The following is a 72089-nucleotide window of genomic DNA, read 5'->3' as shown; positions in this document are numbered from 1 at the left end:
TGGTCTTTTTTTTATGCTTCTGCCATTACTGCTGAACTCCCCTGTCGCTCCTTTCCCTCCCCTGGACCAGTTGTCAACCAATCAGAATTTGCATAATCACAGTACCATAAATTAAGCAACACAAAGACACAGACTTTAGACTTCATACCACGTGCTATCATGTGAGCACAAGAGACAAAACAGAACAAACTGTACTTGAGTAAAATGTCCTATTTGTGTTCCACCAGTCTGATTCATACAGGTTCTGGCACACACTCATGCACACACCCATGCACACAATAGAATAGCAAATTATGTCTTTACTTCTGTACAAACTACATAGTCATGTGCACACCCATACAAACATTTGCTACCTACACAACAAATAAGTTAAGCAAAAAACAAATAAACTTGCAAATGTGTAACTATGTACAAGCACAAACACACACTAGCCCTGTGTTGTCAAGCTGATGGTGGTCACAGGCCGTGAGGACTGATGAGCAAGATCTTGGCCGACATGCCCTGAAAGAAAGGATTTGTTGTCCTCCTTCATCACACCTACATCTTCTTTTACACTTGGCTTCTTTCACTCTTCAGCCCTCTTTCCATTTTTCTTTCACCTTGCTGAGCACATATTTCAGTGCCGCAGGACCCTCAAAATCCCCCTCCATCCCCCACCCTTCATTCCACCCGTCAAATGTGGGCACCAGCTTACGATGCCACCGTGTTGCCACCTACAAAACACAAACAAAACCTCCTTCCTTCATGTGTCCCCGAACAAAGAGCCCTCCCTCTCTCTTTTCTTTCTGCACTGTCAGTCCTGTCCAGCTTTTCACTAACAATTAGCTGTGACGGGCTTCGCACTCATCAACTGTCGTGAGTTTAGCACCCAGTCATGAGGGGCCGTGACAGATCAAGCTAAGGCACCCTGACACCACTGGTGTGAAAGAAGATTCTAATTCCGGATAATTAGCTGACGAGAGCATGTAAGAGGACAGGGGGAGGAGGGGGAGGCGTGGGGGCTGAGGCGAAGTGGCAGTGCGTCGTAAGCACTTTCTGTCAACTTACTGTTGATCTCTGTTCTCGCTGTCGCTCATCCATCCGTCTATTTCTATGTCTGTTTCTTTTCTCTCCTCTTCACCTGACCTCATTTACTGAAAACAGCGCCCTGTATTTCATGAGATGCTCAATGCTTTATCATAACATACCTCCAGGTATTCCTAATTTATAGTTTTAGTCATGGTGTGAAGACTGTGAGTTCAACTTTAGAGTAAATCTGGGGAAATTAATGGTAGCATTTTTAATGAACGAGTACAGTTATAACCACCAAATAAGAAAATTTGTGTTAAATTTATTCTGGTCCAAAAAGGATTAGTATCACTTAAAACTGTCTTTAATTTTAGTGCTCCACTCAATGTAAAGTTGGCTAGCACAGTGAATAACGTTGTTATCTGTTTGTAGCGTATTGCCGCTTCGAGAATCTGAAAGCAAATAGCCATGTGTTGGATGCACTGCTTTTTGTCCTAGTCGTTACTGTAGCTGTGCTGAAGAAATAGTTTAGAGGATGATAAAAAAATACATAATAGTGACCTATTAAGGCCAGAAATAAATGACCCAAACAGACTTGTCACAAGATCATGACCTAGATAGATTGATAGAAAGGTTGTAATTACCTAATTTTAAAACATGCTAATGTGATGATTTTTATTATCATACATAAATCCTAAGAATTGACTGTACTTACTTTTTTAGATCACTGTCTGTATATATTTGTTTGCACTAGCTACATGTGCAAGGCAGAACAATGCAGTAAGAAAACCCAAAAAATGCACATGCAGGCAAATATGCCCCCTCAATGTCCTCATGTACTGGCACCACATAAATAAGCATGTAGGTACTCTCTCTCTCTCTCTCTCTCTCTCACACACTCACACACACACACACACACACACACACACACACACACACACACACACACACACACACACACACACACACATTGCCAGATAGCCTAGTTATCTTGGAGGGAATCTTGACATAACGTTGGCCTAATGCAGAGTGACATTTGTGATGTCAGATTCTTTGCACTACCGGCTGGGTAGTTAATGGCTATTAGAGGCTGTGCAGACACTCTGATTGGTGTAGGAAGACAGTTTGACCCAATGTGTGTGTTTGTGTGCAAGTATGTGCGCGCATCACTGACACCTTCGTGTGATAGCTGAAACAGTGACCCAACCAAGCCAGACAGGAATCGTATCTGTGCATTTACCCCAAACTTTGGAAATCTACCTCATGTGCCCATGCTCTCTTGCCATATCAACACATTTGCTGCGTTAACCATCCATGAAGATCTACATATCAGACCATGACCCAAACAGTTTTAGCCCAGCACCGGGGCTTCTGTGTGCAGCATTTGGAGTGGGCCCATCCAACCATGGTCAACGCGGGCCCCAACTATAGATTTGAGCCAGACACAATAGGGAGGACTGATGATTTTGAAATGATATCTATTACTGTTAGTGACAGCAGTCCCAGACAGTATGTTTTGATGCTCGTAGAGACTGACAAGCTGAGCAGAGTGACACTGATGGCTGTGGGCACAAATCAGAATCGCTTTACCGCATCGGCAGCACCCCAGCGCCGCTACGCTCTCCCTAACCCCAGCGCCAACCCTCTGCCCTCTGCTACCTTCTCAAACCGTGGGTGAGAAGTACAGAGAAAAATCTGGAAAGGTAGGGGGGCAAGAGAAACAAACAAAACATGTACTATAGAGAAGGAAAACAAGTTGAATATTAGTATTAAATAAAAAAAGAAGTGTGAAGATTGAAGAAAAGGGATTAAAGAATGAGAATATCTGTGCAATCGTATTTACCTCTAGGTTCTGGTATTTTTCATTTCTCTGTCAACAGAGTTTGTTTTTGGAGAGAGAATGAATAAAAAATGTTACTGGGGAGAGATGAGAACAAGATAAAGTGCAAGAATAAAGAAAGCACGAGGGAGGAAAACAGAACTGTCAAGATGTGCAGCAAACTTCCTTAATGCTTTAAAAGTGAGGCATGCTACTGGAATGGATTCCCAAGCGGATTGGGAAAAAAAACTTGTTAATCTAGGATGTGTTGACATTTCTCTGGCTTGAAGCGCTTCCATTTCCACCTATAATTGAAAACATCTTAAAAAGCAAAGAAAATGGATCTCTTCTAGTCTTACATGTCCACCCAGAAATCAATTTAAAAGTTTGTAAAGTGAAGCCCACAGCTTTCCTGATTATAGGGATATTATCTTTAAAAAAAGAAAAAAAAAGAAAAGTGCCAATTGATTGTAGCAGAAGGTCAGAGAAGCATTCACTGATCTTGCTGTGTGTCGTGTGTGGTTTGCTTTCAAGATTTTAAGAAGATTTAAAGACTAATCTCGAGTAACAATTAATGTACACATAAGCAAGAACGCTAAATACGTAAATGCACATCCATGCTAACACCAAAAAACAACAGACACTAGTGCACATAGCCAGAGATGGTGAGCAGGCGGTGTTTCTCTGTGTGTCAGACACACCAGCATGCGGCTCCTGAACCGTAGAAGGGAAATGTAGTAGTGCCCACTCAGCTGAAAGGCCTCTGGCCACCATGCCATCACAATCTCTTCAGCACTTCGGGACCCCCGCCGCTCGCTGCATCTCCCTTTCCCTTTCTGCCTCTCGCCTCTCCCCCAACCCGCGTTTATTTCTGTCAGCTTCCATATTCTTGTCTTCACAGCGCGTTTGCCCATACTCACAAGACATTTCTAGTCCGTGCAGGCGAGGCGTTGCCGTCGACTGTGGGGACCCCTGGTAAGATGGTAAACAGGCACACCAGCTTCTGCAGGCAGGCTCCCCAGTTGTACAGGGGGCCTGGGGACACGTCGGAGTCAGACTTTCCTTTTATCCTTATTCTCTACAGGGACGATCAGTAGGCCTGTTAAGGTCCTGGTGTGACACCGCCTGTCCCATAAGATACACCAACGCAGGCAACTGGCTCTTACCCTGCAGTCCTACGGCCTCCATATGCACACATCACTACAATAAGGGTCCTTCAGTGAAGGCCCCAGCTTTCCTGATTTCAGGGATATTATCTGAAAAGATTGTCGCCAGTGGATAACAACAAAAGGTCATAGCAGCATTCACTGATCATGACCATGATAAACACAATATGATCAGAGAGCAGCATTTGTGGACTGAGAGCTGCAACCTATTAAAAGTAAATATGTGGTTAAGTATTTAAAGGAGTTTATGTCAGGACTATTCCAATACCCCTGTGAATGAGCGGTAAATACAGGCTACATTCAGCATTCTGCAATCAACGTGCAGATTGTGCTTCGTTTTTTGAGAACTCACTATAATAAGTATAATATCCGGCACAAATTAATAACAGAGTTAATTGTCGCATCCTATAAACAGGTTATCATGACTCAACATGAAATAATGATTGCTAGCATTCATGATTTACAAACTGAATGTAAACTGAATCATCCTTTATTAAGTTTTGAACACATAGTCAGAAGGCTTGCCTCAGCATGAATTAGCTGTCATTCTTTGACATGAGCAATCTAATCACATTTAGCTCTCTGATGGGGAGATGAATTCTTGCTATAATTCAGAGTTCTTACAGAAGCTCTGCAGCCTCAGGTTGGGGTTGTCGCGACCTAACCGTGTTGTCTTTAATTAGATAGGACCTGAATCACTGAGGTCAAGGTACAAAGCGTGAGAAAGCACAATGAACATGTGATTCATATGGAGGTAAAAGAAAGGGAATTCAGGAAAGGGGTTGAGAAAGAATTGTAAAATGAAGCTGAAAGAATGAAGAATGACTAAAAAAAACATGACCGGAAAAGTAATCACTATCAAGTCTTAAATCTATTTTTTTCCCCATCATGCCCCTTTAGTGGGCTTTTTAAACGGTCCAGTTTTATTTCTACAGCTTCCTGACAGCCTTCTTTCTGATGTACTACCCTTTAATGAGATGAGCAAGGAGGAGGGCTTCAGGAATTGATGGCTGTCATTCTTGTAGGTTGCCTCCTGCTCCTGCCTCTGTACACTAGTTAGGGGTGATAAAGCCCATATATATAATGATCAATCCCAGTACACTGATTTACAGTGTTGATCCTTAGCATGCCCTGATAGCAGAGACAATTGTCTCAATTGAGAAACATATGTCCATGCTATACCAGGGACATGTTGTTAATCCCTTCATTAGACTTTATGTAGTGTACTTACTATATGTATGATGACAGATGGATACGGAGAGATGCAGAACTTAATAGGAAAATGAACTATTTATTTTCAATTAAAAACCAACATGACTTGACTCTGAAAGTAAACTAGTGCTGAAAAGTAAATGTGTGTTGAGGATTCGTCATGATATGTGGATGTCTGGAACATGGATAAAATAGATGTTTTTTAGGAGGGAATGTTGTATAGTTGTATGAAATTACTGATCCTCATGCAGAATTTAGTCCTCCATAAATATCTTCCTCTGCTTCTAAAACTTTAAGAAATGTAGCATTAAAAAACTAAAATTTGACAATAAATAGACTATAACTGAAATTTCTACTGAGCTCAAGTGGAGCAAGTTCATCACTAGGGTCAGATTTTCTTAACAGGGCGAAATAGCATCTGAGCTCAATCCCCAAATAGCCCTCTTTGGTTTGATTAGTTTTATGAGTGATTTACAAAAGTGGTGCTGTTTTCTAAACACAGGCACAGTCAGTTCATTTCAATGTCAAATGCAAAAAAAGAATACGTTTTTTTGTGTGTGTGTGTGCTAAATAGCAACGTAGTTGACAGTAAATTGCATGCTTATTCTTGTCCCTATATTTTGCTCCTTGGAACTCCCAAAAACTTCCCACCTCTTATGCACAAAGTCTGTCTGTGCTGGTGCAGCACGTCAGTAAATCTGGCCTCTTGAGTCCAAAAGTCACCGCTGGTGGGCTGCTCCAGAAGGACAGATGGACTCAGGTGACAACTTGTGTCTCTCCCTCCGTAAGGCCGAAATGTAGACCTCCACAGCCTCCCCACAGCCAGTGTTTTCTGGCAGGTCATAAAAGATAATTGTGTTGCCTGGGCTTTTTAAGAGTTAGCCAACGAGGACTCCAGGGTGGCCAAGAGGACTTAATGTGTGCTTACCATGACATAGAGACAGTCAGGTTCTACGTCTACACCAAAAGCACAGGTACCACATCAATCTGCACCATGTCTCCAATTTTAAGAAAGAAGGACAGGAAGGATGAAAGAAGGGGAGGGGCCTTTTGATTGTTAGTTTCAGGCATGCACCATAACTATGCATTGAAGAAGTGTGTGTTTGTGTGTTTGTGTAAGTGTCTAGGTGTGTGTATGTGTGTGTATTCCCACCTATGTGGGAATGTGTTTCTGTGTGTGTGGGCCATGACAGACCCAGACCCAGCAATCTACAGGGAGTCGTTGCCCTGTAGCCCCTACCCTGCTATAACTTCATTAGGTGCAGGTAATAGCACCGTAGTCCAGGAGCTCATAACATGGAGCCAGAGGCCCATCGGCTACCCGCCGGCCCAGCCCACACAGATACACCAATGGTATTTCTCTGCCTAATCTTTGGCTATATGAGCAGAAGTATCATTTAGTGAGGAACCTATATAACCTAATATGATACTGCTACTTGAAAGTTGAAAAAACTCACATTTTTTGAACAACACAGAAATTACACAAGTCGATTCTCTCTATAAGTCTGTCGTGAAATGTGAATAAAAGCTAAGAGCAAATGACAGAAAAAAGCCATTGATTTTTAAAGTCTTCACAAATCCATATCTTTTCACACCCATGATGTAATAAAGCTGGTCCAAATTCGGTCCAAATTCTGCTGACAGCTAGGTTGTGGTTACTGCTTTGTTGCAGTCAATGAGAGAATGAGCAAAAATGTGCTGCTTCTTCAAAAATAATATATTAAACTCCTGGATAAAACAACATAATCTTAAAATGTTGCACCCTAAGGTGTAACAATCGATTCCAAGTGGAAAGGATTAAATTACATTATGTCATTGTCTGTAGCCTATTGTTTTGGAAGTTGTCACTCACCCTTGGTGATCTGCCAGCTGGAAACAATGCCAGAAAAGAAGAAAGACTTGTTTTATAACAGCGGCGTATTTATAAAAGTCACAGGGTCACTTACATACTAGATCAGTAGATCATACGGAGACTTGAAAATGTTTTCCTCCCATTTATAAGCTCTCCATTTTTTTCAGTCCATTTAGGGCCAAACAACTAAATTCAAATTAGCTTAGTAACAATAAGTGAAACTAAAACTCAATTTAAATTTCAAACTATATTATATGTAATGCCTTAAATGGGTCCAAATAAAAGATATCCAGTACAGACTAAGGACCGACAGAGCTACCATCAACTACATTTTAGTGTGTGTATTGAAAGGCATGTCTTATTTGAATAATCAGCCTGGTCATATACCGCAACACACACACACGCACACACACACACACACACACACACACTGATGTGAAGGAGCCCCTAGTTTATTTATTTGCCATGTGTCTGAACTTCCCTGTCTTGATGTTGTTGTGTTGTAAGTGAGTCAGAAAGGGGCCCCTAATTAAATCACGAGCTCTCCTGTTGGATTGAGACTATCCCATAGATCTATGGTAATACACAGCCTGGGGTGGAGGACAATTCCATTAGTGTAAGACAGGGGCTGTGGCTGATAGCGCTACAGATAGGGCCCCTTCCTTACTACAATACCTCTTGGCTGACTGGCCGTTTTCCTGTTTAGCCTCAAGTTTTATAGCACTAATCAGCAGCGGTTGCCTAAATCAGAATACATCTGCCCCTCGCACTTGAGTGCTAGACATACAACGATGTAACGTCAACGGGCTCTAAGTACCTCGCTCTCAAGGGCACCGGAAATGAGGGGGCTAAGGGGCCACTGAAAGACATCGGCACCATCTCTTTATGGGGGCAGCCGATGTGCTGCTGCAAGGCAGTTGTGTCTCTTTATAATCGTCACACAAAACATGCACCATTTAAGAAGATTTCAAGCTTTTTCTATGCCATTTCATGCTGATTTGTTCCCACTGTGAAAAGATCCCCCTAAAGTGCCAACACAGCAAAGAAAAAAAACCCCACACTGGCAAATTGTCAGTGCTGATTTAGGCCATAGAGCACGCGACCTTCATATGGTCAAGAGTATGGTCCGTGGTCCCGACTTCCCTTTGTGTCAATTGTGGGATCACCACAGCTGCTGCAATAATATGATGTTCTTGCAGGCTCGTCTCTGTATCACAGTGAGAATACTGTATGCCCTTACTTTTAGTTTTATCTCCCTGTGCACTGTGTTAGATTATCTGGCAAAAGTGTTGTGGTATTTACATGTGTTTTGATCATTTGAGTGTTTTGTGTTTCTTGCCCTGACTTTCAAACATCGCATCTCACATCTCAGCAGCCACATTGGTGAATATAATAAAGAATGGAAATTATAGCAAAACCTGTGACCTATTTTGAAAGTCAAATTGTTGCTTTTATTGCATTTATCAACATTCAGGGAGTGTAAAACATGCACAGACTACATGTGTGCAATTTTGAGCCACTGCTCATATTTATTTAGCTAATCTTCAAAAAGTTATTCCACATGAGGGAACAAAAATAGGATAGGCTTTGGTAAAGCCTGTGATGAAAGCCCGCCACTCTTGTTTTTATTGTCCACTCTCCACCAGGCAGAGTGTTGTGGGAATTCTAGAGACTTGTGGCTGCTGTTTGATCACACTATAGGAGTCTGACCTGTCACTAAGTGGTGGCAAACATGGCCCACACACAGAGCAGCGAGGCTCTATGCATTCATATGTGTGCATGTGTTTCCCACACACAGTGCAACATACCTCACTAGAGCAGGCAGGTCATAACGTGTCAGGGTGTTGAGGATTCATAATGGCCATTTAGCCTTCAACAGCTAATATCAGCACTGCTGATTTACAAGGAATTGAGTTGTTCAGTCTCTGTGCTCGGAGCTGCTTCCATCACACCTGTTTGATATTAGCTGGTGTGAACATAGAACACCCATAATGTACAAACACATACAATGATTTATACAAAAACAATGTTGCATACATTTTCCCAGGACTGGACTTCATACCAGCATATAAGATACACCCAAACATGTGGCAGCAAGGCAATGGCTCTGGTAACCAGCTGTCTGCAGCCAGGCAGAGTGGCAAGGGACCACAGGGAGCCACTGAAACTCCAGGGACTATGACAGAAGCATGATGACAAGTGATGACGACGCCCTCCCTCATGCATGTGTCCCTAAACTGCATAGGACAGCACCCTCAGCAACAAGAAAGAGGGAAATCACGCACCATGCTAAGCTAATAGCCATGATATGCTCTGTTCAAGTCAGCTCTGATAGAGGGTTGACCTGTGATCACTGTTGATAGGCGAACAATGTGACTCGTGCATGTCGGATTGCATATAAGAAAATGGCAACTCGTCCCTCGAAAAGTGTCTGAATTTGGCAATGAAAACCAGAAAACAAATGTTGAAGAAACTCCTGAGTTTAGAAAGAATCAGCAGTTGCTTCTGGCTATACTAATACATTTTGTTTTTGCAACACAAAGAAATTGGTCCCTATCCAGAAAGATGTTTTAATGCAGTTCAGAAGCAACGTCTAGAAAGACAAATACATATTTACTTGCACTGCACATGTGTCTGTATTACTTGTATAAAATACTGCAAACTAAGAATAGCAACTAAGTCCAGAGATTTCGTTGGTGGGACTGATGAAAATGTTGAGCTGTTACTGAAAATAGCAGAAAAATGCAAGTGTAATCTGTCACTGTGGCAATGGGTCAGGAGTTTCCAGTTATGTACTGACTTGGCTATAATGTTTAATTGTTTAATGTTTAATTTTTGTGACTGTTAACACCCGACCAGCATATCGTCTGCACCATCGTATTTAAATGTGTCTGTTTCTGACCGTCTGGACTAAAACACAGCTCCATCCTTTTAAAACTGGTTTAGGGCTTTTCCAAAAGTTTCCATTTTAGGGCCCAAATTCTGGAGTAGTGTAAGGTGCAACCTTAACAAGGGTTAAACTTCTGCAAATGCAGGATTTGACCTCAAATTCACCCACTAAAAGTTTCAGAAATATCACTCGAGTGCTAATGGACACTGTGTTTGGTGTTTGTTAAATCTATTTGGTGGAGAGTCATTGTGCAAACAGCATGCGCACGGAGGTTTGACTAGACACACACAAACAAAAGCTCAATTTTTGGCTCTTCAAGCTTCGGCTCTTTACACACAAACATACACACTCACTTGGCCCTGTGAACCAACTGGAGACCAGAGAGACATTGACATGACCCAGATAATAGGCCCAAAGTCTTGCCTCCACAATTTGATCAATTTGCAGTTTCCTCACAATCGCAGGCACCGTGCTGTCCCCCGCAGCTACTGTGTAGCCCCCCTCCCTCCCGACACACACACACTCAGCCATGCAGACACATCACTGCTCACCACAGCACGATGCTCTGCTTTTCTCCCCTTTTCCCCCCAAATCACCGCTAAGCCTGCCTGATGCCTGCTGCTCGGACACAAACGTCCTCTTGCTCCTGTCATCTCTAAGCAAGCACAGACAGGAGGGAAAAAGCCTGACAGTTTGTCTTGTACCATATGCCACGTGGCAGCAAAGCCCAACTGATATGGTCAGAGTTTGGGCCACGGCCAAGGGCTCTTTAAAAAAAATCTATTTTATTTTGTTCTTTCTTGCATGTGCTTGAATCTTGGGCAAAAATGTGAAATAAAAAAACATCACTGTATGGCCGTAACAAGGTTGGATTTTGTGGCAAATAATTTCAAAAACTGATTTTTTTTTAGCACTATTCCAAAAATACCACTGCAAGAGCCTCTTCTTTGCTCGTGTGAGAGCTGCCTTGCAGAGGAAACTCCGCAAGAAGAAAAATAAGATATCTTATTGTCATTATCCTCTCCTTCCTTTCCTTGCCTGGAGAGATGTTAGTCTTCAGCCTCTCAATCAAGAAGTAACCTATGAGGTTTTTCTACACACAGCACTGGGACTGGAATTTGAGCAACACTGTCAGTGTGTGGTATGCTTGGTGAAGGCAAATTTGTTACTGGTGGTGTTTTTGACCTTTGGGGTAGCCTCGTGTCAATCATTATCCTCAGAGCAGAAAGGCAGGTCAGAAACCCTCCAGCTACCTACGAATTTACAGAAAGTAAGGCTCCTGCTCACAGCCAGAAGGGGTATAAGAAATACATGTGTGAAAGTATTAGGGAGATTAAGTATTTATTAGATTTTAAGTATAGATTTTTTTTAATTTTTTAACATTAAACATTACTAAACTTTTTTTCTTTTCAAACAACAAACAAGATATAAACTAAATCAGGGAAATATTGCCGCCATAACATGTTTTCCAACAAAAGACCTTCACTATCTTCTTTTTTATTTTGTACTTATTTTGAAAGAACAAACACCAAAGACGTGCAGCAAGAATGATTACTCTTGTCAGGAAAAAAATTGTTGTCTTTCCACATGTTTTATTCAGTAGTGTTTCTTTTTTCTATTTTTTAAAATTAATTTTTTGTTTGTTTTGTGAATAGTAGAAGCACAAGCTCAGTCAATGTACCAACATATGTCTGTTTAACTTTAATAGTGTCAGGGTAAGCTCAGTTCAGGACTGAAATGTAAACTGTTTGCTCTTTACCTCATCATTCTCTCCTACTACATGTAACCATTCCAATATACATATATATCTTCAAGAATGTCAAATCTTTAACTTGTCAATTTTCCAGGCTCCAGTGCTTCCACGGAGAAATGTGCTGTAGTGTGAAGTGGCTGTCAGTCACCACCTCCGTGATGTGTCACTCTTTGAAGCAGCAAAGCCTAGAACTGGGACAAAGTGGTCACCATTTTCGCTCCGATGGTTCCTTTTCCGCCTTCGTTGGGGCTGTTGCAAGAAGGTGGAAACCAGGAGTTGATGAAAGAAATGACAGGTGAGTGACAGACGCCTTGAGAAACAAGGAGGGGAGCAGTGGGTGAGGATAGCGGTGTGCTAGCCAGCGAGGAATAGTGCCACAGGTGAAAAGGTGCCAGAGCAGTAAGACTGACGCACCTTGATGGCGCTGGCAGGCAGAGGTGACACAGGTGAGGGGCACCTTTGGGGAAGCTTGCAGGCTCCTCACAGCTGCTTCTCTTTGCCCCTGTCAGACAGATGCACAGAGAAGCACCCTTACACTGGGGACAACGCAATCATGTGTGTTCATTTGCGCAAATGTGCTCACACTCAGAGTTTCATAATGCCAAGATTAAACAGAATAAGAAAACACAACACACAACAATACAGAAAGCTAAAGCGTTTATTTCTTAACATAGCAGTTTATCAAAACTTTTGCTTGCATGAAGACATAATTGTGTGACCTTTTAGCATACCCATTATAGATAATTAACCTCAAAATCAGTGATTGACTGCTGATTGGATTCTACCACGCCTGTATTTCCTTTACTGCTCCTTATTTCCCCTGTTACTCTCACAAGTTAACGGGTGCCTTCATAACAGGTCACTTAGCATGTCACCCTCTACTTCCTTTTTAAATCTCCATTTCCCCCTCGTTCTACACCCATTCTAATTACATTTTATTTTCATTTACCTCCAGATAACCCTAACATTAAGCACTTTTTGACTGCTTTCTAATGAACCAACTAATGTGGAGCCAGCGGATGACCCTGATGTGACTATTATGTTGTATGGAAATTAGTATTTCCTCTCACTAAATTGTGCCATTGCTTTTGCTAACCTGTAATAACATATCCCACATATGCCATATCAAAGCAACACGTCGTGGGTATCAGTTTTACAGCATCTAGATGTGTCTTTTGTCCCGTCTTCCTTCCCTTACACCAAACCGGTGGATGGCTGCCCCTCCCTGAGCCTGGTTCTTCTGATGGTTTCTTCCTGTTAAAAGGGTTTTTTTCTTTCCCACTGTTGCCAAGCGCTTGCTCATCTATCGTTGTGTATTTCCCTGTATTATTGTAGGGTCTTTACCTTATAATATAAAGCATCTCGAGGTGACTGTTGTTGTGATTTGGTGCTATCAGTGGTGGCTTGTCAATCGAGGGTTTTAGGATCATGTGTTAAATTCTTGCGAATGATATAATTATGTATCGACCTTGTTGTACAGACGCCTTGTATGGACGAGACTATGGACAGCCCAACAGTTTTTCAGTCACTCCGAGGTTCTGAGGCTCAGTTTCAATTGCAGCTTGGAATTTGCCCCTCAGGGTGTAATTTTGTGCATCCCTGACTAGTCGATATGGATTAACTGCCTTCTTTAAGAATTTGATTGGACAGTTCAGCATCATTCACACATTCACACGTCGTCACAGTGCAGGCACCCTTGTCTTGAAGAAGAAATACAGGCACTAACTCATTAGCTAGCTTTTGACTGAGGATGGCGACTTCAAGTGCTGCTGAAACAGTAAAGTTAAATTCCGTTAGTAGAGGCCACTTGCCCCAGTTGGTCTTGTCTTGAAGTGTTCATTTGATTTGTGTAGATAATTGTGTTTTAAAAGGTTTAAGAAACATTAAAGTGCTTGTGTTGGGTGAAAATTTGTGGAATTTTTTTCCCCTGACCTGTAAGATGCTTTAAATGTTTGACTCGTCAGACCGAACTGCCAATCAGAAATGCACACATTGATTTTACACTGCTTTAAAAAAAAAGTTTTCATTTCTACACTAGAAAACTTTAAATATTAAATAATCATAATGTTTATTCTAAAGGTATTTATATGGTGATTGGAATTCAGCAGCTTAACAGTACCAGCCAATTATTACGTCAATCATCACTGATTTAATAAGCTTAAGAAAAAAAATTAATGAATGGCTCTGCATCAACAATAGACGACATCTGAACAGCATCTAAAAACAATAATGCTTTTTTTCTTCATTGCAGACGAAATATGAATTAATCAGAAGTGTGATATTTTATTCAGGGGCCCTCAGTGCCAAGCGAGGCACCCATCTGTCTCTCATCTCGCCAGTCAGCCATGTCATGTGGGACCTAAGTGAAAGAGAAAGAGAGCCTCTCTGATTGCCTGCCACCCAGCTCTTTGCTGCTGTTCAGTGTCACTGCCACTCACTCGCAGTTCTGATGTGTTCGTTCCTCTCCACCTCCATTACCATCACTCTTGGTCGACGCGCTTGCAAATGGAAAAGCGTATAGACTTTCAAAACAGAGTAAAGAGAAACGCTTCATTTATGTTTTAGGTGTACATGGACACTTGAAAGGCAGAACAAGAGTGATATTCCGCCCTAACGTTGGCTTGCATTAACAAATATGTTTTTGAATTTCAGCATTGAGTTGTTATTCAGGTACCCTGAAAATCTAGTCTACAGCTAACATGGTGCAGTTGTCCTCTGAGCGAGCTTGCTTATAGGCCCCAACATCAGTGAATGGAGATGTTTCAAGCAGGCAGAGACGAGGTGGATAAGAGGTCAGCATTCTAAAGGGGTGACCAATTGGATCATGACCCATGAGGGACAGATATGGGCAAGGGATTTAGTCTCAAAGGTCGCACCGAGGTCAAGGAGTGTCTTGCATTCCAGTCTCCTAATCCTTTCCCTGCAGTCTGGAACGCTGGCCTTCGCTGCTCTACACATGCATGCCCGCACACACATAAATGTCTACAACTCTCACTCTGCTTTGAATCGCTGTGCCCCTTGTACATTCAAACACAGGTTGTGCTGAAAGATTGGATAAAGGGACTTAAAATAAACGTCCACCTCCAAGTCTGGAGAAAGCACTGGCTTTGGGTGCTGTCCCCACTCAATTCCCTGACCTTCCACTTATCCTCCCACCTCCTACTGGGCCATCGAGTTTCCCCCATGCTGAGCCACCAGAGCGCCGGGGATGTAGGTAATTTGTCAGGGCGACCTAACCCCCACTTTTCATGCTTGTGTGTGTCAGCAGACAGGCATGTGTATGCACCAGAGGCTTTCTCTAGGAATCTCCCAGACTGTGTCGCCAGTCCAGGCAGACCCAGACAAGTCAGTGTCAATGGCTGCATAAGCAGTGATCATTCTAGGAGCGATATGTTGAAACTGGGGCAACCTGACCATGGCAATCTGAGCCATACATCAAGCAAGAAGTGACATGCGTGCCACTCAAAACTGTGCAGCATTTGTGCCTCCTCCCTTGGACACTTTTATGCTTCTTCCACATAGGGCATACAGTGAGGACTACATACCCCAGATGATTTTGTAAACCGAACCTGTCGACATTTACTCTGCAAATCCCACCACACACACAAAACACACAAACATGGTGACAGAATTGCTCCATCTGTGGCTTGGACTGCATGAAACACCGCAGTTTGTGTGTAGCAAAGAACACCAAGCATCAGCCTCCTACTGTTTGTGTTGGACTAGCCCTCCTGCTGGGCCTTCAGTAGTACTCCCCGCACCCCCTCCCTCACTTCCTATCCCACTACGCTATACCAAACAGAGCCAAATAAAACACAGGCTAACATAATGTAGCAGCATGTCAGTGGTGGGCCCTGGAGCAAGAGTGAAACTTGAGCCACTCTGTACCAGCCATTAGGACAAGAGTTAAAGCAGCTACGATTTCTTCCTACCCATACAGCCCTTATGTTGTCCACTGCAAGGCCTGTGTGTGTATGTGTGTGTGCGTGCGTGCGTGCGTGCATGCGCTAGCAGCAGATTGAATGATGTATCCTGTGTGACTGTGGTGTGCTCAGTGGGTCAGAGTGAAGTCCCAGCAGGGGACTACTGCTCCCTTGGCCCTCTGGCCACTGCACTTCATCAATCTCTCCAATGGGAAAAGCCTGCCACTGGATCTCAAGACTTTTACATACATGATGCAGTTCACACAAAGATAAAGCAAAAGCAGGTAAATCAAAAAAACACTTTTAAAAGGGCAGAATCTCAGGGACATGATTTAGGTTTTGAACATCTAGCAAACAATAAGGATGTTTGTATTTGGTAATATTTAAAGAAAGGCTTTTTATTCAGTGGTTATTTTGAGCAAAAACTATCAGCATGGCATCTTATAACCATTTATTCCCAGGTCACTTGATAGAACTGAAACTAAATTCAAATTTTATCACAATGTTAATGCTTTTATCTTCTCTTAAGCTTCCATGTACTTTTAAATGTATAAACGGGGGGATGTTTTGTTCGATTTTTTGAAAGCTTTTTGGTCATTTTAAGCAGCTTTGTGTTGAAATTCAATATTTTACATTTTTGACTTTCAACATGCTACGCTAATTCTTCCACAGTCCGTAGGAGTACATGTATTGCATGGAAGGTGTGTTGGACTGGGATTCTGGAACTGGATCCCATAATTGGTCGGAATGACACTGATGAGGTGACAGCTGATGAATGCTGTATTTAGGTCTAACTCTTCTCACGGTAAGATATATATTTGACTGCTTGCGGCACTGGCAAAATCCCAGTTGTGTTATGCCGCACATAATGCTAATGGAACAAATTAAAAAGACTTTCGACCCACTGAAATTGTCGTCTGGTTTTGTGCTTATCAGTGGTGAGAATTTCTTTAGCAGGTAGAATCCTGTTGGGATCTCTTGGGCTTGTAGACAGAGTTAAAAGGAAGCATGAGCACACATGGGCGTATGTAAAGGCACACAATCTGGCACAGTTCCTGGCTTCAGATGTGGGCTGGGTGCACAGATTCAGGGAAGGTGAGACATAGCAAACCTGTTTTTGTCTTGGTGATGATTCTAAAACTTGTAGGGAATTTCTCATGGGTGAGCAGGAAACAGGGATCTCCGCTCACCCTTTCACTGAGTTCTCTGAATTCTATGTGGAAGCCTCTAAATGTGAATCAGATTAGCCAGCCGTGTAGGCTATGCTATGCTATTTTTGTCAAGTAAGAGGAGGCAAACTAAGCTGTGTTTCTAGTTTAATGATTGACAGATTGGGTTTATAGTTTATAGCTGAACATAACACGACCCAGACTCAATCTGAGCAAATGTATACAAACATCATTCATCTATTTCAGCTAAGCAAGCTTTTAAAAGTTGAATCATTGCTTTGTCAAGTTAAGAGGAAGCTGTGAAAGGGAAGAAAGGAAGAATGAACGAGCAAAACGGAACACGAGCCGGAGCGAGTGAGGAGAGTTGGTTTACAGTGCAATCAGCATTAAGGAAATTGGTCTGCACTAGCGGTGCAAGTGGAGAGAGGTGATTGATGCTAAGTTAGGCTAGCAGGAAGGAAGTGGAGAAATTAGCGGCAGGCCAGGGCACTGAGAGCTGTCAACTACTTCCTGGTCAATCTGAGGTGTGAGGTATGCGTCCACTGCCAGCCATAATGTACCACTTGTGCAGATTAAGAGTCGTACACAGGCAGGAAAATACTTTGTGTATATGCAAATACAACGGGCAGTTTCTACAAAGCATTTAAAAAGATTTGCAAAGCATACACCCATCCATGTTTTTTTTTTATTTTTTAAGTATTTTAAATTACAAAGTTACCACATGACCTCTTTTTCTTGATCTCAACTCGCTTGCCTCTGCAGACAACCCTTCAACAACACATCACAACAACACAGCACAGTCTCCGGGGCACTGTGTCAAAACTTGGCTCTGTGCATGCCAACAGTGTAGCTATGTCAAGCCCCTGACAATAGCAGTACTAGCATACATGCAGTGTAATTAAGCAAGGCAACAGAGGACAGACACCGAAGAGGAGAAGACACAAAGATGCCCTTGATACTTGGGTGTCGCACTGACAGCATTTCCTCTGACAGCTTCATCTCGTAGGCCACCACAGAAGCCCTTACGTCTTCTGACATGTGCTTTAGTCATTCCTGCCTCGATTCTCTGTTTCCTCAACGTGACGGGAAAGAATGGATAGTAGGAGGGAGAGTTAGAGACGGGTGGAAGGATATTGCGGTGGAGGTTGGTATCAAAAATCAAAGAAAGGGATTGGTGAAGACAAACTGTTCACCTACAGAGAGGCTGACAAACTGCCATTTGAAATTGCGAAAATGTTTAAGATTAGTTCTCTATGTTAAATATTCTAATGTGTATTTTTTTGAAGGTGTGGTAATGTTTTGGAACTTGGGAAAACTTTCACAAAATAAAGCCATAAAAATGGAGCTAGAGCACATTGTTAACATAGTTTACAATACAATACAATACAATTTTATTTATATAGGACATTTAGAAACCAAAGGTATGCCAAAGTGCTTCACAGAACCAATTAAAAGCAATAACAGATACAAATACAAGTATACTGACAGGTGGGAGACATAACTAACCAATAATACACCAGGCACAGTACAGTTACGGCATAGTTGGCAGAATGAACTTAAATTTAAAACATTTTTGGGAGCGGCTAATGTGCCAAAAATGATCAACATGGGGTCTGTTTATATAACATATTTATATAAAAACATAAAGAGGAATGTCAGATTGCATAGCAGAATGATATAGTGTTGCATTTCAATAAGAATTTATGTCAGCTCACCAAATTTATGACATGTAAACATGCTCATCATTCTAAACGGTATCTAGCAAGATGTACATAGCTTTTCTTTGATCTGCTGAAGCTGCAACATATAGGAGTCATAATCAGTGAATATATGTAATGCTAAAAAAAATATATAAAACATTTAAATCACACATCAAGTCTGGAGTGAATGAAAATTTTAAGATGACAATCTGTACTGATTCAACATTGCCTAGCAACAATAGTCAAAATCTTTAACCTTTTGAGTGCTGGATTAAAACATGAGTTTAAACTAGAGTTTAAATCAGGGTGGAGATCTGAAAAATCACACCAAGCTCATTTTTTTGTAATTTAGGTAAACTGACCTTTTACAGAAAGGAAGCAGTGAGAGTGAGAGAGAGAAGGAGGCCGAGTGAATCCACCACAATAAATACAGGATTCCCATTTTTATAGAAGCCCATCTTGTACAAAGCAATCCGTTTCTCTCAGACAAGATTGAGTAATGCCCCTTTCACCCTCTTATCCCTCCACTGCCCCTCCTGTTTCTCAGTGACTTGCCGGCTTGATTTATCTGATGGAAGGAATTCTGTGCAGAGCTGTGGCTCTAGTGGTATCCCTATACTGTAACCTTTTCCCCTCACCAGATGTTCCGCTCTCAAAACACGGTAATGTTCGCCCCCGAAATCCTCATATAAACATATCAAGTGGTCGCTACATCCTTACCCAGGCCACGGCCGACAGAAGTGACAGGGACGGTGACATGATCTTTGGGTATTGGAGGGCAGGGGAGGAAGGAAAGGGAAAGAAAAGCAGACAGACATAGAGACCACGATGTCAGACATATGCTCACGCCAGCTGATGACACCAGGATGACCTGGAGGAGTAAGGGGAGATAGGGGGCACAAATGGGCCGATAACTCCCACAAATGTTGTAATGGTTGATACTTTGAGCTCAGCGGTTTGCTCGGATCTGAGTGCCTGAACTGATTTATTGTATCCTACCTTTTTTACACAGAATTTTCCTTTTACGTGCTTTTTGATTCAGTGCTGGAACGGTCCGGCAAGAGGTAAGGAAGGCTTTTAATGGACCTGCTGTAAAACCAGCTTTTATTAGGAACGAGAGCCTGACATGCTGGAACGTCATTACCATAAATATGTAAATTTATGTTAAAAAAATATATACAGAAGTCCCATTTCAACAAATTGCACTTGTGTTATGTTTTAAAACTCATAATACTGCTATATTATTTCTGCTGAAAATGAACACAAATCAAATTTTGGCTTAAAAGCCAATCAGGGGCCTCATTCTTTCGTAATTGTCTGAATCCAAAGCTGTTGTCACTTGCAGGTAAATATGCAGTTACCGACTAAGATATGGCATAGCTAGCAGGTTGCATTAGCAAGGCAGGGTATTAATCAATAAAACTAATGCAAAAATATAATTTCAGGTCATATGTTAGGTTCAGCACCAGCTTGAATAAGATTTTAAAGGGTTAGGGTTACAGCCACATTTCAGGTGTCTGTTTTATGCTGTGCTCACCAAGCTTTACACAGTATTTCTCCACAAGTATAAATTTTAGATATTTGTAGATATATGGTTTTATGTACACTTTGCATATGTGGAAATTATATCTGTGAAGAAAACAAGACAGATGTCACAGGTAAGATAGGGGATGTGGAGGGCAGAGATATAAAGAGACAAAGAGAGATGATGATGACAATCCTGATGATGATTGGGGTGGGGTAACCTGTGTCAAGACCCCGACAGCTTTGACCGCCTCAGCCAATATTTGTCACTTTCGGTGTGCATGAATTCTTGATTTGATGTGCCTTAATTGATTCGGCTCTGCCCGACGCTGTCTGGCTGCCCTCCCCACTCCCCAATAGCTAGTTCCCCTTTTTCTTTCAGCGTTCCTATTTCCCTATGTATCTGTACTGCAAAGGATGGGAAGTCAAAGCGCTGACTGGATTGGAGGACGAGGGGGAGTGTGCGCCGATGCTGCCCTACCTGTGACCCCGTCCATGACACAGTGAGCCCCAAATGGCAGACAAGATGGAGGATCAAGTGCTTCAAAGTAAGTTAAAACCCAACAGGCCCCCTTAGATGATAAACGAGTTTTGTAGCAGGAAAAAGCCATCATGTAGCAAGCATGACACCTGGGCTTTGGAGCACATGTCACATCACGTAGCAAAGAGAGGAAAGGGGAGGAAAAAAGACATGAGTCATTCCTGAGCTCGGACTGAACTTCTGGTGCAGGCCTGTACTGTAGAGCTTGTGTCAGTGTTGCTCCAGTAGTAAATTGTCAGGATTTAGTAGTGGGATTTGTGTTTCAAATACGGGTACTTTGTATCCAATAAGAACAAATTTTTGTAGTGCTTTTAACAGATTTTCATCTAATTCAATTACCAGCTTTCAAATCGTCAGTTTCCACGTATTTTGCTCCCAGATCATCTCTGTGTGCCCGGTTTCCATGGTGTTCAGACCAAGGTTAGCCACTTCCAGTTTTGCTCTGTGTGTGTATTTTTTCAGTGTTACATTGTTGTGCAGCACTTTTACCTTGGTTATTCTCGAATGCCAAAACACAGACAAAATTGATTTCCTCTTCCCTTATTGTAATGGCAGTAGCATGCAGGATTTGAGGGGTTATTGCTAGCCTTAGCCTTGGACTGAATGAAAGGTAAGGTAGTGAGAGGAACCAACAAAAAAATACTTGTTTCATTAACACCTCAATATATGTGGACGTGGTGGTGGAAATCTTGGGTGGAAAAAAATCATCATTACAATAAGAAAAGTATAAAAACAGTGTAAAACTGCACTTGAACTGTGGTGACAATTACTTGGTACACTTTAGAAAACTTAGCGTAAGCGCATAATAATGCACAACACCCACCTATGTGTATGTGTTGAAAGCTGCTAAGCTCCCCACAAATCCCTTCTGAACGGATGATCTGATATCCTCGTGTCGGTGTTGTTCCCACATCATCGTAATAAATGTTGTTCCAGGTTCAACATTGCAAGTGACCAATCACATTGTTGTGACGTCCCCCTTTTGTGCCTTTGAAAAATACCTCCTTAAAAAAATCTACTTCACTTGCGATAAGAGAAACTGCTTCTGTCCGCCCATCCAGGAACTTCAATTCTTTGCATTTCAGGATACTTTTGTTTAATAAACGTTAAGCATTATACATATTGTCCTTGCAGAGGCGGTTTCTCTTCTCGCAAGTGAAGTAGATTTTTTGAAGGCGTTTTTTTCTTTTGAGGTCGCGGATGACGTCAAGAGAAGGTGATTGGTCACTTACAATGTTGAACCCGGAACAACATTATTTATGATGACGAGGGAACAACGCCAACACGAGGATATCAGTTCTGAACACAGTAAAGCTACACAGCTATCAGCTTGTGTAGCTGAGAGCTGCACAGTCTGGGTTGAAACACAACTGAAACCGCTTTCGTGCTTTTTACACAAAGCATAATAATGTTATTTACAGTTTCATTTTCTGTTCAAATTCAAGTAATACGAGATTAGTTTAATTTCAAGCTAGGTTTTCCCACTTTATAATGAAATGTGGATTGCACAGACCGACCTGTAATAACAGAACGACCGGGTCCTTCCTTACAGTGAAGCACAGAAGGACCTGTCAGCTCGAGATTTAGATGCATACTTGATTGCTTTTAAAGTGGTGTCACTGATATCCTGTCACGATGTTAAGTCTTCTTTGTGGGGTGGTAAAAGCCTGAGAAAAACTTCTTTCGGGCAAAGATCGGGAAGGTGTAATCGTAAGGAACAAGTTGCAGTTTTATTAAAAAAGGGCATCTTGTGCTCCCACCAAACTCCACTCCCACCCCCGCACATTATGTTACTGTGCTGATGTCACATTGATTATGCTGATCGTAAACTGCCTTTGTTTGTCCCTCGCCTCCTGCCGTCAGTCATCCATCTGCAGAAGTCACACTAAAAGCCATCTTTTGCATGTTTTTTGCATTTTTAGGTCTGGCTGCGGATACACCAAGTCCCTCCGGAGGCCGAGGCGACTCCGCTTTTTTCTTTGCACACCAGTATATTAATTGCTTTTTAATGTTTCCCTTCTCTCCTGAAAGTTGCCACATTCTGACAAATCAACAACACTAAGGTTCTTTTTTCTATTGCAGGCCATAGCCAAGACTAAAAGGGTATTGAGTCACTGAATAATCCATGCAGGATGCATTGGAATGAAGGCTTTAAGCTGGTAACAGAGGAGTTCTAACAGGAGGCCATTTGGCTTTTTTTCTGCTTTGTCCCAAGTGTCCTCCACTCCCAGCTGTGTGCATGTCACAGAATGGGACTGTGGTGTGAGCGAGGATGGGAAGATGTAATGCTGATCCAGCTAATCCAGCTCACCCAACGAAGCATTGTGACATGCTTCATCCATCTTTAGCCGTAACTTCAGGCAAAATTAGAGTTTTTAGCATTCATTTTTAATCAGCACATAATAAGGAACGTTTCACGTAGCTTTTTAGATGAAGCGTAACAATCCATTATGCTTGAATCTCAAGAAAACACACCACAGGATTTTGGTTGTGTGCTAAAACATTTTAAAACACAGATGTTGCAGCTAAAAAAAAAAAAGTAAAGTTTTATTTTTTGAAAAATATGCATTGTGGCCACATTTTTACAGCCACTCATTAGGTTGTATTGTTTATTCCTGATTTTAGTCACTGTTTTTTTGTTTTGTTTTGTTTTTTACAAAAACAGCGACTCCAACAAATATTTGGGAAATTATGGAGACAAAAAGTCTAACAACAAATTACATAATAATCTGAATTTGTTGCAAGCTTAACCAGCCTCTCAACACAGTAGCCTGCAGCAGAAACAAGAGCTCTCACTGCTTAAGCTGATAAACTACAGCCTGCCACTGCCGGTAACATGATTCTTATTCATAGCATATAGGGGAAGCAAAGATGGAGTAATCGGATGCACTTAGAGTTATAGAGGTCTTAACTAAACTGCAAGATTGGTAGATTTACTCTATTTAATATTAGTATTCAACAACATCCTTGAGATTTTAGGTCCTACTTCACTGAATCAACTTGATTAATTTTATCGACCATGTTTTAAAAAAAAATATTGGCCTAAATTCATTAAATAGTTAAAATGATGATGATAACAGTGAGATAAGGTTAAATATGTATAAAAATTACTTGCTTGAGAAAGGCAATTACCACACAAACTCACTGTATTGTTTTGTACTGGAGCATTAATATGCAAACAGTAATTTCCATCTAACTGTGTGCCTATGATATTTTTAAGCTTAGTAAATAGAAGTACAGTTTGTTTGGAAAGTACAAGTTTGCACACACACACACACACACACACACACACACACACACACACACACACACACACACACAAGCAGCTACTCTGCATTGAGCGAGGAATGCTAAGGGTGCAAGGGGGGTCATCAGCAAGTGTTTGGAGCTTGAGTTACAGGGCCAGCATCTGCCATCCGGCCATCAGGCCCTCATATCCATCACTGGCCGATGGCGTGGTGCAGCCCAGCGTTTGTAAAAACACCCAGAGGAAATGGAGTCTCTGAGCCAGACAAGAATAAAATTAGCTTGATGACTAAGTTCCTCCTCAGGTCCCAGTGGGAATAGAACTCTGCCATTTGTTTTCATTACTTCCCTTGGCTGTGGAAGGGGGACAACGTGCGTGTGACTGTGTTTGTGTGCACGTATGTTTGGACTAGAAGGTGTTTGTCTGCGTCTGCGTCCAACCCTGAAAAAACAAACAAACAAAAAAAAGAACATCATCGCACAAAAATAAGCATTTTGTCATTTGCGCTCTCGTGTGGGTTTAAGGAAACATATATGGTCGTAAAAACGCACCACTTTGATTTGAACCTTAAGTCCATGTGTAATATTTGTGCTCGGTCCTTGGAGGTGACATTACCGTTTGGAATTGTTCCACCAGCCTTCACGGCATACAATATTGGCTTTGGCCACTTTATTGCATTTGCCTCAGAATATCTAATAAACACGCAAAGGTTGTAAAAATTGATTTGCTCGCAAATGTGTTTTCATTCATTACCAGTGCTATGACCTAAGTCTAGTTTTGCTGAACCAAACGTGCATCCAGCTTCTTCTGGGTGGCTGCTTTATTGCTAAAAAAAAAAGCAAAAACATAATCAATTCAGGGCAAAGTTAAAGTTATGAAATTGATAGAAAAATGGCTACTTTTCCTTTCGCTCTGTTTTCCATTTCCTTTTACTCTGCTTTCTCTGCAGTGGATCATGTGCACATAATCAATTAGACTTTAAAAGATTACTTAGTATGCATGAAACAAATAATGAGCCTGTTCTGCTCATGCAATGATAATGAAGCTCACGAAGCAGATGAAGAGCAAAGCAAAATAAGGTAACGAGCAAAATGTAAAAAAAACCCAAAATGACATAAGTTTAAGTCAAAAGGATGCAATGAATCAAAAAGAGACATATGTACATGTTTTCTCATAAACACTGTATTTTCTGATAATGTAGACAATCTTTACGTATTAGCTGCTTTCCCCATTTTGCTTTAATTGCCAGCGACGGGCTATTTCAGTGTGTGCTCACACCGCACAATAACTGGCCTTCTTTGTTCTAAACAGGCACAAAATCAAAATGCAGCAAAGAGGCGAAAGCCCCTTTCCTATTTGTGCTGAAGAAACAATGTTGGTGTACTGTTACACTGCGAGACCACCTCTAAACTTTACCTACTTCACTGCTTTCTTATGCTCTCTTTTACACATACACACAAACACACCTCAGATTAGTTCCAGCTTTTACCCACAGTGCCTGTTAGAGCTGAAGTGAAGACATCTTGTACTTCTTTAAAGCATGTAGCATTAACACCTTTGCCCCCTGTGTAAACTCTGAGTGCTGACCCGCAGCGGTGAGTGAGAAGCGCACAGGTCTAAGGGTTACACACTGCTGCATCCCAAAGAGCTGTGCGCTTCTCACTCACTCACTCACTCACAAATGCTGCTACCACCACAGAGACTTGCACTTTTTTCAGTCAGTGCTTTGTAGGAAGGAAGGAATCAGGAAAGGCAATATTGGGGGTGAAGGAGAAAAAGTGTGTGTGCGTTTGTGGACGTGTGTGTTCTGAGACAGGAGATGACAAAACAGGCCAATAGGTTGGCAAAGGCAGAGGCCTTGAACCTGAGGTGTGAACAGGGAGATCCGCTCACACGTTCCCACTGTAACCAATGGTTGCAGGTTACAGATGAGTTCATTTAAATCACAATAAAAATCAAATAAATTCTCACATACGAACAATCTTTATTTTATTTATTTTATTTTATTTTATTTAGCATGTTGAAAAAAAATATGCACGGGTAGATGTCACAGTGTTGGATTGGTAATATTAACAATGGCAAAGGCAACTTGTACCTTTTTTCCCCTTTATTACCCACATAACAAATAATATCTTCATAGATTTTGTTTCAGTATAAGTGTACATGCACGACCCTGAAAAAAGTCTCCTTGATAAGCACACACTGCAAAACACTTGTTTTTCTGTTGCAGTCTGCAGCTGCCACTCAATACCAGCTTCCCGAGTGAGAGTGTGGGAGAAGTTGATGGTTTGGTTTAGTAGAGCTTCAGGATGTTTGGTAAAATGTGTGCATATTCTGTGATGATGACATGTTTTCTGTTGGTGTCATTGTGGTTGTGTGTACAGCTCAGCTGCTCAGGTTGTTGTCTTGTTTACTTTTATTGTAGGGTTGCTGGGTTGATGACAACCTCTGTGCTTTCAGAGTTATAATCTCATGTTACTCCCGATTCTGGCTCCCACTTAAAATATGTGGAATTTAAAAAAAAAAGTTTTTTCTTTTTTCCTTTATTTTAAGGCATATAAAGCACTTCATTTAGCAGAATGAACGAAGGAATACTGAAATCGTATTGAATACATTTCTTTTTCAATAACAAAGGAACACTTGTTAGAGATGAGCAAGCAGAAAATGTTGGAAGTTAAAATATCTTTGTGGAAGCCATGTAATAATATCTCTGGTTAACACAAAAGTCCCTGTTTTCAGAAGTTTTCATCCAAAATAAACCCCCTATTCAGCCTTTTATACAGTTTTCTATTTATAAAACATCAAAATCTCTTATTTTGGACATGTATGATTTTAACTGGACAGCAAATACATGCTGATGGTGAAAATGACCACAGGACACCGTCATTACCGACATTAATTACATTTTATTTACTTGTAGTTGGCCAAAAAAATAAATAAAATAAAATAAAGACATCTCTAAACAACTTACCTGAAGTAAAACTACATATAGGTAAGGTGCTTTTCATTATTTTCTATTGTTTTGCCATTTGTTTTAAACACCCTTTGAACATTGCATGCATTTCTATCACTTCCATCTAAATGTAAGAAAGCAACACACGTGTCTTTCAAATAGAAATTAACGTACAAATGGACACACACACTTTAAAAAAAAAGAAAAAGGAGACAACGCAGATCACGGAAGAATTACACAACATCCCAGAGCCACTGCTGTTGAAAGGGGGAAGTGATTTTCTCTAATGTATATCTGTGTTGTGTCCTTGTCCTGGCTTAGCTGGTCTGGACAGAAACAGTTAGGGGATCCTGCAAAAACGCGGGTCATGGCAAGTGTGTATGTGTGTGTGTGTGTGTGTGTGTGTGTGTGTGTGTGTGTGTGTGTGTGTGTGTGTGTGTGTGTGTGTGTGTGTTTGTAAGACGCCAACAGAAAAAAAAAGAGAAAAAGAGGGAGAGAAAGAGAGGGAGAGGGAAAGAGAGTTTGCCTGTGACAAGGAAGCCAAATAAAGGGAAGAAAAGCTCCATTTCCTCAGCTAAATGTACCCCTGGGAGGCGTAAGGGAGGGACAGAGAAAAAGAAAGGTTATGAACCGACAACTCTCCTGAAAGGCTCCAGATTTACAACTACCAAGCCCTAAGAGCTCTGCCATGCTTGCTTCTACAGCCAGTTAAAACAAATTGCAGCCGTGTTTCAATCACCCACATCCCTTTCTTGCTCATCTGCTTTAGCTGTGCGTTTGGCTGCAGAGGTATTTCTCTCTCAATTACTCCTAAATAAATACTTTCCTCTAGTGAGGCAATCTTCATCCACTGGAAAGTCCCCGCATGCTGTACATACACCCACAGTCTCCAGCTCTGAGTACTTTCGCTGATCCCTTTTTTCCTCTTCCTATGTTATCACAGATCTGGACCTGGACGGGTTTCAAAAAGGGAAGGGCTTTGCTCGTAGAAGCTGTCGTCGCTTTTGATGTTGTTTACTTTTGTTTTGTCACTGTTGTGAAAAATTAAATGTTGAAAACTAACAGGTTTGCTTTATGGGGAAAAAAATGACACTTTCGGCTTCCTTTTGTTGCGCTTCATCTCAAAAGAGAAGGAAAAAAAGCAGCTCAAACAAAACATGCAGTAAGCAGCAGACTGAGTGGAATTCCTGAACTACAGCGTGGGGGAACGGAAGAATGCACATAAAACAAATGTATACTCCCTGTTTTGTATGTCTGATTGCAAGTTGTGGTCAAAATCTTTCGTAACTCAATACACTGTTTGATTTGGGCTGAAATGAGAAAGAGCAACATCAGGCAGAAGGAGCGGGGTGGGGGTAGAAGATGGTTGGGGGCACGTATGGGGTCATATGAGTGTCTTTTTCATGTTGCAGATTAGAAGCAGATGTTGGTGGGATTACACCACCGGTGTCATCACTCACCCCACAGCTCCACCTCCAATTCATACACACACAGTACACATGCGCACAGGCACACACACAAACACACACACTCACAAAGAGGTAAGAGAAGTTTCACAGTCCTCTCAGCCATCCATAAAGCTAAGGGGTAAGCGAGGAGCAGTAGTGACTGATGTGATGCCACTGCTAAATCATCCTCTTCTGAGGAAAACTGAATTGTATGAGAATATATTGAGCGTGGAAGTCTGATATTTGAAAAAAAAAAAAAATCTTCTGACAATCTAATCCTTCAAATTAATCAATCAAATCAATTCAAAAACATAAACAAATGAAATACAAGATGACACTGACGGTGCCTTAAGATGCTACTGTAATGCATTTATCGTAAGCCAGCTGGAGGAATGGGATGTACATGGAAGTGTTTAGCTACTAAGTACTGACTTATTGCTTCATGAAAGTTAATCTTAATCTACAGTTGTAGGTTTTTTGTCTTTTTTTTTTTTTTTTTGCTGGTGGATCAGTTTGAAGCATTGCCGAGGTAGAATGGATTTCATTACAGCTCTGACAAAGCATGGAAAAGTTAAAGCCATTTCTATTCCTTAGGGAGGACGCTGTCTGGCTTGAAAGGGAGAAATCTAGCTCATGAATGAAGGATTTACTTCACTGAACCGAACACTCGCTGGGTCCGTTTTTGAATGAAAGGATCCAAGTGAATCAGACACTTGCTTTCTTGTCACTGATCCGAACACCAAGAGGAAATGAAGAACCAGTGCATGTACACTACTGCAATGCATGACGCGTGCACAGTTTTTAGTGTTAAAAACACAGAGAGGACCTGAGAAAAACTTACCCGAAATGAGGAAATAGGTTTTCTGAAATTCTGAGCCAATGGAAGCGTTTAATGAACTGATTAGCACGTGTACCTTTAACCACCAGATTTTTGTGGCACTCAATCTTTTTTTTTTTTTTTTTAAGCCATCAAACTTGAATTTTGAAACCCTCCGATGATTACATATAACACCTATGGTAACTTTAACACTGTTAGCTCATCCCTCACTCATGTTGCTAACTCTTTAGAGAGATCCACCCCCACCACTGACCTCAGCACCATGCACCTCTCAGGGCCTCGAAGTGGTCCTGGCCTGGATGATAAATGATGTGACTGAGGAACCGTTGTCTACACAGAGCTTATTGGAGTACCTCTGAAGGCTGATGTAATGGGTCTAATCTCATGAGGACTGCTCCCATGTGTTCAAATATGTGTACATGTGAAATTTTACAAATGCACAAATGTGTATATAATGCACGCGTGGTTTGTAAAGTCTTAGCTGTGTGATGTCAGTGACAGAGTTGTGTATTCTGGTGCTGGTGCAGAGGACAGGAGCCTAGAGGCTCCATAAGAGATAACTGTAAGGAGAAACAGCTGAAAGTCACAGCGCTTATTGCTCCTGACAGGAACCACACTGAGGCTGTGAGCATAGTCACAGCTGCTGAGAATAAAACCACATCACTATATTGGTCTGTTATTTTGACCACTGTAACTGTATGGTGACGCCTGGCGGCCTTGTTCTGGTCAGGGTCAGAGGTCATAAGGGAATGTCAGAGGTAACGGGGATCAACTGTGACCGTAGGCATCCATAAAAGAAATTCTGGGCATGTGAATATGGGAACTGTTAGACTTGTGAGACGTGTGTTCATTGTAAAAGAAGCAAGGGTTAGAGACCACCTTGTGGGGGGAAAAAGAGAGATGTCCATTAAAATCTCAATAGAAATCGAAAGTATTTCCAATCTTTAACAAGATGGGTTTACAAATATGAAAACATTGTGGAATTCTGGAGAGATACTGCCGTTGGGAAAATATGAAAACCTTCCCCTCAGGAAAAAATACTTGTTTTTGTTTAATCATCGGGAAACCTTTCATTTAAGAAAACATCCTCACTGTTCTGAAAAATAAGTCCTTTAACGATCCTATGATTACAAGTAGCTATATGAATGCTACATGCCAAATTATGTCAGCTATAGAAGAGGCACCAGAAGTAACAGTCAGCACAATGATTAGTATCTTTCAATATATTTTAAACCAAAACCTAAAAAAACAAGAGGATCCCAAAGACACAGGTCGTATTTTTTTATTTCCATGAAATCAGTCTTTCAGGTAAATCTCAGCATTTCTTGGTATTTTTGAGGTAATTCAGTGATTTAGAAAAACATTCAAATATTTATCATACTTTGAGGTATTGTGAAAAGAATTTAGAGAGACAGAGTATTTTGTAAGATAATTGTTTATTCAGAAAAACTGGACATTGTATGTGTTTTACAGAGCAGACTGACTTCACACAAAACAATGTGCTTATGCACTTAAACTCGCTATGAAATGACTCAAAATCCACTAAACCAAATATAGAATCCTAAAATAACTGTTTGTTGGGTTTTACCAAAGCATGGGTCGTAAAATTTGATAATGACTTAATCTTCACAGAAGAGGATAATTGCTGTTGTCCACTTGCAAGTAAGAGTGAAAATTTTAATAATAATGTGGCAAAAAGAAATTCATAGCATGTAATAAAGGCTTTTATTTTGAATGCTTGAAGTGCACAAATTTTAAAAGTGTAAAGAAAAAAACAGAACGTGGTGTGATGTCTAAGGAAAAGCAGAAAAATAAAATGGTGTGTGTGTGTGTGTGTGTGTGTGTGTGTGTGTGTGTGTGTGTGTGTGTGTGTGTGTGTGTGTGTGTGTGTGTGCGTGCGTGCGCATGTGTTCTGAGATCAGAGGGTGTAGACAGTTAAGATGTCTGAAGGTAGGAAGACATTTAGAGGTGCTGATGTTGAAGAGACAGGCCGCTGGAGATTAAAGAACTTAAGGCAGACAGTCGTTCAGGGCAGTTCAAAGGCTGGACTTTTGTGTGTGTGTGTGTGTGTGTGGGGGGGGGTGTTGAAGAAAGCCTGTCTCCAGCACTAACCACCACATCACTTTAAAGATACAGAAGCAATCACTTAAATTTGCTTATACATCGTTAACCGTTTTATATTCATTTTTCTTGTTTGTTGAGAAAATTTTAGCACCCAAGACTGAGCTTTCTGTATGTATATGTAAACCCACGGGAACAATGCAAACCTGTGTTACTGGACCTCTTTAACTCTTTATTTTTACTAAGAGATGTCAAAGCACTTAAGCGTACTAGAGTACCAACTTAACTGCACAACATTAGAAAAATAATAAGTCTGAGACTGCGGCATTATGAGAATGAAGGACAAAATACTGCTTGTCATAACCTATATTTAGTTTCAAAGTGCAACTCTGTGCCCCCTTATCTCATCCACTACATGGTAACTGCATGCAAGCCTTGAGTGCTTCCTGAGAACAGCCCTAGAGCCCCGAGAGCCTGCTCTTGAGTGAGTGTCTCCAAGCTCTTGACCCAGCGGTACAACGTGTAGATACCCCTAACAAAGGCACCTAATGCACAGCAACAACATCCATTTTGTTAAAATTCCTTCTTAACTAACAGGCTCATGCTCTGTTCTGGTTTTAAAGTGGGTTGTTATGGGATCTGCGGATATTTGGATGATTGTTTCTTTTTAAAAAATAATTAATTAAATTGTGAAGCATAATAAACAGCACTGTTTAAAAAAAAACTACAGGAACTAATTAGCAAAATGTACAGAACCAGGGTCTGATAAGTAGACACTAAAAGGGTGCATCTGTTTTAGCACCTCTGAGAGACATGATCCCACTATGTCATTTCAGGGGTGCATAACTCTTAATGCAAAACTGCCAATTATATCCAGGTTCGCATCATCAGTGTATCACATGATGCAATATGCAAGAACCATGTATGATACCCGAAGCCTGTTATTGAAAGGGATTGTAAATTTTCTGATACACCTAGTTATAAAAAATGGACTGTATTTCCTCTACAATGTATTCGTTGTGTTCTTGTAAATTTCACTTTTTATTAGAATATGTTTTTTTCCCCTGCTTTTGGAAGACTGAGTTGTTTCTGTCTATGAAATAAAGGCCTTATTTAGCTTTTTATGACTGATGGTTAGTCATTACTACATTCTTGCAATTATCACTGACAGTTAAAAATATTATAGTTTCACACTAGTAATGATTTGTGGTCACATGCCCTAGCTCCCTGCCCTAATAGTAATTACTGTTGCTGCACAATCCAGCTAAAGGCAATATTTTCATGTTTAGTTTCTCTTCATTGCCTTGACCTGCACGGTATCCTGGATTTATATCCCAAATCTGCTCCCTCTGACCTACAATCAACCTTAATTAAATCAGTAAGACGTATGATCTTTTCTTTCATTTCTATATGTCTCTGTGTATGTACACACGCATGCATGTATGTTTTTCCACATTCTATCCTTCTCCTCTTTTCTTTTTAGCTCCTCCACGTTACTTTTCAGCAATTGAAATCAAGGTAATGACTGGGCAAGGAAAAGGAATGTTCTTTCAATAGATAATTAGGGAGATTGGTTTACCAGGGCCACTCAAAGCCTTTTCAAATGCAGGGCTGAAGCCAGGCCTTGTTGTCGGGTGAGCCCAAAAGACTCCCAAGAGAGGCATTCGCCTTGGCTTCATTTCTCAGAGCAGGTGCCTGGCAGGTAGTCAATGGAGACGACCAGTCGAGATATATAAGAAACCCATCCCCCTGTACAAGGGGTCAACATCACAGGTCAGGGGTCATGAGCAGAGGTCACAAGGTCAATGTTTAGCACACAGGACTGGCCAGATGACTGGAAACGCATCCTGAACAGCCACCTATCACATGTATGACTGGATGTGTGAAGAAAATGAGGACACACTTGTTGTTGAATGACAGCTAACGTTTCTTTCATTTCTGTCAAACTATCATGTGAGTTTAATACTGTACTTTTTCTATTCTAATCAACAACTGAAAATTACATTTATACAGCACTTCTTAAATCAGTGTACAACATTTATTAAGTGAGGCACTATAGTGTAGTAGTTTTCACCTTTGCCACCTTTGCTCCTAGGTTCAAGACCAGGAGGTCACACAAAAGGAAGGACATCAGAGATAGATAGATAGATAGATAGATAGATAGATAGATAGATAGATAGATAGATAGAAAGGTATCAGCCCTCCACCTTCATACTTCACCCAGCCACCATCTCTGGACACCTTCTGATCCTGGGCTGCACCCCAAAGGAAACACTATATAAATGTCAATGTACTGACTACTGTAACCGTCACAGCCATAAAGGGGAAGCACAGGAGATTTTCTTCCTGTCACTCTAGTGGTGGTTCCTGGAAGTGCAGCTGTGATTTAGGGACAGATCCTCTTACATAGCAGTGGATGTGAGCTTCTGTGACACGAAACTGAAACTGTGGTCGGTTGGCAAAATGTGCACGCTCAATCTTTGCTGCTTGTTCATGCACCTCTACACATGTAAGGGAATGGTAACAGAAACTACTGTAGGATACACACACATATCCCATCTCAACCTCTGTGTTATATGTATGAATTGTTTTGGTCTCTACAACCAGTTCTGCATTAGCATTTGTGGAAATACGAAAGCAACGTATCCAATATGCATGTCAATTTTTCTCTCTCCAATCAAATAGAAAGCCTGTGAAGTAAATATCTATTTTCTTACTGCCTGGCTGTTTACAACAGGGGAGAGTGGCTATATAAACCACGTGTGGCAAATGAAGAATTTCTTTATCGGGAATCGGCTTGGCCAGCATATGCTGGATATAGGAAACCCATAGCATCAGTGGCTTCGTATTGGCTGCAGAGGTCAAAGGCTAGGGAAGGTCAAAGGTGTCGTCCTCCTTTCTCATCATGAAGTGCATTAACATCTTCTCCCTGTCCCATCTTATCCAGATGGCTAACCAGGCCAGAGGACAGATGCCCCATTTTAAAATATCTTAGGGATCCAAAACGTACCATCGAGAATAAATATGGCTGCATTTTTAGGACATCATATTTCAAAGGAATATGGATATGGGTGGATGGAGATCGCCTGCACTCAAACTGCGTTAACTAGATCTTAGCTGATTCTTGGTATGACTGCAACAGGTTGCTCTATTCACTATGTGTTTAAATTATATAAGTTTTCTTACATTTAATGTTTGGAGGGGAAACATGGAAGAAAGAACGTGAAAGAAAGGTGGGAGAAATTGGAAATTTGGGATCTCATTTAAGAAAAAACACAAATCAGATGTGTTAAATATCTTCAGTACTGTTCTTGATTTGTCCCAGGATTAAACCAAAAATGAAACCTAAAAAAATCCCACCTATTGATGTTTACAGTATCATCACATAGTGAGAAAATTTTTAATATTTTTCAGCTCTGATTAAAATCAAAACGCAGACACGGTTGCTGCTGTTTTCAATAAACAATCACTAAATGTTCAGAGAGAAAAAAACACAGAAACCTTAACACAAGGTGGTGACCTCACATGTGTGCCTAAGTAATTAAATCGCAGGGCCTTGGAGGACATATGCATTCTTCCACTTTTGCAAGAATATGTCACATGATCGCCAAAGCCACATGATTAATGTTGTAGGGACATTGAAGGGTGATTTTAAAGCTGCCAGAACAAATTCATGCATAATTTTTACTCTGCCATCAAAACTCCTCATTCAGTGTCTCACGTCAACCAATCAGCGCAGCTCATACACAGATGACTCCACCTCTGAGAGCTAGTCATTATTTTTACAGCACCAAAAGCCTTCCAAGCATGCCCACTGTCAAACGAATGGAGCCACTCCAAGTCAAATAGACTAGGGCACCCTGCCGAGAACTTTGGACTGGCCCTCATGCAGCGTCTCACACATATACACACATTCAAGTTTATAGCGTGAGGCTGTGAAAAGTACACACTTTCTCTCTCACACATCCTAACACACACGCACACACATACACAAACATATATGGCAGCTATCCTGCCCAGAGACCTCTGACTTGAACCTGCTGCTCTCACTCAGCAACACATAAATCACTGGGCTCTCAGCAGCACTGCTGGCCCTCATTGCCATGCTGAACTTGACTCCACAGGAATAAAAGTCTGTAACTAGATACAAAAACTAATCCAGACCAGAGACAATTGCTGGCACACAGAGGCCCTAGAGGTGCTGATACCCCTATCTGATGATATGCTGTCTCTGTTATGGGACCTGTGACTTCTGACTTCTGAAGCCCTGCTCAGTGCTACTGGTCAGAGACAAAGAGACAAGAGGAATGAGTGAGGACATGAAGGAAAGTGGACGATTAAGATATAACCTGTCAAGCCATCCTTAGTCATGGAAAGACCATTTGCTTCTTTAAACATCCCTTCTCTCCAGTTCTCACAGGTACAATGAAAGTTACAAAGCTGAAGGACTACAAAGCTCATTTTACCCCTCTTTCATTTGCATTTTATATTAACAAATACCACTACACCTCTACTTTTCAGGTGTACAAATTAGATTCTGCATTTTACACTACTTTACGGGTTTTTTTTAGCATTTGTAGAATGAGATTAATTAGCTGCTTTAAATTATTTTAGAAGGAGGGAAAAAATAAGCTTCTAAAATATGACTGGTTGATATAAACAAACCAAAAATCGTTAAAAATGACGTCCACGTGAAACAGCTACATTGTTAATTCTATGTTTGCATGTATATACAGCTACAATGATGATGCTTCTTTTTACTACAAAAAAAGATCACTCTACTCAGCACTCTGAGTATTTTCAATACTTGGCTAGATTAAGTTGACATTTCCTTTGATTATATAAATAAGTAAGCATTTACAATACTTTTACTGTTATATATATTAACAGGTTCATTAAAGTCAGGAATAAATTGGAGGGAATTAGGTGTACCACACAGACACCCACAAACATCCACCCACACACACACACACACACACACACACACACACACACACAAGAGAACATAATGCGAACAATCTGAAATCATACATCAAGCACTGACAACATAATATATGATCCTGCTTTCTGCAGGTGTTGCCTTCCTAAATACTGGGCATGAGCGTGTGAATAATCCAAAGTACTCGCAGTTATTAACAAAAGTGAAATAGGTAAGAAGTTAATCGTGCCTTTGTTATAGGTCAGGAAGATGAATGAGGCTATAATAAAAGACAAAACTCCATTTGGGCATTTCCATTTCCTTTTGTTGTCCTGTTAGTCTAGTTACGCAACTGGCAAGAAAGTACAGCAAAGCCCTAACAACACCCTGCTGTAAATAATCTAGGAGCCAGTCCAGTAATGTGGCTACCTCCCACACCACTCCCAAACTGTCTGTTGCACTCCTGCAGTACTCTGTAAGCCACCGTTCCAGCCCCCCCAGTTACAGCAGCAGGCCTGACTCAAGCTAGTAATACAGGAATGTCTCTGTCCACTTCTGTCATGATAGAGTGGCCACTGTTTAACTCTGATAACATCAGGCACCGGGGCCTACACAGCCACAGGGCTCCGAGACACACTTTTATGACTTAAGTATCTGGGGCTGATATCTACTGCAATCAGTGCTATACACCCTCATCACATACTTAGACAGATAGTGAGACGCTCTCTGTCTTTCCAACAGATAAACAGACACACACAACTTCAAAGGACATTTCCTTGACTAATATTAATTTTCTAGAAACGTAGTCTAACTTTAACCATAAGTATTACTTGCCATAACCTTAATTTTAGCCTCGAAACATGCCGATGTCTTTTTGAATGTTTGAATGCTGAAAACTTGCAAACCTTGCCAAACTATAACAGAAATTTTAAACAGAAAAATCCTAATATTGATTTTTTTGTTTATCTTATTATGACTAACCAGTTTGTAATGCCACATCGTTGGGGAAACTGAAATTACTGACTATATCAACAACTACAATGTATATGTGTGACATACATCACCCAGGTTGTGAGTTTAATGAGATTTTCAGATGCACAATATGATAGAAGTCTGAATCTGCAGCATTTGAAAAAGAGACAGAACCAAAGCTAGCATAAAAGGATTCATTGATGAGTATTATGGGGGAAGGACTTTATCGTCAGTAATAATAATAATAATAATAATGTTTTAATGATTGGGATGGAGACTGTCAGTCTAACATATCAGTCTAAAACCTTCAATACGTGTTTAATTGGCCCCTTTCTGTATGTGCGCACAGGAAAAGTAGCTGCTTTGCTTAAATAATTATTTAGACTGGACTTACTTCTCTCTTTTTTGACCGTTGCATTTCATTTGTGAGTGACTGGTTGTTGTAGACACTGCAAAACAGCAAATTCGATCTCAAAAATGCACTTTTCACAAACTGAAGTGCTCCTTAAGCTGTACTATGAACTGTGCTGTAAATCTGTTGCATCCAGTTAATAAAGCCCCACCTAAACCACTGCTGTCACTTGTGTCAGCTTATTGAGACACCACCAAGCGCTTTTACTCCTCTTTGACCTAAGAAACAGGGGTGTGTGTGCCATTTGATAGACAGTCTTACTTCAGTCTTTCACAATGATGGTCAGTCAAACAAACAAAAAGAGGGATGAGATGAGTTTCTCAGGGGAGTGAGGATAATAAAATCAGAGTGTCTGTGTGTCCTGAGAGGGGGCAATATTTGATGCTCTAACAAAATGAAGGTCTTTGGCGGCCCATCCTGGCAGTCTTTTAGCTAAAGCAAGCAGATTTCTTTGAAGCCTGTCCACCATGGCTGAAGAGCCATTACTCCCAGGTAGTTCTATACATTAACCATGCTACAGCAGCACAAGTGCATTACAGACAGCCGCCCCAGCAGGACCCAATTGTACTCCCTCTTGTTAAGTATTACCCCAACAGAGCTTTTGATTTTATTTTCATTTTTTTTCTCCACATGCCGCTTATCCTCCTCCCCAACCCCGATCAGATTAGGATCGATTGCTGCGTAGCAGAGCTTGCCCAGACAGAAGGACCAGAACAACGCTACAACGTGATTGTGCTCCTCAGGCCCCGCCTTGGAGACTATTCAGGCGACTAAATAGAATGATTTGCCCTTAGATGTCAAATTTCCTCCGAGACAAGGATGTCAATACCAATTAGATTGTCTGCAGTTGCCGTAGTTACGCTAGCCTGCCCCACACACCATTGCCGCCACCCCAACATCTTTCCCTCTAAACATACACTCGCGCTCTTTTAACGTCTCTCTCACATCTCTCTTTTTTTTTTGTAGGCAGAGTGGTGGTCTCGGCACCAAGCCTTTAGCCTCAAATCAGTTTTATGACTGGCGCTGCGCAGACATTAGGCTAACTCCATTAGCCTCTTGGAGATGGCCTGAGGGGATACTGAGGGGCCAAGGATGGGACTGGGTAAGGGTGTGTGTGTGTGTGTGTGTGTGTGTGTGTGTGTGTGTGTGTGTGTGTGTGTGTGTGTGTGTGCATTTAGCGAGAGGGTGAAGGGGTAACATTGTCTTACAGAGTCTTCTGGCATCTCCTTAAAGGTCACTGTCTGCTGGTCGGAGGAGGCAAAAGCCCACTGATGCAAGAACATAAACAAGAAAGAGAAGTGGGCAGAAAATGGATTAATGAACAAATGTAATTAGGAGAAAGGGTGGATGGAGAGAGTGGGAGAGAGGACTCTGTCTCCACTTAGCATCATGGCTCCTGCAGGCGCTTAAGTGCTAACATGACAAACAGATGTGGCATCGGCTGGCCAGACATAGGACGAGACACTCGGATACACATAGGGGCGCACAAATGCATCTTCACATGTATGAAGTCGCCAGCTGTCTTTTACTCTGTTTTCTAGTCCTCTAAAAATTGAGCACAGAAATAACATAAGAGAACTGACAGTAATTGCAGATGTTTTGCTAAAATCTGCAGAATTACTCATGAGAAAATAAAAGAGACTAAACACAAGTTCACAACAAGTTCAACTATGTCCGCGTGAGCAAGATATTAAGCAGCTGTGCAAAGATTAATTTATCTGGAACTCCTTCACAATGTCATATCAGGCGCTTCTACTGATACACTAGAATCTATAAGTTTTCAATTATTGTTTTCTACCTTTGATCTGTCAGTCTAGTGCTAAGTCCTCTATGTATTTTATTCATCTGTCAACCATTTATTCCTGCATATTTTTTACCATGATGTCATCATCTCAAGATTTCAGCTTAAAAACCTGCTGATACACTTTCAAGAGCAGAAAAGGTGCACTATCAGTGTCCCGATACACACTGATAGTGCAGAAGTTGTTCCATCAAACATTTGACATCACTAAGTATGTGTTAATTTCCTTCTATTTTGTTTCTGTGGTATTTGACACAATAATATGAAGTCTTATGCTTTGTTTTATGGGTTTCAATTATTATCAACAATAATTATTGGGTAACTGCTCCAATTTACTGATTAACTAAATTAGTATCTTTCAAGAAAGTATTCAAAGCATTCTGCTATTTTTTTAATAAGCTATATTCTGTAGCTACACTCTGGGAATATTTTTGAGAGCATGTGAAAATAAAATGTCTTACATTTAGCCCCATAGTCAAAATTAAAACTTTCCTGTTCTCAAAGCACCGGTTCAAATGTTTGAGATGCATGGGGAAAACATATTTTCCGTGTAAACACTGAAAACTTTCCATCACTTTAATGTTAAAAGCACACTGTGCACAACTGGCAGACACTTCCAAAGTAATATAAAGCATAACCAAATCCCCTTCTTTCACTATTCCACCCGCCCTTCTCTCCCCCTCTTTTCTAAGGGCACAGCACCACACAATCAATTGAGGAATGGAAACACGGCTTGCATTTTGAAGTTGGTTTAACCTTGCAGTGACACCTATTGCGGATGGTTTGAAATGGTTGAGAAGAATAGTTTCCGCATGCTGGATTCTGCAATTAGGCAGCACATCTGCTCCAGCAACAGCAGCAACAGCAGCAGAAGCAGCACCCTAGCATCCCCCCAGAAACTTGAATTTTGGCATTTGTTGAGCTTGCCGTTGGTTGTCAGCCAACGCAAACAGTTTCCACTGCACAACTGCGAATAATTTTATGAGATGGATTTCAACTGGACAATTAGATGGATTTCAGCTGTGAATATTTTTTTTTATAAAAAAGTGCCATGCATTTCCAATCTGTAAGTAAGGTGACAGATTAAGGGAACAGAAGAAACACAGATGCAAGTCACAAAACAGGAAGAGCACGGGGCTCAGTAAAACGAAGAGTCAACGAGGGATAAACAGAAGGAACGATGAAAGAAGGGGAGGAGACAGTGACAGCCATGAGACAGAAATTTACAACCAAATCATCAGTTAACCACTCCAATCATAATGGATCAAGCCATTAAATTTGCATCTTTTTTTTTTCTAAACAACCCTCAGACTGACACTGCCTACAGATCATTAGCTTGTATTGATGGCTGATGCAACTGCGCAGACCGAAAGTCTGAGAAGTTCACTGTTTGTCAGTTAATTCACCACATGTAGTCAGGAGCAAAACAAATGCCTTCCCTCTCAATTTACGCATGTCTCATTAAATGCAATCCAGTTATTTCAAGACTAATGCCTTTTGCTCTCAAGTTGGCATGTTTACTTTGGTCTCATTTTTCTTGTGCTGAATAGGCACAGAATGTGACCATTAAATATATTGCTGATGGAGAGACAAGGGGAGAGAAACATCAATATTAAAGGGAATTGGAGTTACTGCCGCCTGTGTTACATGACAGGCTATCCCTGGTGACATCATGACCAGGTCAGATAAAAACTAAAAAGTAAGCAGTGAATTCAAAATTCAAAATTAGAAATCGGTTAATAGAAAAAGCAAGTCAAGGATAAAACATCTAAATAAACTTTTAATGAATATAGTCGAGATTTTAAGATTCTTCGGTTTTACTGTACTTACTATACTCTACTTAAGTTTAAATTAAAAAGGTAAGAATATGATTTGATGCGACTGAATACACTGAAGCACTGGAAAATCAGATTGTTTGGAAAAATGAAAAAAACTAACTAGCATTTGCTTCACCATTATCTGTGAAATTAGCATCTGTGTAATGAAAAGAATATGTGAAACAAAGGGACCTTTGGACATGGCATACTCCATAAAACCTTACTTTCAGCACCTCTGAAATTAAACCTAAAGTCGCCCCAGAGGGGCTATTAGATGACAAATCCTTGCTATTGACCAGGTTCTGCCCTCTGCTTGCTCATGAGTGACGTCCAAACCTCTTTGATGTCCCTCACCACAACAACACCAGCTCCACTTCCTTTTCTTGAGAAGTACAAAAATGTGAGTCGCAACTTTTAGGCAATCGAAAAAGAGCAGGAGAAGGTTAAAGGGGCGAAAGGGGACTCACAACACTCAAAGTAAGCCAGATGTGGAAAACCGCGCTTGCTGTGGACCTGCATTAATGAAGGCGGAGATTCATCTAAGGGTGCTGATAGGCAACAGGATGCCGTGTGATAGGCCATTGCGCATACACTCACTCACCTGGTCACATGTGCTAGCAATAAGTTAGACTTGCTGCCACTCTGTTCAATCAAACAGATGGGATACGGGTGAGATTTCTCTGAGTTTTTTCACAGAGATGAGAAATAAAAGCATATGGGAGAAAGAGCATACACTGCTGAAATGCAGCATACATTGTGTAATCTGTAAGTAAAGGAGCTGATTTACATTTAGCACAAATATATTAAACTTACATACCGGGCCCGAAAACAGTCTTTTCAAGTGATGCAGTGCCACTTTTTATAGTAATAATAATAATAATAGCTTTTAAATGGGAAAAATAAACCATAGTGTCTATTAGTTTTTATCTGGACAATGATACATTCAATGAAAGCAAAACTAGTACTTAGTACAGAACATTGTATTGTATTGTATAAAAGCTTTTTTTGTGGCAAGTTTAAAAACAAAAATGACTCTTTTAGTTATAAAAACTTTGGTGATAAAACACAATAATTTTAAAGTGCTGCGAATAATTTATCCTAATATAATTCAAACATACATTTAGTGTGTGCCATTAAGTATCATTACCACAATGCTCACGGCTATTTTGTGTTTTTTTCTTTGTTTTTTATTCTGGTGGAATAAAATAATGATGTAGATCAAGGTTAATATCCAACTTAATTTACTATGTCTGTCTTTTAAGTCGTAATGTTATTTTCATCTATATTAATTTTGCTAATTTAAAACTAAATGTGTCTGATAACTAGAAAAAGAGATGTTTCGTTTTTCGCATAAATGGGCCGGTGTCAGTATGGAGAACAGTAAATCAGTACATATATGGCTGCAAATTGCTTTGTGACTTTAATTGTTATTATTATCATTAGTTCCAAAATTCTGCAATATTACCTACCTTAATGAAAGTCTTATAAGGAAGACCTAGACTCATGTATCTCTGTCTAGGAGACTCATGGGTATTTTCTTTTCTACACCTTTAAAACAGCAGAGAGATTTCAGAAAGGAGTTTTTAAGTAGAGCTGCACTGGTATTGCTACAAGACTTGTTTTTTGTCTATGATTTGATCATACCATCAAAGATACTAGTGCACTTCAAAGGTACGCAGAGTAATTAGGCATATGTGTACAGAAGACAGTATGTACACTGTAGTGTGACTCACGTCTCTGTCGCAGCAGTATCCCTCAAAGGCATTCAGCAGAGCATGCATAACATACAGTATGCCAAAGATCTCCACAATTTTAACTGTAAGGCATTTTTTACAGTAAAAAAATAACAGTTTGAATATATTAGCATTCACAAAAAGACAGCAGAAAGTGCTGCACGAAAGGAGAAGGAGGGAGGAAAAGAGTGAGGGAGAGCAGAGGGTGAATGAAAATGTAAAGACTGCTTGGAACACTTAAATTAAACTGTACGTGAACCCCTAAACGCCAACAAAATCTATTCTTCGTCGTTACACATGACCGCAAAGCGCTTGCAGCCATCATGCAGGAATGCTAGGTCGAGATGTTTATAGGCTTTAAACATATATATTTCCTTCCCAGGTAAAATAAGTAAAAGATCTTTGCTCAGTACTTTAACTTTAGGTTCTGATGTGTACTGACAGTTTGAGATTAGATGTGATATATATATATATATATATATATATATATATATATATATATATATATATATATATTTGTAAAGAAAAAAATGTAAAGAAAAAAATATAACTACTGATTAAAATCTTGGTTACAATTACCTCACCAAAACATCCACACTGTCGAAACAGCTACAAGTTTGACAGCGTTGTGGCGTGTAACTACATTGCTGGTTTTCTGATCTCTCATCAGCTGCTCTCAGTGACACATCACATTAGACTGGGACTGAACTGTGGTAATGATAACCACAGTTGCATGGTTACGATGGTATTTAAGAAGCCTAATGTCCTGTTTGTTTTCCTATGTGTTCTCTCAGAGGTGCTCTCAACCCAGCAAGAGTGTCATGATTGGTGTGTTTTTGTCTGTGTACATGTTCGGAGACACTCCCTCTCTTAATCTGGGCAGGCCTTTTTCTCCCTCTTCATGTGTCTGTCTCCCAGCTTCATTCAGTAACTCACTTTCCCTCACTCGCTCTTTTCTTTCCCTTTCTACTTCCCCTCTTTATGTCTGCTTGTTTCCTCCTCCTCCTCCTTCTTTCTTCTGCCCTTTCTCCTCCCACAGGGGTTGTATGCATTCCTGCCAAGAGGGGCGGAGGTGTCTGTGATCCGGCCTCGATAAGGACCAGACCTCGCCTCCACGCTACCCTCCCTCGTGTTCACCCTAGTCCTCACCCCCTCCCTGGGAAAATGGGTGTACCCTCCTCCCTGGCAGGGCACCGGCTCCCCTTTGAGTGTGCTGCCATGGCTGGCAGCAGAGACTTAACATGATTTGTTTCTCTGCTGCTGTGTGTTTGCATCAAGCCCTAGCACCAACCTCCATTACTCCTGTCAGAGATCCAGAGGGCTGGTTAGCTGGTGCAGATCAGAAGCGAGGCCGCCAGAGGCTGGATGTGGAGGGTTAAAGGGGTGTTAAAGAGGCTGAGGTAAGGACGGCTAGAGATGCACAGGGGTTTGAAAAGTCACATAATGGAAGCATTCAGCATTTTTAAAGTAAGTCAAGCTGCAGCTGCCTGTAAGAAAGAAAGAACAGAAAACAAGCACACACATTCACATGAAGACACACAAAACCATTTCACTAATCACTCAGTTTTATCCATGAGGATTGAGGGGTATGTCATTCTTCTTTTTTTTTCTCTTTTTTTTCTTGGTGTTTTCTAATTGGCTCACTTCCTGGTGCACTGGGAGACAGCAGGCACAGGAGCGGCTGCCCAGCCGGCCCATTGATCTTTCATCAGCCCATAGAGTTAAAGTTGAAGGCAGGAGGGAAAGGCTGGAGAGGCTGTCCCTCTTTTTATGGCAGCCTGCTGGAGCCTGCCTCAGATTGTTCCCTGTTTCCTCAAATTGTTTTTCATTTAGTCAGGCTGCAGCGCCGTGCTGCTCTGAAGAGGTGAGGTGGAGTGTCACAGACATTTAGGGGAGCACGTAACAGCTACAGTCTGGGTAGGTGGATACAATAGTATAGCACAACTGCTTTGCTGATAGCATTTTAGCTTCTATGTGTCTGTGTGTGTGTGTTTGAGTATCTGGACATATGTGCTACTTTAACCATGAGGTTTTCTCTGTATGAAAATGGCCTACAGGCTGAAGGGCTTTGTAGTAGATGATAACCTCATAGCCTTATGAGCGATTATCGTAAGAGTCCATTCAACTGTCTTTGACTCTATAATCTTATAAAGCTCTATTTTAGATATCATTACTAGAGCAGCAGTAATCTTAGATGACACACTAGAGTACCACTAATTTAGTGGGAGATGATATAGTATATTAAATTGCTTCACTTGATAATATTTCTATTAGTCAAAGCCATTTTAGATTATGAACAACTATAAGAGGTCTTAACAACTTAAGTTTCACTTGAGGGGCTAAAATTACCTTGATCAATTTGCATGAAAGCCATGGTAGTGGTCAAGACATCCACGTGACATCCAATCAGAGGGTCTAATCAGTATGTGGGTGTGGTCCGTTGTATCCCCAACAGTATTCCATTGATCTGAGCTCCAGCGCTGAGCTGCAGCAGTCATGTAGGCCCTAAATTGGTCATCTAACTGATATGTGATATTAGGATCCTTCTTCGAGGAAGCTCCACAGGGATCTGGTCAGAGGGAGAGAGAGAGCGAGAGAGGTGGGGGTTGAGTGAGAAAGAGAGCGAGAGAGAGAGACTTCAGATCACCAGATCAATTTTCACTGGACTTTGAATATTTCATGGAGTCTTGCAACAGATACACGAATAGGCTAAATAACAACAACCCCATCCCATCACAAACATACATCAGGTTGTGTAATCTCAACCAAAAAAAAAAAAAAACATGAACATAAATATGGTGTTTTTAATCCTTCATGAACTACAAAAAGGCTTGGAAATCAGAAGACAAAGCCCTACTGAAAGAAGAAAAAAAACATTGACTGCATTAATAGATTCCGGTGAAAGGAAATTTATTGCACAGCTCAGAAAGATCACTCTGAGAAGATGATGCCCAGACGCAGAGACACGCAAACACACATGGCCCCTTCACCCAAAGGGCCGAGTTAGGGGAATCATGTCTGGATTATGTTTCTAGTCCCAGCAAACATGTGGCTGATATAAGGCTCAGATAGTGACTCAGCCCTGGTTCTTAAAAGTGGACACAAAAGACAACCTCCTTAAAAAGCCCGTGATATAGATTTAAAAGATATGCCTGCGTGTGAGTGCATGAGCGCATTTGATTCACTTGTCTGCTTAATTCTGTCTGAATTGTGTAAGATCCTAACACGAATGTCTCATCGCTAAAGAAAAACTTAAATTACATGCTGTGTAAAGCAGACCGTAAATCTATCAGGACTCTCAGCAGTAACAATGCAAAGGGGGTAACACACTCTTAGAGCAATAACCCACACCTGACCCCTAAACCTTCGTGCATGGAAAGGATGTTGTTTCACCGACTGTCTTCAAGTACTTTCCTCTCAGAAAGACATCAATGAAACCAGAGCTTGTCATGCTCTGTATTTGTTTATTAAGTATTCTACTGGACTGGCTCACTCCCAAGATGGCTGTAACTGAGAGATTTGTTCATGTAGGCATTAGGGCTGGCTATCAGTGGTGAATTATTTATTGCAAAAAATCTTCCCTTCCTTGACGGATGAGGGAATATGTAGGACTGCTCACTGACTCTGCCTTGTATTAACAAGCAGGATGAAAACATTGTTAAAAACTGTACACTGATGCTGAGTTCGGGGAGAAAAAAAGGTGTGAGAATATTTATTTAGAGGACAATAACTGCAGTAATAAAATTGCAAACAGATGATCTGGTTATAAATTTGCCACAGTACACCGCTTGCTGGATGTCTATTTTTTCAAAGGAGATTTAAAATGTGTATTTGATAACTAAATTTCACTACTATATAAATTAACATTTCTAATTTAAGTGATTAAAGGTTATTTAATTTTTTACATGTTGTTTTTGTGCTTTTTTGTTTCAGCTCTTTATTTCAAAACTCCCATAAAGCTGTCAGCCTTTCAATGCCTCATTAAAATGTTTGAATGATGCATATTTAAAACAAAAAGAAACAGAATAACTGTGATCAACAGCAGCATGTGCTGTCTGCTTCCACTGACAAGAGCATCAAGAATTCCACAGGAGAGAAGCAGTGTTTGCAAAATATCAACTCGGTGGAACCCCGACTACTATTTCAGTTTATCTAATAAAATGGAAGCAAAAGAATAGACACAGGTCTTTGTGTGAGGAGAAAGTCTGTTACTATTGACATCTTTCCTGACAAATTTAAATCACAAATGATTTGTTCAAATAAGACTAAATCACATTTTGGTCCTTTTCTCTGCCCCTTTATTATGCTAGTTCTAGTAGTCTGAGCAGTGAAAGAAAAAGGGCAGAGGGGTCTGGCAATTGTCATTCAATGGCTGAGCCATTTTGGAAATCACCCTTCTCTTTTTGTTCCTGCTGCCTCCCGCTCTCTATTTCCTTATGGCACACTAGATGGAAGGCTTCCCTTTATGATTTCCAAGATACACGTACACCGCCAATCCCCTTCTTTCTTAGAGAAACAGGCACATATAAAATGACTGAATGAGTCAATCTTGCAAGCAAAAAAAAGGAAAAATCCTGGCAGTTCAGTTGACAACAGGATAACTATATAAAGCTGATTAAGCACTAATTGAAAATTCACATGAAGATACAAGGACGGTTTACACAGAGGCACCTTTTAGTCCTAAATCAAGTAAAATTTAGTATATAATTCTAGTCAATGTGACATTTGTAAACTTCAGATCCAATCTGAATAAAATTACCCTAGCCCTATGACCCAGGGACATCCAAGCAGTCTCACAAAGAGCCACGAAAAGGGATCCATGACCCATTTTGAGTCTTGGCCCATATTTCAAGAATAAACACCAGTGAGCCCCAGCATCATCTTCACTGAAAGAAAAAAGAAAACAACAGAGAGAAAAAAACAGAAAAGGAAAATGTTCCTCGCCCCAACTATTTAAAAAAAAATAACAACAGTGCAAGCATGATAACTACATATAACTACATAAAATCTAAGCTACCAATGGAACTGCTGAACATGTGCATGCTGACAGTGTGATGATGTTTTGAGCAACTGCAGACCTGCTTTAGAATGACCCGAATGTTAAGGTTTTAATCTGAAAGTAAATAAATAAAGAGTCAGGCATAGCCTCCAAGCTGCCAGTCTCACACTGAAGGAAAAATATTATCATCAAAAGGGAATGAAATTCACTGGCATCACCACTGGACACAAAATAACTGCTGACTTTATGCACCGGTGTGTGTGTGTGTGTGTGTGTGTGTGTGTGTGTGTGTGTGTGTGTGTGTGTGTGTGTGTGTGTGTGTGTGTGCTTTTGCGAACGAGGGATGTCTTTGAGGAGTTTTAACCCTCTGCCTAAGAATGTCAAACAGCGTGGAGTTTTGAATTGTGTGACTTCTACCTTGTCCTCGTCACAAGGTTGAATATTAATCCACAAATGACCTCCATTTTTCACACCTGAATCAAAACACTCAAGTTCTGACACACACACACACACAGAGTATATTTTCAGAGTAATCCTTATCACACCGTTTGTGCCAGCCTGCAATCAGACACCAGGTGATGTGGTGTGGTGGGAGGGATGATATGAAGCAGAAAATGTGAGCATGTCTTCAGTCTTGTAAAGGGCTTAAAAGGACTGCACTGAATGCTGGAGAAAGAAATGAAAATCAAGGTGTGAATCAGTTTCTAATGTGCTTCTGTGTGTGAACCTTTAGAGAACGGAGTATGTTAAGCTACTTTAACATGTTACAACAATAGTCAATGTATCAAAACCTCCAAACCTAATACAGGAGTAAGATAGCAGGTAAAACAGAAGTAGAAAAACAGCAAATAAATTTAAAAAAAAACTGGGTGTAGCCTATGTATTATTAAAAATGGACATTGTCAATTTTAGTGGTCATTTTGAAATCCATTGCTGTGATACTGCTCTGATTATTTTTTAATTATCAAACCATATTGTCTTCAAAAAATCGTTTTAAAACATATTCAGTTCTTTATATCAGGATATGTTGCAATTTTTTTTCTTACTAATATCCATCAGTAGTCCCCACTGTGGAGCAAACCTGGAGACATGACATCAAACGATCATCAGTATTTACATGACCAGGAAATGTCCCAAGAAATGTGTTTGGAAACGACTGAAAAATGGTGACCAAGCGCTGCTTGGCCGGACGCGTCTTGCCTTCAGCGTGGAGTTAGTTTGTGCGCCAGGCGCCGAGGAGAATAATCTGTTTACAATGTGTGCGTTGATGGCCATTTTTTATGATGTTGTTTAATCCACAGTGGAGTAAAGGATGGGCTGTGTAGCAGAGCCCCAGACAAACTGGCTCCAGTGGCCATCTCTGTAGCCTATAGGCTTCTCTATTTGAGCCGAGAGACAGGTGTAAATCTCTCCTGCGATCTTTACTCTGCACTCTGCGCGACACTCACCTGAAGGTAAATAAATGGTTTATGGCCAAGTAAATGAACCACCTCTCCTGCTTTGTGGGCTTGTGCAAAAAAGAAGAACAGCCTCAGGGTAGATGTCATTGTCATGAATTGAACAGAAAAAGGAAAATGGACAGTGTGTGGTAGATACGTAGGGAGGGAAATATTAATATATCGATTTGTGTATCTATGGGGACGGGAAAGACGGCATTTATTCATAATTAAAGACATCTTTATTAAGCTTTTTTTTTCTTTTTTAAAGAAAATGAAGAAATAAAGTTCAGTTTACAGAATGTTTAAAAACATTCTGCTGCTTTTTAATCCAATCAGAAGTAGCCAAAGCTGAGTAGTGGTCATGTAAACTTGATACAAATATAACGCAGAAAAATCAATTACTGTTGGCTAAAATATTTTCAGAAAATATGTGCATAGATAGCTCTATTTCGCTTATGGGACAGCACTATATTTACTAGCGGATTCGTTTGACTGTGTGTGTGAATACTTTTAGACACCGTTATTTTAAATGGATTGATACTCAAAACAATCTCAGTGTCCCTGGATCGCTTTGCTATGCTGTCATTGGCACCCAATGTGTGTGTGTGTGTGTGTGTGTGTGTGTGTGTGTGTGTGTGTGTGTGTGTGTGTGTGTGTGTGTGTGTGTGTGTTGAGACAGAGCAAGCGAGAGAGAGAGAGAGAGAGAGAGACCAAAAGAGAGAGAGGGGAGCTATTATACCAAAGTTCTGCAAAGTAGGTCTGTGCCATTCTTGATTAGGGATTGTTCCCAAAAGATGGTTGCAGACATGAGATAATGAGGTCCTGTGATAACGCGGGCCTCCTTTAAGTTTTTCCCATGAAACGAGACTGTCGCCAGTCCACAAAACGACACTGTGCTTCGGCACCACGCTACTCACTTCTCATTTGTCGAGCACAAAAGCTGATCCGCCCCAAATCCGCACTAACAAACCAGGGACCGGGAGCAAATCATATAATGTTCAATCGTATTCACTTCTCCACTAATTAACTGGACTCCCACCTTATTCTTAAATACAGTGACCAATTAAACTGCCGTGTTTGCCAAAGGTCTCTGGGGCCACAGTCGGTCGCCAGGAACATTTGTGAAGGTCTGCGGCTTCACAATAGGCTATGGATCTTATTAGGTGAATGACACCAGCGAGGAAAGGTTAGAGGCTTTTTCACTGTCGTCGCTGGAAAACTAAGATGTTTCCTAATCGGATTTTAATTGCTTGGTTGAGTGGCTGATTCGTGTCCTCTCAGTGTTCGCAGTGGGATGAGTTTGTATTTCTGCGCCGATCCGCAAACATATGAAATCGTGACCATGATGTATTAGATGAAATTATAATTTTAATTTACAATCAGAATTATTTTATTTAATTGAAGAGAAACCCGAGGCTTTATATACAGGGCTGATATCAACAGGTGTAAACAGAATCTGTACTGAAAGTGACGCAGTTATAACTGTTTCTGCACAGAGCACTGATACTTTAATTTAAACCCCCCTCTCTGTCTACTTCACAGTGAGAGCCAATGTCCTAACATATAGCTATAAAGGCGGACGTGACCACAAAGACCATCAGTCCAGCACATAGATCCACGAAGGGGTCACAGTTACATTTATTTATTTATTTTTGCCTCGGCAAATGTGCTATTTTTTACAGCATTTGCGCGTACTGAGCCTAGCCTGCGCTTATTAGAGGTCACTCTAGACTTCTATAAGTTAAGCCAACCAGGTTTAGCTTACGTTCAAATACTCCCCCTCATTACCCCAAAAAATGTCTTTATACAAAACATCTGTGGGGGAGTACAATAAATGAAAGCACGGCTCCAAACCGCATCCTACTTCTTTTAGATTTTCATGTGGTTTTCGTGTATTGTCTAACTCAGTAAATACGGCCAGTCTCATATTTCAAATGTCACAATTCTCTGACGACTTGCAATTTGAACATGAAAAAGCAGCAACGGCAGACAGCTAGTAAAAAGAAAAAGGGAAAAGGTGGCTCTGAAACCTATTACATTCGCATTTACTTTTGAACAGATGTATTTGAAAAAAAAAAAAAAAATTAAAAAAAAGTTCCTTCCTACTATATATATATATATATATATATATGTGTGTGTGTGTGTGTGTATAGAGAGAGAGAGAGAGAGAGAGAATTGTTCATAAAGTTGATGTTTCAGTTCATAACTTTGCCCAGCCAGATGATGCTTCACATTCAGTTGCCACAGAAGTCGTTTAGTTAGTTTTTAATATGAGCACATAGATAATTTTAAAGTCCTTTAAATGACCCAGTTAATTTATGATTGTAACCCATCTGAGAAATGTAAGTACTTATTATGGATTATCCACACATCGCACCGTTTTTAAGCGCTGCACTTGCCATAACTTTACAACATAAAAAAATAATAATAATAAAAAAACCTCTATTCTACTTCTAAACAATATAAAGACTTTCGGGATCTTAATAAACATAGAGAATATGAACATATGTTGCTGTCTGTTGTTGATTTCTCAGAAGAGAAAACGTTTCAACTGCAAGCAACTTAATGCAAGGCTCCAAATACCCAGAGGAGGTTTCCGCAAACATTTACAAGGCATTATAGTTTCAGAAGTTACTGCAGGGATGCATCCAAAGCACGGAGAAGCATGTAGGAGATTCAATTGACCGCACTCAACTTTGCCGCCGTTTGAGCTTGCAGCATACACTTCAAATTTTTGTTCCCGCTACTGACAAAACCGTTAATTCACCCAGAAACGGGAGGTCAAGTTTCAGCAAAAGCAGAAAAAAAAGATGGGCGACAGCTCACAGGAACATTTGTGTAAGACCGCAAAGGTTTCTGTGTACAAAGAGCTCCAGTATGCCCTGGGCTTTCCTAAAATTATCCGTCGAGCGTTATTATGACACTTGTTGCTTCTATCTATATGTTTGAAAAATGTGATGTCAAGAGTGAGTTCACTCAGCTCAAATTTAGCAGGTGTGTTTAAGAAGAAGGGTATATAAATATGAATAAATTCTGTGAATCCTGTGAACGATCTGACAACAGTTTTTGTCATAATTATTTAAGACTTAAACACTGGATTCGCTGTATTTTAAAATAAAGCTTGGGTTCAGAGGCATCTTTTTTATTTGGATCTCGTCATTTCCTGAGTGATATCATTATGTATCTCATTAAAGCTCGACATTTTACTACTATCCTATGTGAGAAAGAAAAATCTGCACGTGTTACACAAGCCTGTGCTGCTTTATTTCTTTTTGCTACTGCCTCTCTTCTGTTGAGTAAAACAAAAAACTAATGGGATGAGCTGCAGTGAAATCCGCAGTGAAAAGGGTGGATTATAGGCTCAGGCCTACACACAGCACCTGTAGGGAGTGGCTGGAGAAACCTTCTCAAAATAACTCACAAAACTTATCCCAGCAGGTTGCAGCGAGGTTCAACAGGAAATATGACAGACCACCTGAGGCACAAATCCAGGAAGACCTGGCTTACCTTGAGGGTGCTGGCACCTAAGATAGTTTTATAAGGTCATTTAGGGATGGGGTGCACTGCTGTTTATGTAGCATAACTGGGCTGCAAATTTTTTACTGCATTTAAGCAGCTCCCTTTAAGTCATACTCACAGCCTTGATGTGGTCTGTCTCTGAGCCTGAAGCCTCCTTATTTCTTATTGAATGTCTATCACAGTACTTACCATGGATTTACTTTAAAGATTGGTATTACACTTGATCCAGTTACCTCAATCACCATTCTTGGTAAGCAAATATCTGATTGTGGGACCGAAAGACATAAAAGACATGTATTCAACCATCCCGTCAGTGGAAATCAGTGCTGGTTTCTTTTACCAAGCTTTCCAGACTGCATGGCACTTGCTTTTCCGCCTATGGTTTTCCATTTCAAAGCCCTGTGTCTCCATGTAAATACAAAAACACAGTAATCCAATCTGACCCCATTGCAAATTTTCCAGAAACTATTGGGGGGTAGTGGGGTTGACATGAGCCACACACTTATCCCACTTAACCTCTAGAGAGAAGCCACCCTAACCCCTTAGTCCAAGATTCCCTTGGTTGAGGAATGCACTGCTTTATACCACTCTGCTCTTAAAAGCACCATGTCTCGAGGTTGCACTCAATGGCAAAACCTTCTAACTTTGTGAGACCATAAACCCAAAGCAGCAGAGAGTGGATGCCAATGGTGGGGAAGCTAAATGGACAGCAGATACCAACATTGGGGCCTTCCCTGGCCACCGTTCTGCCCAAACCCAAATACTTTTTGATTTAAACCCAAAATAGTCCCTAACAGTTACATCTCATGAACATAGCAGGAGCATATTTATACTGTGCTAACTTGATGACAAATAACCTGAGGAATTTTCTGTTCCCCATTTACTATTGTTTGCTTTTTAGCATGCAAAACTAGTTCCAGTAGAATTCCCATTGCTCAGGATACAGCGGGAAAGATGCTTATCTCCCACGTTGGCGAGTGGTGGCACGTAAAGCAAGCTGAAGACTTTTGACACATGGTCCACATCTGAGGCATTTGCCATGAGTGTCTTGATCACACAGCGTGTAGCTACAGAGAAAGCCTGACGGCTGTTTATGAGGTTGAGCAGACAAATCCCCCGCATTATACTCTACAGGTGATGCATGCCACTGGACTGGTTTTGTTCTAATAGCGTTGTGTACATTGCACTTTCAAAACGCAGCTGTCAGTTCTTACTCTTTTCTGCAGCAACAGGAATAATAGGCATGGCCTGGTTTATGTAAATAGGAAACATTTCACAAACTTTTTTTGTGGGCTCCTTTGGAAAACGCAAGCCATTTTAAACAAAACACAAACTCCTGTGATTTCTTGATCTAAACACGATTATACTGAAATGTTTGTATGTAAAGTTTCTCAATATCTAAATGACAACACTGATTTCATTCCTTTCACGTAATCAATAAATGTATAAATTAATCAGTTTGTTTTTTATACCTTGTGTCAGATTTGTTTGGGTTTTTTGCTTTGTTTTTTTTTTTTGTTTTTTTGCACCCCAGAGGTCTTTAAAGCATGCCCTGTTTAAATGATGAATATAAAGCTTTATGCTCCCCCCCCCCCCCCCAATCTTCCAGCTGCTTCATCATTAACTGTGTGGTAATAAGGTAAATGTTATGAGCCTGCATCACTGCTGGTGAACAACCTTAACCAAAAACAGCAAATATCTCCCTAGGATAAAATTTCAAAAATAACATTTTCCTTAGTCAGCCTGTAGTCAATGCTTTGCCATCAATAGGCACATCTTCTAATTAACTAAAATAGTATTCAATCAATACCCATAACTGGCCATTGCAAGAATTGATGAGAGCAAGGGTTGACTTGACAAAAAATGATTGACATGGACATTTCATCAACAGGTAAAGAGCTTATCAATCTTCCAGCCAATTGACTAAAACATTTGTGTTATTCTGGCTAGAGCAATTTGGAGTCTGCACTCTTTTTGGGGGGCAATATGGTCTTGGTTAATCAATTTTAGGCCCACCTAAATGTCTGAGGTAAATGGTTTGTATTCAGAAAGTCATTATGCTGTTAATTGACCCCCCCCCCCCCCCCCTTCTTGTTGGGGTGTACATAATGAAGTTTGGGGTCATTATACTTCTTGGATACACCAATCTTGTGATGTTTCCTTTTCCTATCATGTTCTGTTAGGGCTGATGATTCTCACCAGACAATCTCCTCTATCCAGGAGTGGTGCCACCAAGTCTGTCCTTGCTTATCATTAACAATCTGCAAATAAACAGGACAGCATACATTACATCACTTGCAGCTCTATGATCAATTCCAGGAATGTCTTTGAAGCTTTGCTTAATGAACCTACACAGTGTAGCTGCTCTGTGTAGTTAAGCAATGAAAGCTTGATAACCCATGACATCAGTGCAGGTTTTTTCATTCCTGATAATATTTTAAGGCTTGTAAAGGAATATAAACAAAAATAAAATAAAGTTATAAAAACACAGAGTGGTTATAGTTTTCTCTTCTTCTTCTCTACCTTTTTTCCAAGAATCTTAAGTCACATTGTTCAAGGATCATTTCCGTAAACTGTGTGGACAGTACAGCATGACAGCTTTAAAACACAAGACATCCCCGAAGCTGCCTAAAATCACGCAAACCACACACCCACCCACACACGTGGAGTGAGAAATTTTAGAGGCTGTCCAGTCAGATATACTACCCCTTCTGATTTTGATATGCATGATCTCTGTACAAAAGGGAAGCGCTGACAAAGTTGGCTTCATCAATCAGTTGTGTCAGCTCAGTCCTTTTTATAGCCTCCTGAAGTCCCTGAGAGCCCTAACCCTGTAAAAGTTTATAAGTATTGACCATTCCCTACTTGCTTAGCTAATGAAGGCAGCTTGGCCACATAGCCTTGAAGGCTGCCACAATGTCAACACTGCTTCCTATTTGATGACACCCTGCGCTAAATTGAAATGTGCCGCTAATGGGGGCGAGTGTTTAAAGAAGAATAAGCCCCAGTAATTGACACAGACCTGACCTCTCTTACACAAAGAGTTGACTGCAAGCTCTCATATAGAAAACAGCACCTTAATGCTGGACATTGCACGCACTGTTTAGCTACTTAGCTCCAGGTGTTCTGTAAGATCTCCATTCAGTCAGAAGTTGCTGGAGCTTATCAATAGTGGCGCATTTGTTTTCTATAGCAAATCAATAACAGAGAAAATGCGCCACATCCGAGTACATCTCCTGGGGGCATATATGCATGCACTCCAGTTTACGTACTTGTATACAGTATCTACACAGGCAAGAGGGGCAGGTTTCTAAGACAGCGCCTAACAATACTTATGATGAAGAGGACATCCGACCGACAATAAACAAAAACCTGCACAACATGCGCGCGGTGGTCTCACACTGATACTTGCAAGCACGAGCGGTTTTTGCTGGCTCCCACAATAAGTCCCTAAGCACTTGTTTTCAATTCAGTGCAAGCTTTTACAAATTCTAACAACCAGTGTGCGACAAACAGGCCACATTTCCACGTTGTCAAAATATTCAGAATCGTGCATGTAGAATCATCATAATTCACTACATCCCTGTTGATTTTTGTAAGAATTTGCTCGTTCCCTCAAGGACTCTCAGATCCACGCGGTCCCCGCCTGGATCCATGGAGACAGACAAATGACTGAGAATTGATGGTCAATGTTTGCCCAAGGCTGCTGACTGGCCACTGCACTCTAGTTTACTTGTGAATTAGTGGTTAAATTGCATTTTGGAGAGCACTAGCGTGGCTTTGTCTTGGGTTCACTTCGACGCTGTGCAGAAAAAACTGTCACTGCACCGACTAATGAGCTGCTTCTAATTGGCGTTTTTAAGCATCTTATAAGTATATCAGCATTGTTAATAGGCGCATACTGCATGTTACCGTTATGGAAGTGCACTGTGGACCTTAGGCTATAGCGGTTATGGAAAATAGGTTATGACAGCTTGTACGGGTGTAACAGGAACAACACTGGCTCAGATAGCTTAAAAAAATACCCGTGCATTATCAATAACACCTAGTTGGTTATCCAGCGTGAGCAACTGACATTTTGCAGAGGCAGGCTATAACGGAATTGTTTCCCAGAGACAGTTGTGCCGGGAAAGTGTGCTATATTTAACAAGAGAATTGATTGGTAGGCTATGATTCAAAACATAGACGTTTTGTTGGGGAAGTGATAATGCAGTAGCACAAGTGAGCACATCCTCCCCGAACTGTGCTCCTCTGGGTATTTGTGCGCAAACTTGTGATACGGGATGAGCCTCAGCAAAGATGAACTTGGCTGTTAAATAAAACCCATTTCAAGTCGAAATGAAAATATTTATATTCACTGGCTCATCAAAATAATGTATTTACACACCATATGTACAGCACGCTTCTCTCACACCGAGTCAAATCCAAACATGGCTTGATGAGGAAAAGTGGAAGTGAAGACCTCACTGTAGGGAGTATAATCTAGGAAGATAATAAATGAAAAAAAAATGAACACATCTTACACCCGTGAGCTTTCAAATTTTTAAAAATCAAAATAAAATAAATAGCCTAATAAACTAATTCAAGATAAAATAACTGTTAGCGAAAGCCTCAAAGGTGTCATAATATTCGCCTAACGTTACATTACTGTCAGGAGCTTATCATAGAGCGCTTCATCCGTAACCCGGTCATATTTTCCTGAACTTGGAGGAGTTCGTTACTGGAAATGTTCCTCTGTTTTCCGGTGCTGATAAATCTGTGCTCGCAGACTCTGTAAAGTGCGAAGTGAAAAAATTAAATTGTTATATTAAATTATGACATAAATCTGATTATAACCCAGCAGGACAGTCTTCGTGGTATTCAAACCAAAAAGAAAAAAGAAAACACGGTGATACGGTGGGGAATGGGACAGAGAAGGAGAAGGAATTCAGCAGCGCAACACAACAACCGGCCGACAAAGCGAGCCGGTCTCCCGGCTTGGCTTGTCTGCTCTCTCCCTTTCGCTGGGTCTCACACACCGACCAATAGCGCAAGTTCTTTAACGATGTTGACATATTCACACAACACTGGCTGAGGCAGGGTGGTGTTTCACGGCAAAGCCCTTTTTAGTTTCCAAACACCTTTTTATAAGTCTGAAGTCTGTCCCCTCCACCCGACCTGTTAAAACCACGCCCACGCAGCCACACAATTGGTCCGAAAGCGTCAAAGAGCCAATCAAACCGAGCGCTGCTACTCTCTGTTGCATACACATCCATACAGTATGAAGCCCTATGGGCCACAGAGGCGCTAGGAAAATCACGGAGCTGGGACCTTACCACCTCTCTTTCTCTCTCTCTCTCTCGCTGGCCGTCAGCGGACTCCTTTCTTTTGCACACGTCTTTCCCTGAAATGTGTGTGTGCGTGAAAGGGAGAGGAGGAATAAAGTGTGTGCGCGCGTGTGAGGGTACATGTCCGGAGCGAGTAAAGGCAGGGGGATTATTCGGCGCTATCGAAATATTTCAACACGTCGCTTTCGCTGCAGGACTGAAGCCAATAAGAGGGAACCCATTTTAACAGGAATGCCGATATTGTAAACAGCAGCAGAAGAGAAGGAATGCACCGCAGTCAATTAAGTGACTCACCTCACTCGGTTTAATTCGACTAATGTCCGAAAGACGCAGAAAGTTGTCCGATGCGCGTTAACCTCCGAAGAAAATCGGCCTGGCAGCACTCTTGAAGATTAATGGAGAGCACATATACATTTCACTTTGCAGACTTTTGACCAACGATTCAGCAAATGACTGCAGAGATTTCCCGGCAACTTGGGAAAAAATAGTGGATGCTTGTTCCCGTCGAGTTCAAGGAGGAATTTCCAAAAAGCTTTCCAACTCCAGATTGGTTTTGATTTTTGTTTCTTATTTTGCCATCATTTGGCTCTGTCATACGCGAGCCTTAGTGTTCTAAGAAGTATTGCTTTCCATCCAGCCAGTCGTCTACGTTTGTTGCCTGCTCTTGGATGAACTTCCTGATGAGAGATCCAGTCATACAGGGATCAAGTATGGCATATCATCCGTTTATACCTCATCGGGGTCCGGAATTTGCCATGAGTGCGATGCTGGGTCACCAGCCTCCCTTCTTCCCGGCCCTGGCTCTCCCTCCCAGCGGCTCCCTCTCTCTGCCGGGCGCCCTTGGAAAGCCGATCATGGACCAGCTGATGGGAGCCGCGGAGACCGGCCTCCACTTCTCCTCGCTGGGACATCAGGCTGCTGCCGCCCACCTCAGGCCTCTGAAGACTTTGGAGCCTGAGGAAGAGGTGGAGGACGACCCAAAAGTTCACTTGGAAGCCAAGGAGCTTTGGGAACTCTTCCACAAGAAGGGCACTGAGATGGTGATCACAAAATCCGGAAGGTGAAACATGTTTGTGTGTTTATTCAAATAATTAAAAAAAAACAACAACAACGCAGAATCCTGTTGTGTGTGATCAAAATGTGGGATGTTATGTCATTAGCCTGCACACATACAGATACATTACAATTACTACAATTACTTTAGAAGAATAAGTATAGAATAATCCTTTAATTGTCCCACAAGGGGAAATTTGGTTGTAACAGCAGCCAAAAAGACACATATACAAACAAACAGTACACAGGACACAGAACAAAAACATACACAATTTTTCTTACATATTTACATTAAGGACAATGGTTACTATATACAGAGAGTACTGTACAGTTATTAAATTAAATAAAAAAGCCTTTACATTCCTCTAAGTTCAACTGGTTACGTTGACATTTCAGTCTAAATATGCCACAAATATAACGCTGAAACGGCATTTTTTAGTTATAGAGTAAAACAGCAAAGATCGGCCATTTCTGATATCTATTTCTCGCTTGGTAAATAAAAAAGAGACCATCTATAGCTACAGTGTAAATTTTCGTGTTCACACAGCCTGCAAAGACACTTTACTAGGACGTCTTTATTGGTGGAAAACAGCATACACTCGCCTAAAATAAAAGGGATTATGCATGCAACTCATGAATTATTAATATTAAACCTTGTCTTTCATTAGTTTTCACTTCAAAGATCTATACACAGCTTATGATATAAAATATGTCTTGATAATAATTTTTTTACCCACTGCCCTTTTTATCTAAACTTTCTGTTGTCAGAATACTCTATTAAAGTGGCTCATAGAGCTCTGACTAAATTAATTTTATCATCACGGTAATCTTATTGTGTGTGTGTGTGTGTGTGTGTGTGTGTGTGTGTGTGTGTGTGTGTGTGTGTGCGTGTGTGTGCGTGTGTGTGTGTGTAGGCCTTTCGTGACATTAAGAATCAAGACATCATTTATTTATTGGAGAGTATATACTCATAATATATTTGTTTACCCAGCACAGACATACATTAATTAATAGCAGGCTGTCACACTGAGATTATAGCGGTGTAATACACTTCTTAAAATCTAGACCTTAGTTTATTTACGTGTACCTAAAAAACATCGTGTTTTTTAAAATATCGTTGGATATTTTACCCCGTGATTTATTTTGTAACGCATTCGTGTTCATAATATATTTTTGTTCTGTCACAGGCGGATGTTCCCTCCGTTCAAAGTGAGGTGCACTGGTCTGGACAAGAAGGCAAAGTACATACTCTTGATGGATATAGTTGCAGCCGACGACTGCAGGTACAAATTTCATAACTCCCGCTGGATGGTGGCAGGAAAGGCCGACCCCGAAATGCCAAAGAGGATGTACATTCACCCGGACAGTCCGGCTACTGGTGAACAGTGGATGTCAAAAGTCGTCAATTTTCACAAGCTCAAGCTGACAAATAACATCTCTGACAAGCATGGATTTGTAAGTTCAACTAATGTATGTCAATTTCCCTATTTATCAACTTACCGCTTTAGTAAACACATGTCGTCATGATTTAAAATTGATTGTTTTATTTTAGTACAGTTTTTTTTTATTTTTTTAAATGAACACCTAAAAGACCCGTTTACAACAATAAAAATGACAAACGTGGTCATGTTGAGATATTTTGTAAGAGTTTTTTTTTTTTTATTTATTGCAAATATTAAGCTTGATATTTAAACTTGTTTTGGTGCAGATATGGTTCGATTTGTCTATTTTAATACGAAGAGAGCTTATGTTTTAACAAACTAGCGATCCTAAAAAGTAACACAGAATAAACAAATCTCTTTGTATTGTGAGCCTTTTATAATTGCTCATGTTTGTGACTGTGTGTGTGTGTTGCAGACCATTCTTAACTCGATGCACAAATATCAGCCCCGGTTTCACATTGTGAGGGCCAACGATATTCTCAAACTCCCGTACAGTACCTTCAGGACTTATGTTTTTCCTGAAACGGATTTCATTGCCGTGACCGCTTATCAAAATGACAAGGTAAGCGCAATTATTGCCCAGAGGTCTGCTAAACTTATATTCTGATTTTTTTTTCTCAAATGTAGCCTCCCTAGCCGTGCCAGACGCGCTTTCCTTTCCGCTCTGTACCTTTTTGTTGTCATAAAATATGAAAGACGTCATATTTGTTTGAGGCTGGGAGCTTGGAGTATCATAGCGTCGGTCAGGGTTTGGCGAGTGAGGGGTGGGGGGTTGCGACTAAGTGCCACATTCACCAGTCTGTGGTAGGAAAGTCATAATTCAGAGGAATGTTGTGCAGGTTATCTTTCTTTTATTTAATCACGTGGAAAGGATTTGTCTCAGACCCAGACCCGCTCTCGTTCTCCCTGTCTTTGCATTTGTGATTGCAGGCTGTGTGTGTGTGTGTGTGTGTGTGTGTGTGTGTGTGTGTGTGTGTGTGTGTGTGTGTGTGTGTGTGTAGCTACAGTGTGGTGTGTACAGCAACAGTGTGTGTACAGGGGGGCGAAGAAACGTAAAGGGGGGAAAGAGGGAAATTGCTTCAGACTGTAGTGCATGGTAGCGTTTTATACTTTGTAAGAAAAAGAATAAATTAAAAAAAATAAAATCAAAATCGTCTCAGTGACTCTTTGGAAGAGCTGGAAACCCCTTGGCACCACATCTGCCCTCCCGTCTGCAGTTCTATCACTGCCAGCTGGAGGGGAAGTGGTGAGTGAATAAAGTTTTGCAAAAATCACAAACAACGCTGCATACTTCACACTCGTGGAGAAACGTGCCAATAGGAGGACTCCTGCCTTCTTTGTGTTCATGCGTCTTTTTGTTTATCGCGTGTTTTACCTTTAAAAACCCCAAAAATAAGTTTGGCCTTTGGGACAAGTGATCATTGTGTCTTGTAAAGTTGGAACAATAACTGGCTTAAAGCGGCACTGAATGACTTTTAGGGATGTTTCCTTTCCTATTTACTGTTATTTACACACAGTTTCAATTATTTCAGATAACGCAGCTGAAAATCGACCATAATCCATTTGCTAAAGGATTCCGTGACACGGGCAATGGGAGAAGGGAAAAGAGGTAAGCTAGAGGGAAAAACGTGAATATACGTGAAAATAAAGGGAGAAAAGACTTACTGCATTTAGGCTACATGTAGACAGACAGTGATCTTGCTGGATTATACGTCTAAGCTTCCACATTAACCGCAGGGGGTCCGACTCTTCACAAGATTACGCTAAAACTATAGGCTAATTCTAAAGTCATAAATCTTTTGAATTAAAATAATCTTACTAAGCTTCTGCATTATTTGTTATGTTTTTTTTAACCTGAACTGTGGCTACCACCTATAATAACCTAGCTACTTGTGCGCAGGAAACAGCTGGCCCTGCAATCCATGCGTTCGTACGAGGAGCATCAGAAAAAGGAAAACGGGGCTTCAGACGACTCCTCTGGAGAGCAGCCTTCTTTTAAGTGTTTCGGCCAGGCCTCGTCCCCTGCCGTGTCTACAGTGGGCCCCCCACACCTGAAAGGTAGGCTTGACAGACCCCACCACTAGTCACAGCTCTGATCACAAGTTATGTGTCAACTCGTAAAATTTCCACTATGCCAAGACTTTTTCAGGATAGCTGAACGTAATGTGTTCAATTAAATCTGCGAAGCCAAGCTATGAATGAATAGCTGATCATTTACATGAGGAAAATTGATAGGGAAAGTCTCTACAATTACCGTCTCGTTCAGATTAACAATAAACAATTAAACAAGGATTAGCCTCAGTATAGTTGGTGGTATACTGTTGTGTCTGCTACAGCTGTTTTGGAGCAATTTGCAAAAATACATTAAAATACTCAAAAAAGGCCATGTGAGAATGTGTAACACACCGCCATCTATTATTGGAAGCAATGCAAATAAACCTCATCGGTGTGGATTCCTATTGTGCAATAAATGTCCTGCGTGTTTGTTTTCTATTCGACCTCTGAGGGTCAGCTGTAGCAGGCTACCTCAGATAGTAGGAGTTATTATTATTGCCATGATTCACCCATGTGCGAAAGGGAAACTGATATTCTACTCCTCCTACTTACAGACTTCTGCGACAGCGATGAGGATAGCGACGACGAGAGCAAAGATGGACACAATAAAGATGGTCCGGACTCCAGCAAGATTTCCACCACCACAGAGGACGGGAAGGATCACGAAGCGAGTCCAGCTAAAGGGCATCCGTTCAGTAACAGTGACTCTACTAGTAGGATCCGCGAAAGCGGTCCCAGGACTGAGAAAAGCCAGGCAGACTCACGGCAGAGCCCCATCACTGTTATCTCCAGTACCACCCGCTCTGGAGAAGAACTCAAGAGCCCGAACCAGGACCATCCCAAAACGGACGAATGTAGGTCAATAAGCAAGGACAGTTTCATGCCTTTGACCGTTCAGACTGACAGCGCACACATAGGTCACAGCCACCTGCATAATTTTGGATTTCCTACAGGCCTAACAGGACAACAGTTTTTTAATCACCTAGGGAGCGCGCATCCGTTTCTCTTGCACCCCAGTCAGTTCAACATGGGGGGCGCATTCTCAAACATGGCCGCAGGCATGGGACCACTATTGACAGCCGTGTCCACGGGAGGGGTGAGCACCATGGACACAGCTAGTATGGCATCACCTCCGCAAAGCTTGACGGGGGCGCCAGGTCTGCCCTTTCATCTGCAGCAACACGTCTTGGCATCACAGGTAAAACCCGTTTTCTCTGGCCTGTGGGCCTACCGCCAGCTTTGCGCAAACACGTGATTGGCATTTCAACACAGCCGACTAGGCCCAGATTTAATATCGTGTGAGATAATACTATGCATTTAATGGTCATAAGTTAGCGTGAACACGATTTGAGAAAGTGTGTGTGTGGTTGTGCGTGTGCGGCTGTATTGTTCTTGCGGGGGTTTGTTTATTTTGTTTTAAGGCCAAATGGGCTAATATTCGAAGTGAAGTCATGCAGCTGTATTTTGACTGAGCACGGTGTCGTGGGCATGGTTTTACTAGATTTCACTTTGGACTCTTGTTGTTAATTCTGGAGTAACTATGTCTGGTTAAAAAAGGCTGGATTTGAGGCAACCTTACAAAAAGCTTTTTAACATTTCTTCTGCTAGTTTTGTTTTCATAAAAGGTCATTATTATTATAATTTTAGTATTTTAGAGCCACAATGGTGAGAAATAATAAGGAAAAATAACTCAAATAAGGAAAGATCATTATGTTTTAATAGACAACAAAGTGTCTATTTCCCCCTATTTATTGTCAAAGCAAGCCTTGTGGTTTCTTTAGCGGAAGCATCAGGGAACCCGATTTTTCTTAATTCTTAAACAAGTGGATCGTAAAGCTTTCCGGCTGAATATTTTGTAATTCATGGAAGCTACTACGATCTTTACAAGTCAAATCCTCGTTCTGGATCAGTGAACGTAAAATCTCCAAGCAGATTCGATGAAGTGTGATAAAATGAAGCTTTTAAATTTTGGGGAAATCATAACTCAAATGCATTTCTCTTGCCTTTCCCCTCTTTTTTGGGGAGACTCACGTGTTGTTTTACTCTGTTAGAAGTGTTTGAATGGTGTGATCAGCGGTGTGATATGTGGCTCACTCTCAGTTTCTCCCATTTACCCGCAGGGCATTGCCATGTCTCCCTTTGGCAATTTATTCCCTTATCCGTACACGTACATGGCAGCAGCCGCGGCAGCCTCGTCTGCTGCCTCCTCCACGGTGCACCGACACCCTTTCCTGAACGCAGTCCGTCCCCGACTCAGGTACAGCCCCTACTCTCTCCCGATGACGGTACCGGACAGCACGCTGCTCACCACTGCCATGCCCTCCATGGGCAGCGGCGGGGCCGAGCTGAAAGGGGAAGGCATCGTACCAGCGAGCCCAGTGTCCGCTGTCACCCTGGATTCCACGTCGGAAGTTACCAGTCATTCGTCCACAATATCCTCCGGATCGGTCTCCATGTCCCCAAAGACTTGCACGGAGAAAGACGCGGCCAACGAGCTTCAGAGCATTCAGCGCCTGGTCAGTGGACTCGACTCAAACCAAGACAGGCCACGGAGCGGGTCCCCCTAGGATTTTTTTTGTTTGTTTTCAATTCTGCTTCTTATGGGGTGTTTTGTTGTCTTGAAAAGAGAAACACATCGACACGTTGAAGGTGATGACATCACTGACCCTCGTAGACTAATGCAGGGTTTTTTTTAAAGAAAAGCTCAAACCGTGAACTGTTGGACCTTTTTCGTTTCTGAAATGCACTTTGTTTAATAATCATCTGATCTGTATATTTCTTTCTCTTGCTCTTCTTTTTTTGTTAAATTAAACATCACTCGTATCCTGTCATATGAATACCGTACAAGTATTGAAACTGAATCGCTGGCATGGGTGTGACTTACAGATTTAGGAGAAGTTGCTGCTGTGTCCTGTCTCCTAACGTTATTGTACACACATGGGGGGTGAAGTGTTTTTTTTTTCAATATGCACTCTGATTTGATTTGACTTATCTGCATTCACTACCGTTTGACCTACCTTTGAAAGACTGCTGTATTTTGTTGTACGCTCTTAATTCATTGAAAACGTTGCATGCCCTCTAAAAGAAACCGAATGTCATTTCAACACTAAAAAAAAGTTAAACGAAAAATTGTGGGAAAATATTCCATTTGAATATAATTATCACGTATTCATTTAATTTTATTTTCAATTAGGTTATGAACTGTAAAAAAGAAAGAAAGAAAGAAAGAAAAGAAAAAAAATAGTTTTTCTTCATGCGTTTTTTTAATGAGAATAGGCAGATTCTGAAATGACTGGTGCTCCGAGACAAGTGTGTGACCCAGGCATGCAGGCAAAGGGAAGCAGGAATTTAAAGTAAATATAAAAGAAAAAAGAAAAAAGAAATGAAAATGAAAGGTGGTATTGATCATCGCTGTAAATAGGAATATATAAAATATTTATGTAATTATTTCATATTGTTATTGCTTGTAAATACAACTGAGTAGTTTGTTTTTAGGGATCTGTTCTTAATTTATTGTCGATATACCTGTGTAAAGATAGTTTGTGGACTATTATCCTTTTTTGTTGCCATCTGCATTTATACCCCATTTAAAATATGGAATTTACCCCCTTCCCAAATATCCACTGAGCTAGTTATTCACACTCATGTGCCATTGTATTTTCACCTGTCCTCGTGTGTGAAGTCCTACTGTTTAAGACGAATGAAAAAACGACAACGCACTGCACCAATGGCTTGAAAAAAAAACGTATATATTATTTTTGGAGAAGGGTTTTTAAAAGAAAAAAAAGTGCTGTTGAAGTGTGAAAAAAAGTGGACAATCTTTCTGTTATTAACATACTTTGCGAGTCTGATCTTAAAAGTGCCGCATACTCGAAAAAATGAAGGTTTCTTTTTGTGTTTCTTAAGTTGTCAGTGGGTTATGTTGTATTGGAGTTATGTCTAGTTTACAACATCGACATCGTGTTCTTGAAAGTTTCAATAAAATGTCGAAATGCCTTTCTTTTCTTTTCTTTTCTTTTCTTTTCTTTCTTCTTTTTTCCTCGTTTTATCCAATACAGCGGAGAATTATTTTAAACTACAATTCGCAATTAAATTCGCATACCATCCTGTAGAAGGCTGGGATTGTGCGATACAGTCCCAAAACTTTCTGCCACCATGTTTTTGATTAGTCTGTGAAGGTGAGTGAAGTCTCTAATAGTCTAGGTTGTGTTCAAAATGTCAAATTAAGATAAGTCAGAACCTGGGATGGCTACCTGGATAAGAGGCCTCACGGTGTAATTCAGCGCCGTTTTTATGGGTCTCACTTGACGTCAAATGCAGGCTAGAGTTTTACAAATGTACTATGAATTAATCTTTTTGTGGAAATCTGAAAGAAAGGTGGTGCAGTTTAAAAGAAAATCTTGAAATAATTTTACAAGCTATGAGAATTTGGGGGTTTTCAGGCCAGCAATTTTTGGATTTAATATCGCATCTCGAAAAAGTTCATTTTGGCCAAACAGGTCCGCAATTTGGTTTCGGTTTAGTAAAAGAAAAGAAAAGGAAAAGGGCGGCATTAGAGGAGCCACATGAAACTGACACTGCTGATGAGCCAGCGTGGTGAAGGTGTGTTACTTTCGGACAGAGACTAAGACTACGACATCCCTTGATTACCCTCTATATTGCTCTTCGTGTCGTGAGTTTATCAGCGACACGATATTTGTATATTGTCTGGTTAATATGTAGCAAACCTGGCGCTAGTGAATAGGTGTAGACATCATACAAACTGTCTCAATTGGCCTGTCTTATTGCTCACCTGGCGCCTTCGATGAGCATATCTGCCATTTTATTGCACGGAAGGCGACAATGCGTCTGTAATAGTACCTAGATACGACGCCCCCAAGCGGCTACAGCGCAGGTTTATTAACTGCACACTAGGCCAAATGACAAATCTTGGGTGAGAGCTCTCTGAGGGGCCAGTGATAAAGTGATAACGATTGTTTGACTTGAACATACAGCTACTGTAATTTCAATAATTTGTGACATTTAATAGCTAATAAAGGAGTGTGTAATGACTTTGTTTAATACAACAAAAGTAGCACACAAACACACTGAAATAAAAGCTGTGCGTTTGATAGCCCCAACCCACGTGAACGACCACAGATACTGTAAGGGACATATAACAATATAACAATATAACAGTGCATGATGATGAACAATAAACAGTGACAGTAACAAAAGTACCGCATGTAAACTACTATACCTGGCTACTTACCCGAGTTAAATATATATATATATATATATATATATATATATATATAAAGAGAGAGAGACAGACAGACAGACAGAGGGTTTTTTTTTTTTAAATAAAGTGCAGAAATAAAAAAATATTTAGGGAACACTCTATTTATGCATCTCTTTCTGGAATAAAGCCCTCAAAGAATTGATGATTTTCGTTTACCTTTGTAAAGTCATTTTGTTATTACTGAATTTGGCTGTTAATAGAACTTATTTCTAACATTTCATTCATCGCGATATGATTTAAATGTTCCCTTATTTTTATGTATTTATTTAGTTTGTACCGGTTTGCTCAAAGGCCTATATTATAGCCTGAACTTATAACAGTTTGGTATTAGAAGACGGTATTAGAAGTATTAGAAGTTTCCTAGAGTTGCCTTTAGTGAAGAGGCTCAACAGGTCGCTTTTATGTACGAGCCAGTTATGCCATCTAGTGGTCACTTGAAAACCTTCAGTGTCCACTGCCAAAGAAATATTTGAACCACACTTAAACGAAAAAACATGCTTAAGTTGAATTACAACAATAATAATTCAGAGAATGAATTTCAGCTTGATCTTTGAATTTGCAGAATAGGTATGTTTGTGTATACAATTAGAAATTAATACAAAAAATAGAAATGGAAATGCTAAACTCTTTGCTTTTTTATATAACATTTCATGAAAAATATTTTTTATCATATAGTACAGTTGATCAAATCTTTCACATCATGTCCAAGGACTCAGTATTCACAATATCATTGTAATCATTTATAATAATTAGCACTATAACCAGTATATTAATCTACATTTACTGCAAACCGAATCTTTAAATCTGCATATATTTTTTCAGCAGTAAGTGGCCCAGTCACACTATAGTCTAACTTGTGGCCTACGTGGAGTTATACAAGAAAAATGATAACTTTTAAATCTTTCATTGTTGGATGTTATTTGCATCATAAAGGTTTTATATATGCTGTTGTAATTTTGGTCTTCTTTTAAAAGCCCAGGAGTCTGTTAATAACGCATTGTTCTCCACACACACACCCAGAGAGAAACAGAGAAATAGTGGCTTGCTTTGAGTTACACCTTTCTCTCGAGACTAGATTCTTGCCGTTTCACAGTTCTACATGTATTTATGAGTATATGTGTAATATGTGTATGACTTTGAGTATACATGCAAAGGGAAATTGTAAAAAGAAAAAGAAACATCACAACTAATCTAATTGCAAGTTGGTGCAGTCAAGTACCACCTGAATATTTTGTGCAAATAGTAATTTTTGAAATGATAAAAATCGTGTTCACAAATGTGCATCTATGGAAACTTGTTTCCACACAAAAAATAAACTTCTCAGAAAATAACTTGAAATTTTGAGTTATTAAGTCAAAATTTTGAGATAATAACCCAAAGGTTTGACTTATGAATGACATGGAAAAAAAAATCAATGGTGGACAGAAGCTTCCTTTCTATTTATTTTTGCAAACACTAAAGAGTATTATTGTAGTTTGAATCCCAAAATAGTACATATATTTGATGTACTATACAACTCAGTTACATTTGATACACTTTGGTTGTTCGTCGCTTCATCATTAATGAACATGATGTTAGTGGATCTACACCAGGGGTAGGCAACGCCAGGCCTCGAGTGCCGGTGTCCTGCAGGTTTTAGATCTCACCCTGGGTCAACACACCTGAATCAAATGATTAGTTCATTACCAGACCCCTGGAGAACTTCAAGACATGTTGAGGAGGTAATTTAGCCATTTGAATCAGCTGTGTTGGATCAAGGAAACATCTAAAACCTGCAGGACACCGGCCCTCGAGGCCTGGAGTTGCCTACCCCTGATCTACACCCTCCTCCGTGTCATTCTTGAAGCACCTCAAATGGTATGAGTGAATTGGGGAAAATGTTTAAACTTAGCAACTTGCATTGCCACGAAAAGGAAAGATCGGTGTTTTCCTCTCATGTAAAAATAACAAAAAACGTATATTTTTTTCTTTTAAATTTTCCTAAATAAGTTTATTTTTCATGTCCACTTCCCTTTTTTTCATGTGGTGGCACTGCACTCTAGTGTCCAAGGAACGTTACTGCAGTTACAGTTTTGATACAAACAAAATTATTAAATGGTGTTTCTTTTTTTCTTTTAATTTCAGATAATGCCGTTTTTCAAGAATTACTTGTAGCACTTTAGTATTTTAAGTTATCAAATACAGTGACACACTATTCTCAACCTGCAGTCTCCTGCTCAATTTCTGGCAAAACATGCAAAACAGACCTGGAGTGTGAATTTCACTTAAACATCTTTTGCTCACAATCTTGTTCTCGAGGAATAGAAATATATTTCTCCTGTGTTCACTGTATTGGTTTACATAGAGAGGTACAAATAATTTCTTTCTATAGACAGCTTAAGACAAAGGGGCAACTGAGATTGGACACATTATTTTAAAAATAGATGGAAAGAAAGTGCAAAAACCATTGTGGGCAATCTAGTGGCAAAGTGGTTAGATGCAGGGAAGGAAAATACCTTCAGTGGTTTGACTCTTGAAGGGTTTGGCCTTGCACGTCACACCCATATTCTATTTTCTGTCTTACGTGCAACTGAATCTGTAGATGCATGCAATTTATGGTGTCACAGAAAATGTGGACAACTACATTTGGTATAACTGATGAATAGAAAGTATTCTAGATGATCTTTGTGTGGTTATGTAAGTTGTTGCCTGAAGGAAAATATAATAACACTGCGTGTCAGGCTTAAACAAATATTGAAAAGAAGACGATACTGAAACGTTCCAGAGCAGTTGTGGGATGAAAGACTGAGACCTAGCTGCGTGATTGCTTGTTTTAAAGGAACAAGCCCGGGACGAGTGCCCTGGACTTCTGTTGTGAGAAGGTGTTGCTCATAATCTCACCTCTGAGGATCAAGTTGCATTGATCTGAGACTTTTGCAGCTTTCTAAATTTGCCTACCTGTCAGTCAGTGAAATTCTCCATGTCTACTGCTGTCTACTCCATCACAATGTGTTACCCCGGGGCTGTGGAGGTGTGTCATGGCTCGCTCAAGAACATGATAGTGCAAGAATCTGCAGTTGAATCTGGTCAGATCATATTACACAATGTGCAAGGCAACTTTTTCTCTGATAATACCAGTAGGTATGCCATGTCACTGAGATTCAGTATGTTTACCTTTCACTATAAAGGCACATAGATAAGATTTTCCTGGCTTTTGTGGGATTTTGTGAAGCTATAAAGAATTTTTTTAAAACTTTCTATGAAATAGTTATTCAGTTTTTGTTTACTTAAAGTAGCAAAAAGTTTTTACATAAGCCATCAAATTGTCAGAAATGTTCAATTACTGAAATACAAGCCTGTAAGTAAGTATAGAAAATAGATTAAACCAGTTGTAGACAAATCCTTATTTGTCACATTACAAGTATATAATGCTTGCCTTAACGCAACATAATACTTTGATTAAGTCAACATTTGAAGTGAACAACTTATCATGGAATATGAGTTAATAATTATGCCCATGTTATCATCACATTCAAATGTAGTGTTAATGCAAAGGACTAAATAACTAAATATTAATCATAATAATGGTTCCTCCCGTCGGATCCTAAGTGATTCAAAACGTCTTAATGACTTAATTGTTTTTAAGTATTCAACTTAACATTAATACATTGTCTTTTGATCTACTGTATTTGTGTATCATTTCAAAGCTGATTTCTTAAAGATAAATGTAAGGATGCATATAAACATTCCAAAGTATAATGTGTGCATGTTATTAAATTAAGAAGAAACTACACCATTCTTTATTCTGGCTTAATTTCCAAATTTTAAGTTTGGAAAATCCAGAAAATTATTTTTTATCAACTGAATGTTTCTAATGAACATAAATTAATTGTTGAGCATTACAAGATTTACAGATGCAGGAAAAGGTTTGTAAACCTTTCCAATAGAAATAAATACCAGACTCGCTCAGTGTGTTGTGAAGTTTAGACTTTAAACAAGATTTCTGTTCTTTAGAGCACTCACTCATACCTGATATTAATGTCATGCATTAAATGACAATTATTTCTACCTTCAAATGAACTCAGTGTTCACAAGTAAATTGCTAAATAGTTTGATTTCTTTAACTGGTTTTACCCGGTCTTTTCCTATGATGTTTTATGTAGAAATATGAAAAATTACAAACTTTTTTTCTTTTAATTAATAACATATAAGACAAACTTTTTTGCCCTGTGGTATGT

General features: G+C 40.4%; 1 protein-coding gene across 2 annotated transcripts; it reads left to right on the top strand.

Moving 5' to 3' along the window:
* Positions 1-57980: 57980 nt before the first annotated feature.
* Positions 57981-67642, top strand: tbx3a (T-box transcription factor 3a). 2 transcript variants are annotated; one of them, XM_084935258.1, is made up of 7 exons: positions 57981-59101; positions 60282-60549; positions 60952-61098; positions 62069-62145; positions 62437-62594; positions 63146-63789; positions 64712-67642. In XM_084935258.1, the coding sequence occupies exons 1-7, from the start codon at positions 58710-58712 to the stop codon at positions 65156-65158; spliced, it is 2133 nt and encodes a 710-aa protein (XP_084791384.1). In that variant the 5' UTR covers positions 57981-58709; the 3' UTR covers positions 65159-67642. The 2 variants fall into 2 exon arrangements, with proteins under 2 accessions (XP_084791384.1, XP_084791383.1); XM_084935257.1 differs by having other exon boundaries at positions 60282-60564.
* Positions 67643-72089: the final 4447 nt, after the last annotated feature.

Source organism: Perissodus microlepis, chromosome 7, assembly GCF_051167445.1.
Source record: "Perissodus microlepis isolate ML-2025 ecotype Zambia chromosome 7, ASM5116744v1, whole genome shotgun sequence".
In the NCBI taxonomy this organism is placed as follows: Eukaryota; Metazoa; Chordata; class Actinopteri; order Cichliformes; family Cichlidae; genus Perissodus; species Perissodus microlepis.
The sequence above is the reverse complement of the archived record's forward strand: the minus strand, read 5'-3'. Positions and strand labels throughout refer to the sequence as shown.

Coding starts and splice junctions, on each gene's coding strand:
- tbx3a (XM_084935257.1), top strand. CDS start 58,710: ATGAACTTCCTGATGAGAGATCCAGTCATACAGGGATCAAGTATGGCA. Junction 60,565..60,951: donor GATTTGTAAGTTCAACTAAT/GTATGTCAATTT, acceptor TGTGTGTTGCAG/ACCATTCTTAACTCGATGCA. Junction 61,099..62,068: donor CCGCTTATCAAAATGACAAG/GTAAGCGCAATT, acceptor CAATTATTTCAG/ATAACGCAGCTGAAAATCGA.